Genomic DNA, 72,089 nt, shown 5'->3' with positions numbered 1-72,089 from the left:
CGAAAAATACGATAAATGACATTTTAAGATTGGTTAAAGTCCCAAAGAGGAATAGCTAACACAGAGTGTGGTACAAAGTTTATGGTACATATTGCAGACATCCCACCCTGCCAAAGCTGTGTAAAACATACAGGTTGTTAGTTGAAATCCCCTGATGCTGCAGTGGAGGTGACTACCAGTTATTCCCTTTATTCAAGGTACCTGTAGTGTTATCAGGATATAAAGCACTGAATAATCTCTAGCTTAACAGCAATGGAGTAACTAGTAACCTTTATGAAGATGAGTCATTTACACAACCTTAATCAATACCCTGGACAGCTCAAACTGGTTAAGTTGGTTGACCAGTTTAGCTCTTGAAAAGCATTAGGTACACTGTAAACCCATCATTTGTTGGAACTTAAATACGTTATGTTAGTTTTACATGAAATTTGGTACTTCCAAACCTGATTTATTACTCAATGTATGGTGAACATTATGACCTTGTTCATAAAGTTGCATTAAAAAAATAGACAAACACAGTCTCCTTAAACTTTATACACAAAAAGTATATGTTTCCATGGTTTTATTGAACACAACATGTTGACATTCACAGTGAGGGGGGGAAAGTATGTGAACCTCTAGGCTAATGACTTTTCTAAAAGCTAATTGGAGCTAGGATGTGATGAGATTGGCTGCGTTGGTTACAGCTGCACTGCCTTATAAAAAGACACATCAGTTTTAAGTTTGCTGTTCTTAAGAATCAATGCTTGATGTGAATCATGCCTCGCACAAAAGAGAAAGAGCTCTCAGAAGACCTACATTTAAGAATTGTTGACTACAAAAGTATCTCTAAAAGCCTTGATGTTCCTGTGTCCACAGTAAGACAGATGGTCTACAAATGGAGAAAGTTCAGCACTGTTGCTAATCTCCCTAGATGTGGTCGTCCTGTAAAGATGACTGTAAGAGCACAGCGCAGAATGATCAATGAGGTGAGGAAGAATCCTAGAGTCTCAGCTAAAGACTTCTCTAAAGACAGAAATCTCTGGCACATGCTAACATTTTTATTGACAAATCTTCAATAAGGAAAACATTAAACAAGAATGGAGTTCATGGAAGGACATCAGGGAGGAAGCCACTGCTGTCCAAAAAAACACTGATATTCATTTGAAGTTTGCAAACGAGCACCTGGATGTTCCAGAGCACTACTGGCTAAATATACTGTGGACAAATGAACCCAAAATTGAGTTGTTTGGAAGGAACACACAATGCTATGTGTGGAGAAAAAAGACAAAGCACATCATCATCAAAACCTCATCCCAACTGTGAAACATGGTGGAGGGGCATCATGGTTTGGGGCTGCTTTGCTGCCTCAGGGCCTGGATGGATTTCCCTCATCAACAGAAAAATGAATTCCCAAGTTCACCAAGACATTTTGTAGTAAAACAGAAGACAATCTGTCTGCCAACTGAAGCTCAACAGAGGATGGATGATGCAACAGGACAACGACCCAAAACATAGAAGTAAATCAACAACCGAACGACTTCAACAGAAGAAAATACGCCTTCTGGAGAGTCCTGACCTCCTCAATCCAACATCAAGAGAGCGATTCACACCAGATATCCCAAGAATATTGCTAAACTAAAACAGTTTAGTGAAGAGGAATGATCCAAAATTCCTCCAGAATGTCTGATCAGCAACTACAGGAAACGTTTGGTTGAGGGTTTTGCTGCCAAAAGAGGGTCGACCAGTTATTAAATCCGAAGTTTTACATCAGGGGTGTCCAAACTTTTTTTGTTGGGGGCCAGAAGGAGAAATATATTTGAAGTCACAGGCCACAGACTTTGTTATAAAACAAATAATGAAATATACCACTTTAAATAATACATTTTTCCTGATTATTTCATTTACACACCATTTTACTTGACTAACTATCTTTATCTTTGACAGTGTTGTGTAAACTAAGATTTTTCAAATTGATGTTTAACTTCATGATGTCTCTTAATATTAAACTCCTTAATTACGCCAACTTTTCGACTCTTTGCCCCGTTTTTCTGCGCTAGAAATGCACACTCTCTCCGCTTTTAGACTCTTTCGCCCCGTTTTTCTGCGCTAGAAATGCGCACCCTCTCCAGTTTTAGACTCTTTGCCCTGTTTTTCTGCGCTAGAAATGCGCACTCTCTCCACTTTTAGATTCTTTTACCCCGTTTTTTCTGCGCTAGAAATGCGCACTCTCTCCGCTTTTACACTCTTTGGCCCGCTTCTGACACCTAGCGTTCAAACTTTGAATCTCACATTATAAAAACCTGCTTAACAGTGGGCCAACTTTCATTCTATTTCTAAAATACCTTGCGGGCCGCTCCAAAAAAAAGAAAACCGGAGGGCCGTAGTTTGGACACCCCTGGTTTACATAATTTTCCTGCCCTCACTGTGAATGTTAACATGTTGTGTTCAATAAAACCATACAAACATATAATTTTTTGTGTGGTATTAGTTTAAGCAGACTTTGTTTGTCTATTGTTGTGACATTTAATGACTGAATTAATTTATGCAGAAAACCAAGCAATCCCAAGGGGTTTACATACTTTTTCTTGCAACTGTATCTTATACTAGTCAACCAGCTTTACCAGCTTCACCAGCTGGATGTGGACAGGCTATAATATTTTTTATTTAGGACTGTTAAAACAGTTATTAAATACAGATCTACTGTTGTAGATCTGAAAGACGCAGCAGTCTGTTTGTTTGTGTGTAGCGTCTTGTCTCTTTCTGTCTTTCGCTGAGTGACACTCGGCGAGTCACGCTCTTCTGAGAAGCCAGGTCAAGCATCTTCCTCGCGTCAACACACCGCCGCATGAGTGGCATTTTGAGAGCATCTGCCACAGCCAAGGCCGTGTGTGGGAGAGAGAGAGAGCATGAGACTGAAAGACAGCTGTGTTTACCTGTGTTCCTATCTGGGAGGATACAGCAATGCTTCTGCAGTATGCCCGGCAACACCTGTTGAGAAAGAGAGAAGAATGGATGAGAGACATTGAGGAAGGAAGGGGAAAATGAGGGAGAGAGAGAGAGAGCATGAATGCCCTGGAGATGCACAAGAAGCTTGATTGCAGTCTAAATGACCACTAATTAGAGGGTAAAAAAAATACAGTGGGTGTTTCAGTCTGCTTTAAATTCCTCTTTTACTATTGGCCGCTGTGCCTGATTCCGTGGATGCTTTGCACTGCGTGGGTGAAGCTCTTGATAGCCCTAGTGTCTTTATGTGGATTCCAGCAAGGACTTCAGCCAAAGCAGCCGATTAGATCCCTGACCTGCAGCTGTGCCTTCAGACTGAAGCTCCATGCAGACCAGACTTCCTCGCTAACAGGCTACACATTAGCCCAGAGACCAGGTCATGCTACAACCCTGCTGAAAGGAACAGCAGTGCCAAATCATTCATGCTTTTTAAGACCTTTTTTAGACCGCAATAAATATAATTTAAGACCCAAAAATTTAGTCATAATTTCTTTGATAAAAAAGCTAACTCGCCGCTAACGTTACTATGTTATCTCACTCGCTTCTAATGTAAGCTAGCTCTCTGCTAACCTTAGTTCCCTCCCCGGTAACATAGCTAACTTGCCGCTAACGTTACTATGTTAGCTAGCTTTATGCTAACCTTAGTTCTCACAGGTAATGTAGCTAACTCGCTGCTAACGTTACTATGTTAGCTAGCTCTCTGCTAACCTTAGTTCCCTCCCCGGTAACATAGCTAACTTGCTGCTAACGTTACTATGTTAGCTAGCTTTATGCTTACATTAGTTCTCTCCCCGGTTATGTAGCTAACTCACCGCTTAAGTTACTATGTTAGCTAGCTCTCCGCTAATCTTAGTTCTCTCCCCAGTAATGTAGCTAACTCGCCGCATGTGTTACTATGTTAGCTAGCTCTCGATAATCTTAGTTCTCACTGGTAACGTAGCTAACTCGCTGCTAACATTACTATGTTACCTAGCTCTCTGCTAACCTTAGTTCTCTCCCTGGTAACATAGCTAACTTGCCACTATAGTTACTATGTTAGCTAGCTCTCTGCTAACCTTAGTTCTCTACTCTGTAATGTAGCTAACTCGCCGCTAACGTTACTATGTTAGCTAGCTCTCTGCTAACCTTAGTTCTCTCCCCAGTAATGTAGCTAACTCGCCACTTCCTCGCTAACAGGCTACACATTAGCCCAGAGACCGGGTCATGCTACAACCCTGCTGAAAGGAACAGCAGGGCCAAATCACTCGACCACAAGGTTCTTGCACCATTTTAAAAGTCTAATTTTATGCTTTTTATAGACCACAATAAATATAATTTAAGACCCAAAAATGTAGTCATCATTTCTTTGATAAAAAAAAAAATGTTGTGTTGGAAATCAAAACTTAACGTAGCTAACTCGCTTCTAACATTACTATATTATCTCACTCGCTGCTAATGTAAGCTAGCTTTCTGCTAACCTTAGTTCTCTGCCTGGTAATATAGCTAACTCGCCGCTAACATTACTATGTTAGCTAGCTCCTCGCTAACCTTAGTTCTCTCCCCTGTAACATAGCTAACTCGCTACTAACGATACTATGTTAGCTAGCTCTCTGTTAATCTTAGTTCTCTCCCCGGTAATGTAACTAACTCGCCTCTAACATTACTATGTTAGCTAGCTCTCTGCTAACCTTAGTTCTCTCCCCGGTAATGTAGCTAACTCTCCGCTTACGTTACTATGTTAGCTACCTCTCTGCTAACCTTAATTCTCTCCCCGGTAATGTAGCTAACTCGCTGTTAACATAACTATGTTAGCTAGCTCTCCACTAACCTTAGTTCTCTTCCTGGTAATGTAGTTAACTTACCACTAACATTACTATGTTAGCTAGCACTCTGCTTTTTTGGTTTAGCCAAAAATAGCTTGTTTCTCACTTTTCTAAGTACTCACTAAATACTCAATAAATACAGCTATTATAGACAAACTACACAGTAATGGTGCATTAAGAGTGAAGCAACACACAAATTGTGCACATTATGTTAAAAACAAAGTATGCCAGGAACCAACAGGAAGGATGTAGATCTTGTGTGATGTTCATTTTTAACTCTTTACAAAAGAGAGAAAAGATCAGCTCCCAGAAGAGTGTTGCTGTTATTCTGCTCTAAAGCCTATTGGATGGTCACACACACACACACACACACAGCGGTGGCTCAGTGGGTATTGATGGCTGGGTTGTGGGTTCAATACCTGTGTTCGACAGGCTGCCACTTTTGGGTCCATGATCAAAGCTCCTTACACTCATCGCTGTTGGGTGTGTGTGTGTCTCAGATACACAGGACACAGTGACTGATCATCAGTTTAGTCTGTGCTGATCAAACTCAGCAATAATGGGATCCGTGATGGATTTAGGGGTTGGTGGGTAGGGGTAGAGTTAGGGGGTGGGTGGGTAGGGGTAGAGTTAGGGGGTGGGTGGGTAGGGGTAGAGTTAGGGGGTGGGTGGGTAGGGGTAGAGGTAGGGGTAGGGTTGGGTGGGTAGGGGTAGAGGTAGGGGTAGGGTTGGGTGGGTAGGGGTAGAGGTAGGGGTAGGGTTGGGTGGGTAGGGGTAGAGGTAGGGTTGGGTGGGTAGGGGTAGAGTTAGGGGGTGGGTGGGTAGGGGTTGTCAGGTAGGGGTAGGGGTTGCCAGGTAGGGGTAGAGGTAGGTGTAGAGGTAGGTGTAGAGGTAGGGGTGGGTGGGTAGTTGTAGAGGTAGGGGTAAAATGTATTCAAAATGTGAGGTACACTCATGCTCTGACTAGGATGATAAAAAAGTGTGTGTGTGTGTGTGTGTGTGTGTGTGTGTGTGCGCAAATCCTTCATTCACTCCAGATTTTGTGTGTCTGTCGCAGCCTGAGGGGGGCTGGTATAATTTCCTATAAACACCCCGCAGCGTCGACTCGTTGTTTTTAGCTCATCTGAAGCAGCTTACAGCGAAAAAGCCATTTATAGCTTCCGCTAAACTCAAACTCTCTCATCTCACTAAGCTAGCGCTCATGCTAAATGGGCCACGACTGAAATTAGAGCCACACAAGGTAAAATACAGCAGGTGTTCATCTTTATAGTGACAGTTTGGTGAAAAATCGAATTTACTAATCGTCCACTGTAAAGGCTGGTGTATAAAGACTGAAGCTATGAGGCTATAGCAAACAAGCTATAGTAGAAATCCACAACTGACAGACAACACAACATATCAATTTGTTTTAATCTAGCTTTCTTTGGTTCCTGCTGCAAATGAACGTTCCTGGTAACAGAAACTACCTATGTTGGTGGAGAAGCGGTGAACCGGCTCAAAATTAGGTTCGCAAACCAGAACGGTGTTTTTACAGCATAGACAACATATAGTTTACCTGAGGTTGCCTGGGGGTAATCACACTGATGCTGAATCAGTGATGCTGATGCTGAATGTAAAAACGTTGATGAATATTACAAAATCTACATATTTTCTGTCTTGACTTGAGTTATATGAATTAAATACACATTAACAGCCCACAAATACAACAGCTACAAACTACAAAAGTAGCATGTACATGTACAATAGATCACAAGAATCAATGCTTAATTTTCTTACAAGTACAACCGTTCAACATAGATCACTCATTTGTATGCCGACAGTAAGTACACCAGCGCAGCCAAAACATTAAGTACACACAAAAACTCACCAGTCAGGCGGCCTTTTACTGTATATTATTTTAACATTGAAGGGCAGCCTTTAAAAAGGGTATTTAATATGATGTAACACAATATCTGTCTTATTTGCAGTCGCAATTCCATGATAGTTAACTATTTAACTAATCCAGCATGAGTTGTAGCGCAGAAAAACGGGCCAGAGAGTCTAAAAGCGGAGAGGGTGCGCAGTTTTAGCACAGAAAAACGGGCCAAAGAGTCTAAAAGTGGAGAGAGTGCGCAGTTGTAGCACAGAAAAAACATGCCAAAGAGTCTAAAAGCAGAGAGAGTGCGCAGTTGTAGCACAGAAAAAAACGTGCCAAAGAGTCTAAAAGCGGAGAGAGTGTGCAGTTGTAGAGCAGAAAAAACGGGCCAAATAGTCTAAAAGCGGAGAGGGTGCTCAGTTGTAGCGCAGAAAAACGGGACAAAGAGTCTAAAAGCGGAGAGGGTGCTTAGTTTTAGCGCAGAAAAATGGGCCAAAGAGTCTAAAAGCGGAGAGGGTGCTTAGTTTTAGCACAGAAAAACGGGCCAAAGAGTCTAAAAGCGGAGAGGGTGCTCAGTTTTAGCGCAGAAAAATGGGCCAAAGAGTCTAAAAGCGGAGAGAGTGCGCAGTTGTAGCACAGAAAAAACGGGCCAAAGAGTCTAAAAGCGGAGAGGGTGCTCAGTTGTAGCGCACATAAACGGGCCAAAGAGTCTAAAAGCGGAGAGGGTGCGCATTTCTAGCGCAGAAAAACGGGGCAAAGAGTCTAAAAGTTGCCGTAATTAAGGAGTTTAATATTAAGAGACATCATGAAATTAAACATCAATTTGAAAAATCTTAGTTTACACAACACTGTCAAAGATATATAAAGATAGTAAGTTAAGCAAAATGGTGTGTAAATAAAAGTAATCAGGAAAATTTATTATTTAAAGTGGTATATTTCATTATTTGTTTTATTACAGAGTCTGTGGCCCGTGACTTCAAATATATTTCTCCTTCTGGCCCCCAACAAAAAAAGTTTGGACACCCCTGGGTTACACAGTCATGGCCTCGCCCCTGTGGTGAAAATCATGAATCACTCATTACTACATTAAATATTATTTTAATGATTTACATGTACCTATTGTCACCCCTCTCTGAAGGGTTTTTCGGGCCTTACTGAACAACACTGATGACAACACTGATGACTAAACTCAGTTATTATTGTGTTGTTTTTTTTATCTCTGTTTGAATGTTTGTCACCACAAATGTTCACCTAACTCAAAAGAGTAGAGTAAAAGTGTTATATGAACCTGAGTGGCAGTCTGAGAGAAATGATATTTTCCCATGATCTGGACCTTTTAACTCTCTTATCTAGAGTCTGTAACAGAAGGCACATGCTGGTTCTCTGGGCTGCATTCAGAGCGCCCGCTGTCTCACTCTCCATTGATGTGTCCATTGTGGTGCTGTGACGCACCGAGGGCCGCATCGATCAAAAGCTGCTGGACGGTGTCTGTGACTCCCGGGCCGGTCCGGTCAGCGTTACTGCGAGAGCGATCGCTGATTGTCGGCAGGTTCTGTTCCACACAGATTTATCCCGCTGACATCTTTTGACTCGGCGCAGCGCAGTCAATAGACTTCCTGTTCAGAAGAAGCCGGCCGGCAATGAGCCGAGCTGAAAACCGGCAAGCTGCTTCCAAAAAAGACTCAGTGACCTGAAGAGGAACGGAGATTCGCTTCTTTGTGTAAATTCTTGTGAACAGAGAACTCTGAAAAGCATTCTGAAGAATGAAGCTGTTCACTTTCTTAACAGAGTATTTTATCCACAAGAGTCTTCAGCAGAACTCTGCTCTGCTCTTAATCTCGTATTAAACATTTTTAAAGAACAATGCCAGAATTGTGTCTATTTTGTTGTTTTACCTACAATGGTTGGCAAAATATTCATACTCCTCAAACCTAAATGTATTTTATTGAGATTTTATGAATAATATTTTTATTTTAAGAATAGTGCAGAACAATACAAACGCAAAACAACAACATCCCTAACAGTATGCACAGGCATGTGCAAACATAAAAATAGCATAAAACAGTTACCCCTGATTCCTCTCTCACTTCCAACACCCCCCAAAATCTCCCCCCCACCCCAATTCCCCCATTCCACTCAACCTTTCCTAACTGTCATCATAGGGAGAACGAAATTAATAATAATAGTATGACTGGTCTGACTATGGACAATTGTATTTCTATTCCACAAACCTTCTTCTGCATTGGACCATATGTTCTAAAAATCACTGAATATACAAATATAAGCCTATATCTAACCATCATTATCCATATTCTTCTTTTACAGTATTTTATTGAGATTTTAATTGATAGACCAACACAAAGTAGCACATAATTGTGACGTGGAGCAAAAATGATACATGGTTTCAATCAATCGTGGTTTGATTAAATAAAAATCTAAAAACAAATGTGTCAAAGTACACTTAGTAGAGCCACCTTTGACTGCCATTACAGCTGCAAGTTTTTGTGGTATATCTTTACCAGCTTTGCACATCAATAGACTGGGCCATTCTAACACCTGAATATTCTTTAATCTAAATCATTACACAAATTACATTGGCTGCGTCTCTGTCCAGTGATCTCATTGCTCAAGCTGCCTCTTTGGGTGGACGGCCATGTCTTGGTAGGTTTGCAGCTGTAAATGTTCAAAAGCAAATCAAAATGCAATCCTGTTCAAAATGCACAGGATTGCATTTTGTCTAGGAGCAGCGCTGTATTCGTGCAAAAATGAAATATAATCACCATCCAAACAGAGAACCCACTATTGAACTTTCCTTCAGTATTTTTAAAGGTGTTTTTCCACTATAATTCACTTACAGGTTCACAATAGGTGTCACTGAGTTGTTGTCATGCTGCACATGAAGCTGCTCCTCAACCTCTATTGTCTAGAGTAGCTAGTAAAAGAAAATACCAAGTCTATGTCAACCCATGAATTAGTATTCATAGCCTCGCCCACTTTGGCTTGAGACCGCCCACAGGCAGAGCTGAAGCAAGGCAGCGGCACGTCTCATCAGATAGGAGCTAATAGCGCTAGGAACAGCATGGCAGTTCGTTCCTGTGTTATTTGTGTGTTATAAATAATTCAGTAATTCAGTACTATGAAACAAATGGTTAGAATTTGTCTATGGAAATCACCAGTGATGTACAACTGAGATAGGTTTGTATTTTTAGATCAGTTCTGTTTACACTAGTTAAAAATAAAAATCCACCCCAGGGTTTTTTCCCCAACTGCCTGGGCATCTCTGTTACGGCCCAGACAACAAAAAAACCCTGGGGTGGATTTTTACTTTCTGGACCTGAACTACCCACCTCTGTGTGTAAGTAACTAAAGGTTTACATAGGATCTCCGATGGATTTTGCGTTTAACAGAAACTCTAAGACTAGGTCTGTGGTTGAAGGGGCATTACACATGTTATAAAATAACATATGACATTGCAAAGACTGTTATTAGTGTATGAATGTCTTTATTTTAAAACGTTTGTCCATCTTGCTGCCTCACATATGTATGAATATTTACGGGCATGAGCCGAAATCCTATCGTTACTCCCTGCCCACTCCTTAACCGGACTAAAGCAGCGGTATACTGGATCACTGGAGTTGTGAAGCACTTTGTTTCATAAAAAACAGCTCACATGGCATTCATTCATACAAGTGACCACAACTAGACATTTTAAAATTGGTGAAAAAACGATGGAATAAGACCTTTAAGGAAAAAAATATCTTCTCTCTCATATAGGCTCTTTATGCCTGTGTTTACTGGCCTTGTGCTTGATCAGTGGTAATGCTCCGAGGCCCGTGTTCGTGTGGAAGCACTACTGAGTGGCTGGTGGATTTGCCTTGACCCGGAGATACAGGGTTTGTGTTGGAAAAGCTTTTTTCTGCTGCTGTGGGATAGTGTTAGTGTTCTGCCTTGGTCTGCTGAGTACAGGTGGAGTTTGGGACTGCTCTTTTTACTACTACGCTACTCTTTCTCTCTTTCTCCCTCTCTCTCTGTACATCAGCAGTGTGGCCTTGCGCATGCAGAAGCGGATTAGCATTCTGAGAACGTTCTGAAGTTTTAGGGAATGTTCTACAGCATGGCTCTGGTCCAGACTTTCGTGTATTTTTTTAATGAGGTTGAATTCAGGAGGGCAGCGCAGAAATCAATACTGAGAGCATTTCATTCATTTACCTCCACTTTGTGTCAACTGCATTTCAGAATGAAGCAGCAGAGCTCGGCTGTGCGGCGGATTTAACCATGTTAAAGTTTACCGTTATGTTAAATCAGCAGCAGCAGCTGATTGACGTTTCAGAAGCACCATATTCATAAACATATTATAAAATATATCGAGAAATTTGAACAAACAAAAAAATATATATTCATTTGACAGAGATTCCCTGTCCTGAAAACAGAGCCACTATTAGAACCCCCCTTCATTGTTGCTTCACACAATAGTCACTTTATTAAAAACACCACCAATACATTGTGCTACCACTCACTGCACTGGCCACTTTATTAGAAACACCTACTGTAGCTTCAGCTTCAACTCACTGGTCACTTTTTCAGAAACACCTAGAGTATCTTGTGATTACAAGCACTGGCCAATTTATTAGAAACACTTACAGTACCCTGTGCCTCCACTCACTGTCCACTTTATTAGAAACACCTACTGTATCTTGTGCCTCCACTTACTGGCCACTTTATTAGAAACACGCACAATATATTGTGCATACACTCACTGGCCACTTTATTATAAACACCCACAATATATTGTGCATACACTCACTGGCCACTTTATAAGAAACACCCACAATATATTGTGCATACACTCACTGGCCACTTTATTAGAAACACCTACACTACCTTGTGCATTCACTTTCTGGCCACTTTATTAGAAACATCGGTACCACTTTAAAATAAGACTACCTTTATAAAGGGTTTATAAATGGTTTACGATTAGTTTATTAATGGTTTCTAATTATGTTGTAAATGCCTTAAAATCATTAATAATCAGTTATAACTCATACGTAGAAAGGGCAACAATATAAATGGCTGTGGGTTCACTATTTGGCAAACAACAGATCATTGCTGCCCTTTCTGCGTATGTGTTATAACTGCTTATTAATGATTTTTAAGGCATTTACAACCTAATTAGTAACCATTAATAAACTAATTGTAAACTATTTAGAAACCCTTTATAAAGGTAGTCTTATTTTAAAGTGGTACCGAAACATCTACAGTATCTTGTGCTTCCATTTACTGGCCATTTTATAAGAAACACCTACACTATCTTGTAATTACACTCACTGGCCAATTTTTTTAGAAACACATACAGTACCTTGTGCTTCAATTTAATGGCCACTTTATTAGAAACACTTACAGTACCCTGTGCAATCACCTTGTGCTTACACTCACTGGCCACTTTATTAGAAACAAAATTATATTGTGCTTACACTCACCTGGCCACTTTATTAGATACACCTGTAAAGTTAAAGTTGAACTTTTTATCCAATCAGAAAAGTGGCATCTAATGACAAATTACAACACTGCTATCTAGTGGGTGGGCTTTAAACACAACAAAAATGTGTCTTAACATGTTTAAATGCATAATCAGAACCTACCAGCTGTTCATTACACTGTTTTTTTTTTATATTTTGGACCAATAGAAATAGTTACTGGGAATAGAAAGCTCAATGACTTCCACTGAAAGCTATTACAATTTTGATTTTTTTTTTTATATATATTACACATTATGCTGATATATTCTATGAGATCCCTAAATCAGTTTAAAGTCCACCTGCTTTCTCAGCACACCTTGACAACTTTGTGTAAGGCAAAATTTTACGTCCAAACCTTCACTAAGGCCTGTAGCGTGGACCCTGAGGTTGCCACGCTGTCAGGAACACTTTCACTAAAGAGATGAAAAGTATAAATGGCAGGCGCATAATTTGATCTGATCCTGGGGTCTTGGGTGGTTTACGCTCTTTCATCATTCTGAACAGCTTCCTGGAGCTTCTGTACGTTCACATCCACCAGACAGAAAGACCTGAGGAGTTGCAGGTAGATCACATGATGTAGAACAAAATCTAGTGGAGTTTAATGTTATATACAGTATCTCTCAAAAGTTAGTACATCCCTCACATTTTGTAAATATTTTTTTATACCTTTTAATGGGACAACACTGTAGATATGACACTTTGACACAATGTAAAGTAGTCAGTGTACAGATGGTTTAACAGTGTACATTTTCTTTTCCTTTAAAATTACTCAACACACAGCTATTAATGTCTAAACCGCTGACATCCTTTTACACCTTTTTCAGGTGTAAATGGGAAGCAGGCTTGTTAAATGCCTCCCCACCTTGGCTTGCAAACTCCCACAGGCAGAGCCGAAGGCATTCAGCCAGGCACGTCTAGTCAGATAGGAGCTAACAGCAATAGGAACAGTGTGGCAGTTCATTACTGTATTATTTGTGCAAATAACACATCAGTGTTTACATGCTTTGTCCAGTAATTCAGAGCTAAGAAAAAACTGGTTAGAATGTGTCTATGGAACACCACCAGTGAAGTACAATTGATATAGGTAGGTGTATGTTTAAAACAGTCCTGTTTACACTAGTTTAAAATAAAAGTCCACCCGGGGTACTTCCTGGACCTGGACTACCCACCTCTGTGTGTAACTATAGTTTGAATAGGATCTCCAGTGAATTTTGCATTTTACAGAGACTCTAAGACTAGGTCAGTGGCTGAACTGCACTTAGCAGGGCATTACACATGTTGTAAAGTAATATATGACATTGCAGAGACTGTTATTAGTGTGAAAATATCTTAATTTTAAAACGCTTCTAACTGTTGTCCGTTTCGCTGCCTTGCAGTGCTGTTAACCAATCAGAGGCATTATGTTTGCATGTATGAATATTCATGAGCAAAAGCCAAAATCCTATTGTTTCTCCCTGCACACTGCTCCACTGGACTAAAGCAGCGTTATACCGGATCACTAGAGCCCTTTTTTTCCCCAGAAAAAAACAGCTTAGATGGCATTCATTCATACTAGAGACCACAACTAGACATTTTAAAATAAATGAAAAAAAAAATTATGGAATGAATTTTTTAATAAAAATTAATGACATCACCTGTATCATCACTTCAGTATTCATCAGTATCTTATCTTTTGAAAGTACTGCAACAGTTTTAACATTAACAGCTCGTGTCCTATTATATTTATGTTATATATTTTATTATTCTGGCCATCACTAGCGAACGCTGCTCACATTGCGTTCAGTGTGTAAACAGTAGCATAGAGCATTAGCAGGGACAGTGTTAATTATTAGCTTTAGATAGATAGATAGATAGATAGATAGATAGATAGATAGATAGATAGATAGATAGATAGATAGATAGATAGATAGATAGATAGATACTTTAGTGATAAATTCTTTAATAATTATCTGGGTAATATATCAGGCTATTGCTGCAACTGAACAGCAACATTAATCTACACCGATTTCTCTCCTGGAAACTGCTTATTTGGGTGAGAAAATCACTTTAATTTATTTACAGTAGAGGTGTGCCAAAAAATCGATTCACATAAGAATCTTGATTCTCATTTACTACGATTCAGAATCGATTTAAAATGTCCCAAAATCGATTCTGAGGGGCGGGTTTTAGACTGATTTTGGGCTGGGTATTTTTGTTGGACCTGGCAACCCTGGGGATAGCGCTTGTCCTTTCAAACGGAGATCTTCCAGACACACACAGAGCGTAGGTGTTTGAGAATCACCGGTAAGATGGCAGAACAAGCACTATATTACATTAGATTAACGTGTAGTTTCAATGTTTTATGGCAGAATGCTTCATAACAAGCATAAAAAAGATCGCTAGTAGTTAGTTTCAGTAACTGTTAGCTAGCTAACTAGCTAACTTTCCAGTTCCACCTTAAATAACGCTACAGGTGGCAGCGGGCTGCAGCATTTAAGGCGGAACGGAAAAATACAATAAGCTAATCAGAGCTAATTTCAGCTCCTCATCACAGAGGAATTAAGGAATGGACCATATGAATTAATTTCTCCACCTCCTGCCCCCTTTCTGAAGAAATACAACGACCTTAAATTAACTAGTTAATCAGCAGCTGCTCCTGAACTTTAGCGCTCCACTGCTATCATCACATCAGCCCAGCAGCGTCACCTACACACCACCGCTAGTAGCCTGGTAATAAAGCAGTGTTATTTATTATTTATTTATTGTTCATTAACGTCATTGTGATATCCCAGTGATTCCTCTGTCACTGAGGACCCACATTCCTGCACATTTTATTGTTTTTGTAACACATTACCTGCTCCAGGACCAGTGTATATTATGGAGGGTTTTTTTTCAATAAGATTCATAAGCCAGAAGCAGAAATTTTTATAATTCAAATCGTTTTGAATCAAAAATCGATTTTGAATCGAATCGTGGCCCCCAAAATCGGAATCGAATCGAATCGTGAGATAGTAAACGATTCCCACCCCTAATTTACAGTAACCTTAGATTTGGGTGAGTTTTTAGTGAAGTTAGCATTAGCATTAGCTGCTAACCGCAGCACTAGCGAGACGTAAATCCCACCCAATAGAGCTAGACTGAGGAACCCTGAGAGTTCCGATAAGCCAGAGTGCTATCAGCTAGCTGTTTGTCCAACGTAGCTTGTTTTAACATGGCAAAAATGCACACTACAGTCCAATATACTCACCTCTGAATGGCGAAAGAGCTAGCACTGCGGTTAGCGGCTAATGCTAATGCTGCTGCCCCCAGCCTTAGTGCTGGAGAAACTTCCCTGAAAACTCACCCTTATAATGCTGTACTTCATTCAGCGGAGTGGGTTTACTGCTCCTTACAACCAGTCTGGTAAAATTTACACATAAGGCACACCAGATTGTAAGGTGCACTGACGATATTTGGAAAAATTTGAGGATTTTAAGTGCGCTTATAGTCTGAAAAATATGATAAATCACAACCAGCAAGCATCTTCAAGTTACATGAAATAAACTTATGACTGGTGCTATATTTATATATGCTACATACATATGCCTTATGAATGAGATTAATGCATTCATGAGATAAACATCTCATACAGCCTTATGAACAAGTTCTGCCATCGAACAAATAAGTTCCTATGTTCACATAAGTGTTCCCAGAGAAATGAATGTGAGTGCACTGGAATAAACCCTGGCAGTCTGTAACAGCGCTCTGCGCAAAATGAACCTGACATGTTTTCGTTCCACCTAACTATCCACCACTCCCCGAACCCTCAAAGGAGATGGATCTGGCACAGAGGAGCTGGCAACCACACCTATTTTCATTTTCTGTGTTTTTTTTTTACTCCTCCAGAGTAAACCATGCTGTCACATTTGGGGTTCTACTTGGTTGCCTGTTATCTGCAGTGCTGTGCTGCAGTCTTAGGCCAGCCAAGAAAAGCTGTGCATAAATACAGGGGTGGAAATTTTACCTGTAAAGCACTATAAAATGTTATGGTAACTACAGTTCAAAACATAAGCTGCATTCCTTTCTACGGGGCCCATAAGTAGTGCCCTATTATACTAATCAGTTTGAATCCTTTATTGGGAATGCCCCGCAATACTGATACTCTGCCAAGGGGACCCATGGTTTAAAAAGCTCCTTCTTGCAGTAAATAATAATGTTCCTCTAGATCAGAGGTCACGAATAGGTGGACCGATAAACTACTGAGGAGGATTTAATTCTGACCGTGTTCATTTAAAGCGGCCAAACGTCTTTTGTCTTTATGATTTACGTGCTTTACAGCGCAGTAAACTCATAGACCAATCATGTGTGCTTTAAAATCACCAAACGCTCTTCTCTGGAGAATAAAGTGAGAAAAGCTAATACAGATGGTGCACATCAGAAAAAGAAAATAAAATACTACCTTTATAAAACGTACTAACAGTAATGTAAACAAGCGGTGTTACTTAGAGGAATTAAAGAGAAACAACCGAAACAAGAGTGCAAAATATTCCACTTTATTCCACCTGATCAGAACTCATCAGCAAGAAAAAAAACTCCCTCGCTCGCAGGCGCGCTCTCCCCACTCCCAAAACAACCCTACCTCAAAACTACGGCAACCCCCAGAGGACAAAAAGCATTGGCAACTTTCCCCATCAGATTTACCCACAACATAATAAAATCTGATACAGTATAGCAAATAATACAAAACTGCTGTTTTTAAACAAAGCTGATATTTTGGCCAAGTTCAGCAAACATTTCTCCATATATTGTATGATTTATCATTCATGTAATTGTCATGACAGGTAGGCGCAAATCTAATATAAATAAAATGAAATAGAATAAATAAAGCATTTTGAAACAAAGTTAACATAGCCTGTAGCCTGCTGCTAACCCCGACTAGCACTGCTGGAGCAGCATTAACATTACTGTTCAGACGTGAGCAGTATCTTACAGCACTTCATGCTTCCCTCTGCTGACCGCTTTTTTGAAAATGCGGTTTTCATTTTTCAGCAGGACTTGGCACACATCCCACTCTGCCAAAAGTACCAATTGGTCTTGTTTAATATTCTAAATTTCTGAGACACTGATTTTTGGGTTTTCATTGGCTATAAGCCATAATCGTCAACAGTAAAAGAAATAAACATTTTAAATAGATCATTCTGTGTGTAATACATCTATATAATATGAGTTTCACATTTTGAACTGAATTACTGACATAAAAAGTAACTTTTCAATCATATTCTCATTTTTTGAGATGCACGTTTACCCCAACTGTAACAATAAACGACATCAGAAAAACAGAAAGATCTGTCCTTAAGTCTGGTGGTTCTGGCTCTGATGCTCCTGTATCTCTTTCTGGATGGCAGGGGTTAGAATTGTCTTTTGTCATTGTCTTTACTAAACCCTTGAAGAACTGTACTGTTGAATAAACTCACAGAACATTCTTCTGAACACTTGGGACAGGAAGTCATTAAGGCCACGACAAAGGCTTCTAAATAAAAGCTCTTATGGTGGTCTCAGGCTGCTGAACAGACTGAGTGAGACGAGACAAAGCGAGCAGAAGCTGTCGAACCGTCATGCAGAGTGAATACAGAGCCACTCTGGTTACAATAGCAGGCTATTAAACCACCGCGAGTCATTCCACTTCATAATACCTTGTCCACCGTCCGCGCTCTCTTTGTCCTGCGGTAATTACTGTGGCTGAGTTGCCATTTCGCTCATTTACAAATTCATTTCACCTTGCCGAATGGTGCGGCTGCCCTTTTGGGAGAAAGTTGGAGCAGCGCTACTCTTCAGCTCACGATGAAGATGTTGATGACTGGTGTGAGAGAAACTAAAAACTTAACCTTTTAAACTGCAGGTTTTAGTTTACTATTGCTCTATACGTCTGAGTCCAGACGGCACACCATTTCCAGTTACAGAAAACCACAATAAAGTGTTTACACAAAAACAATTAAAATAAACATAAATCAGAGATTACATTTAAGGGTAGCCAGCTGCATGTTGCCATCACAGAATTCTTGACCAAAGTTTTCAAGTTTTTTTACTTAAAGCAGCACTAGGTAGGATTTCCTTGATTTTTGATCTTTTTAAAGAAGTAAAATTACAGCTTGAAACTCACTGCAGGGCTGCATTGAGGTGTAATAGCAGGAATAGCGGTGCTCTCGTGTCTGTGCTGGAGCTCCTCTGAGCTCAAACCAGACTCTGTAAGTTTTCCGAGGCAGCCGCGACCAACGCTCGCGAGAACTGCGACCTGCTTTCCGACCTTTAGTTCTAACGGTTCTACAAGGACTACTGGTTCATTCTTTACAAACTAACATACAGACACTCTGGCAGAAGCTGGAAAGAGACCGAATATGTCTGTGAAAGCCAGAAAACGAGAAACAGAAACTAATCCGCATGAAACATTTATTACACTCTGCAACTGAAGGGGGAGCCCACGAGCACAAAATCTCAATCCTACCTAGTGGAGCTTTAATCATAATCCCCCCTCCACCAAACTTTACACTTGGTACAATGCAGTACGACAAGTACCGCTCTCCTGGCAACCCAGACTCATCAATCAGATTGCCAGAGAGAGAATTTTTATTTGTCATTTCAGAGAACTTGACTTCACTGCTGTAGAGTACAGTGGTGGCTTGCTTTACACCACTGTATCTGAAGTTTGCATTATGCTTGATGATATTAGGCATGGAAGCAGCTGTTCGGTCACGGAAACCCATTACATAAAGCTAATCTGAAGGCCACATGAAGTATGGAGGTCTCCAATGATTCACTCTACAGAAAGTCCACTTTGAGTCACTGTTGTTTCCACTGTGTTATAATAGCACTTACAGTTGGCTATGGAATATTTAGTAGTAAGAAAATTTCACGACGGGACTTGCCGCACAGGTGGCACAGGTATACTGTAAAATTACATTACCACACCTCCCCATATAAAACTAATCCTGTCTAATCAGAAATACAGAGTGTTTATTACATAAACAATCAACACATCCGCACCACCCAACATTATGGATTATGTTTCATGAGGATTAACTATAAACTATGCAGCTGCAAGGCACTACAGTAAGTGAGTGTGAGTGTTTGTAAGTGTGTGTGTGTATGTGAGAGAGAGAGAGATTGTGTGTGTGAAAGGGAACTAATGCAATGCCAGTTACATTTAAGATTCAAGCAGACTACAGCGCCTTTTCAGAACTGAGAGAGAGAGCGAGCCAGAGACATGCAGAAACAACTGCTGCAAACAGGACAGCACCTGAGCAGCATGCAGAGCACCACTGCCTCCCTGCACTGCCTACAGCGCTCTCTCCCTCTCCCCTTAAAGTGATAGTCCAGAACACAAATCTCATTTACACAATTTCACCCTTTCTCCAACTTTAATCAATCACACTCAACATCTTAGCTGTGTGAGGTTTATTCTAATGGATTTTCTGCTGGAACTACAAAGTTGCCACCTGGATTTAACTAAGCAAATGATTTGGGGTTGATGCTGCAGTTGGTCAGGTGTAGGTTCAGCAACACTATGTGCTGAAAGAATCAGAGGTCAGCTGACTACCTTAATATACTGAATCTTTTACAGGATCCACGCATTGACATTGTAATATACAGGGGTTGGACAATGAAACTAAAACTGAAACACCTGTCAATTAAGTGTGGGAGGTTTCATGGCTAAATTGGAGCAGCCTGGTGGTCAATCTTCATTAATTGCACATTATTGCACCAGTAAGAGCAGAGTGTGAAGGTTCAATTAGCAGGGTAAGAGCACAGTTTTGCTCAAAATATTGCAATGCACACAACATTATGGGTGACATACCAGAGTTCAAAAGAGGACAAATTGTTGGTGCACGTCTTGCTGGCGAAACTGTGACCAAGACAGCAAGACTTTCTGATGTATCAAGAGTGACAGTATCCAGGGTAATGTCAGCATACCACCAAGAAGAACCAACCACATCCAACAGGATTAACTGTGGACTCTGTAAGAGGAAGCTGTCTGAAAGGGATGTTCAGGTGCTAACCTGGATTGTATACAAAAAACATAAAACCACGGCTGATCAAATCACAGCAGAATTCAATGTGCACCTCAAGTCTCCTGTTTCCACCAGAACTGCCGGTACGGACAATACATTATTGTGGCCTAAAACCAGGTGTTTCAGTTTCAGTGTCCAACAATTTTCATTCAATAGAATATCATGTGGAGCGACCATCAAGACACAACTACTTTGGGACTTTTATGTTGAAACCAATTTAAAGACAGAAAGTTGCATCATTTACCAGTTTGCTATGGACTCATGGAAAAAGCAAGCATGTTTGTAACTCGGCCTCAAATTTGATAAAGAAATAACCTTTTTAACAGCTGGTATGACGTTTTTTTTTTTTAAGTAAATCCTACTCCACATTTTTTCCGTGTATAAGAACAAGCATCATTTTCTGAGCTGCTAACTTCATCCCATTAAGAGTCTATTGTATTGAGTCTATGTATTGAGTGAAAACAACTTAATGTGATCACAGCAATAAACTTAAACAAGTACTTTAAAAGATAAGTTTTAGGTACACCACATTTTGAGTGTCAAGTACTTGTGGTTTGTCTGTTGAGCCTAAAGATGAACGTTTGTTCAATTCCATACAGTATTATAAATTACAAAAAAAAAATAGTTTTGAAAACTTCATTCATTTGAAGCAACGAATTACCTCAAATTATTTGAGTAGATTTAACTTATTGGGGTTTACAGTGTAGGCCATCAACTTAGTGTAACATAACTCCGAGCTTCAACATCCAAGGTAAATGCAACACAGAGTTAGCTACAGTCTCTCGGCTCCAGACTAAGGGCACAGTTCACTTGGACTTGACAGTATTCGTGCCCGAGCATGGAACAAGAGTGAATAAGAAGACGTGCTCCCGAGAGAGGGTGCAGACCCTCCTGGCGGGGGTCTTTAATTCGGCACAACACTGGCAAGCCCACTAAGCAGTGAGTAATGATGTAAGCGTGCTCGGGCACGGATTGTTTAAACGCAGTGTGCAGAGTGCAGGCCAGCGGGGGAGTGAGGAGGGGGCCGAACCATGCCTAGTGTGAGTACACCCTAAACTAAAGAAGCAAACCTCAGACACCACAGATCAACCACATGATCTTTTTTCAAACCTTCCTTTAGCAACACAGTCGCCCCAGTGATCACAGCTTCCTCCACAAACACACTCCACGACCCCCGCCACCGTCCACCTCCAATTACTTACTGAAGGGAAAGTAATTGTTAGGAGGCTGCAATTTCACAGCAGCCTTTAATTAGACTGTGTTTATTCATTCTGCGTGAATTCAGGCTGGACCTGCCAAAATAACACCTACAAGAGGTTAAAGAAATAAACAAAAGTGTCGGATTCTCTCAGGAGCTGCATTTCCAGCAGTCCAGTAATGAGCGGGAGGATAGGGATACGTGCGCGTGGACGGGACAATGGAAGGGACATTTTAATTGTAACACATATTTGAATTTATCATATTAGCTGCAGATACTGGGATGTATGTCAATTGGAAAAATTAGAGATGCACGATATTGGAAAAACTCTAATTGCTATACTTTTTCTTATTCCACAATATATATTGTTATATTATTGCAAGCTAAAAGAAGAAACTATGAACAAAAAGAACAAAACATACAAAATAGAAACAAACCAAGTCAACTTGCATCAAGAACTGACGTGAAAAGACCAGACAACATACATTTTCTCAGACGTCCTCTAAGAAAATTACAGGCTGAATTCGCTACAGTTTTTTCGCTGAACTGCAAAGAAAACTAATGTTAGCGAAGAGCTAGCTAACATTAGTTGCAAGTTACCTAACATTACTGTGGAGAGAACTAAGGTTAGCTGTGAGCTATCTAACGTTACCAGAGAGAGAACTAATGTTAGCGGAGAGCTAGCTTACATTAGTTGCAAGTTACCTAACATTACTGTGGAGAGAACTAAGGTTAGCTGTGAGCTAGCTAACGTTACTGGAGAGAGAACGAATGTTAGCCGAGAGCTAGCTTACACTAGCTGCAAGTTACCTAACATTACTGTGGAGAGAACTAAATTTAGCAGAGAGCTAGCTAACGTTACCAGAGAGAGAGAGAACTAATGTTAGCCGAGAGCTAGCTAACATTACTGGAGAGAGAACGAATGTTAGCCGAGAGCTAGCTTACATTAGTTGCAAGTTACCTAACATTACCGTGAAGAGAACTAAGGTAAGCAGAGAGCTAGCTAACGTTACCAGAGAGAGAGAGAACTAATGTTAGCCGAGAGCTAGCTAACATTACTGGAGCGAGAACGAATGTTAGCCGAGAGCTAGCTTACATTAGTTGCAAGTTACCTAACATTACCGTGAAGAGAACTAAGGTAAGCAGAGAGCTAGCTAACGTTACAAGAGAGAACTAATGTTAGCTGAGAGCTAGCTAACTTTACCAGAGAGAGAACTAATGTTAGCTGAGAGCTAGCTAACGTTACTAGAGAGAATACTAATGTTAGCTGAGAGCTAGCTAACGTTACCAGAGAGAATACTAATGTTGACTGAGAGCTAGCTTATATTAGCTGCAAGTTACCTAACATTACTGTGGAGAGAACTAAGGTTAGCAGAGAGCTAGCTAACGTTACCAGAGAGAGAACTAATGTTAGCCTAATGTTAGCTGAGAGCTAGCTTATATTAGCTGTAAGTTCCCTGAGAGAACTAAGGTTTGTGGTGAGCTAGATAATGTTACCGGTGAGAGAACTAACGTTAGCGGCAAGCTAGCTAAAATTAATGGGGAAAGAACTAAGGTTACTAAAAAATTATGACTACATTTTTGTCTCTAAACTTATATTTATTAAGGTCTTAGAAAGCATTAAATTTGACTTTTAAAATGGTTGAAAAGCTTGACCAGACCTAACAAGGCAGGTTTTGAAAGCACCATTATACTTTTTTATTAATGCAGTGTAGAAATAAGTAACAAAATGAATAAAAAACTATTAAAAAACGTTTTGGTGTTCAGTATTTAGACCTTAATTTTTCCATATAAGTCACAGGCCAACATCAGAAGCTGAGAAGTTATATAGAAGCTTCCATTGCTCACAGCACGCACACAACTTGGCTAGCTGCTGAGTTCCACACACACTCTACCATCCATTCATTCCATGCAACTCTGCTTGGCTCCAGTTAGTCACTTCCCAGCAGTCATATTAACAAACACACACACTCACACACACACTCCATTCATTCATCCATTCGGTGCAGCCCCGCTTGGCTCGGCCGCTCTGCTCACTGTGGGCACTTTCACACGCCTGCATTATAAATGAGAAGGACTCTTCACATCCACTTCTATCTCTCTCACACACTCACACACACACACACACACACACACACACACACACACACACACACACACACACACACACACACACAAAACACTCACACACATGCACACACGCCCCTTCAGCATGGCACAGATGCTGCCTGAATGTCCCAGCTGCAGAGGACATCCCTGCATCGCTGTCAGCCCCTCTCAACTGACTGTGCCAGCCAGGTCCTTTCATCTGTTTCACATATGCATGCACACACACACACACACACACACATACACACGGTTACTACTTATTTACCCATACAAGCATACATTAAAATCCTTGAAATCCTAAAAGCTGAATCGAATCCCGGTTATGCAGCTTGCCATCAGCTGCCGGTGCCCTGAGAAAGCACAATTGACATTGCTCTCTCTCGGTGGGTAAATGACGCTCTTTTTACTTATCTCTTCTTTCACTCCTAAGGTGATGTTAAACAGCTCAAGGCATCTGTGAGCTGATGTATCGGAACTGAGTCGTTGCGCTTTACTCCGAGCACGCTGTGATGCTACTCGGAAATGCTACATCAGCAGCAGTTCAAAAAGAGGCAGTAGCTGACTTCAACACCAACTCCAACACCAGGAGGGTAAAGACTAGCACATGTATCAGAGGAGGCATGTGCTAGTCTTTACCCTCCTGGTGTTGGGGCATCACCAGTGATGGGGGATATACAGCTGAGTAGCAGCTGGATAGGTGGGACAAGCACAATTGGCCTAGCTAAATTTGGAGATAATGGAAAAAAAATCCATAGAAATCCTAACCTAAGACAAATACATTTCCTGAGGTAAACCCAATTATGCTATTCCAGGTGGTTACTTGAGTGTTGTTATCTGGTTGCTATTGGCTACCAGGTGGTTCCTAGGGTGTTCCTAGTTAATTGCAACAGGGCCATAGTGGGCCCATTTTTTTTTTTTTAGTCCAGGAGAGCCCAACCCAAACCTGGCCCACTTTTTCCGTGAAGGAGGAATTTGAAAAAATGAGCAGCCAGCTCATACAATGACTTTTTATTGAATATAAGTTCAGGTATATGTTAATAAGTTAACAGATACATGTTTTGCTTAAACATGTGTAATTCAAATTCAAATCAGATAAAGATTTAAAAGGTAAAAAATGTGATAAGTATTAAACTGTATTTTTACCTTTGTATAGGAGCAATACAATGAAATTAAAATTGCATTTTTCTTTCCAACAGAGAGGCGCTGTTTTGTTATGTTTACACAAAACTCTTAAGTAGCTTAACTACACACTTATTTACGAGGCTACCTATAGCATCTAAAGCAGGGGTGTCCAAACTTTTTTTGTTGGGGGCCAGAAGGAGAAATATATTTGAAGTCATGGGCCACACTCTGTAATAACACAAATAATGAAATATACCATTTTAAATAATACATTTACCTGATTATTTCATTTACACACCATTTCACTTGACTAACTATCTTTATCTTTGACAGTGTTGTGCAAACTAAGATTTTTCAAATTGATGTTTAATTTCATGATGTCTCTTAATATAAAACTCCTTAATTACGGCAACTTTTAGACTCTTTGCCCCGTTTTTCTGCGCTAGAAATGCGCACTCTCTTCGCTTTTAGACTCTTTGCTCTGTTTTTCTGCGCTAGAAATGCGCACCCTCTCCGCTTTGAGACTCTTTGCCCTGTTTTTCTGCGCTAGAAATGCGCACTCTCTCCGCTTTTAGACTCTTTGCTCTGTTTTTCTGCGCTAGAAATGCGCACCCTCTCCGCTTTTAGACTCTTTTGCCCAGTTTTTCTGCGCTAGAAATGAGCACTCTCTATGCTTTTAGACTCTTTGCCCTGTTTTTCTGTGCTAGAAATGCGCACCCTCTCCGCTTTTAGACTCTTTGGCCTGATTTTCTGCGCTAGAAATGCGCACTCTCTCTGCTTTTAGATTCTTTGCCCTGTTTTTCTGCGCTAGAAATGCGCACCCTCTCCGCTTTTAGACTCTTTGGCCCGATTTTCTGCGCTAGAAATGTGCACCCTCTCTGCTTTTAGACTCTTTGCCCTGTTTTTCTGCGCTAGAAATGCGCACCCTCTCCGCTTTTAGACTCTTTGGCCCGTTTTTCTGCGCTAGAAATGCGCACTCTCTCTGCTTTTAGACTCTTTGGCCTGTTTCTGACTCCTAGCGTTCAATCTCACATTATAAAAACCTGCTTAACAGCGGGCCAACTGTCTATTTCTAAAATACCTCACGGGCCGCTCCAAAAAAGGAAATGGGCCGCAAATGGCCGCGGGCCGTAGTTTGGACACCCCTGATCTAAAGCCTCCTAAGCAGTTTACATGTTTCTGCAACTTTTAAAATTATCGACATGTTTTCCTTTCACTGAATCCGACTGAATCACTTTCTGTTCTACTAAACTCTTCAACTTAACTTTCACATTCAAAGTAACATTCAAATTTCAGTTTTCTTAGGTTCTAGTTCAGTTTCTGAGGTGGATATGTAAATGGTCCGGGGATAAATAGGCAAGTAGACAATGATTTATGACCTACTAATCCACATTTGGAACATATTCGCATCTCAATTCAGGTCCACCCAATACAATAAGTGAGTAAACTTGAGTTGCATGTTGAAAAAGATTAGGAACCCTGGCCTTAAAAGAACACTGCATAGCCTAAATGACTGTTTTAGCTCTGTCTGCATGATGACACACATGCCCAGCATGAAAAGTTGACTGCTGAGTACATTTTCATGCCTGCTCTTGATACGAGCTAAAAATAGCATACACTTTCTCACTGTATAATTCAGAAGCTTGGCACACATAATGCGTGTTAAAAACACGCTAAGCTAAGGCCATGCGGCTAAAAATGAGCTATTCCAAGATCCATTCTTTTTTGGAAATGTCCTCCACATTAATCCCCTGATCTAAACCTGATGATCTGAGGTGGTGATTTAAGGTGATTTGGGATGAGCTGGAGCTTCACAGCATGAAGGAAAAGCAGCAACTATTGTTCAGCACCTCCAGGAACTCCTTCTTTCAAGATGCTGAGAAAACTATTTCAGGTGACTCTCCCTCATGAAGACACTGAGATTAAAATACAAAATGTGTGCAGATCTGTCCTCAAAGATAAATGTGATACTAAAGTGATCTAAAGTATAAAACTGGTTTGTTTTACACTTAATTTTTACAGAATGATTCTGCATGTGTTCCTGTATAACTTTAATATAGTCTTCAATATTAAATTTGCAATGTAAAAAAATAATAAAAATTATATAGAATGAGAACAGCGCATTAAAGTCACGCTAAGCTAAGGCCATGTGGCTAAATATTCCAGAGTTATTATAAAAGTACAAGACTTCTCCAGTCCGTCTTGGAAATGATACACCACAAGACGTACGCAAGCACTTCCCACCTTACAAGCTGTCTATTGATTTCCACTTTGCGCCTGATTGCAATCTGGCAGCCTCTCGGTCAGCCTTAACCAACGACCTTCGTGCTAAGGGAGGTCAGCAGTGTGCCAGCAGCAATACACAAACAGCAACCGGGGCTGAGGTTCTCGAAGTTTGCACTGACATAGGTGTAATATAATATAAGTGTGCAACTAAAAATAAAAGTCTTGAGGGGAGAGTGATGATTTAGGCATGCTAGTAATGCTAACAGGAGGGCTACAATCTTTTTAGCTAAATTAGCATCACTTGTTAGCTGTAGTGCAAAACTAAACAAGCAAACCTCAAACGCAAACTGATTAGTTGTGTATTTTTTGCACTATAAGGCGCACTGTATTATAAGGTGCACCATCAATGAACGTTATTTGGTTAATCTGGTCTATTTTTATACATAAGGTGCACCAGATTATAAAGCGCATTAAGTGACACTACTTAAGGGATAGCGGTGTCGACATGTTTTCCTTCTAATTCAGCAGGTCTCTCTGCTGGGTGATGGTAGTGCAGCTGGTAACTAAGTTAAGTAAAGCTAAGCTAGGTAAACAAAACTGTAATTCTTAAAAAAACATTTTCTTTTAAAGTCAAATGAGTACTGGATGTTAATTTACACAGATTTTTCTTCTGAAAACTGTTTATTTGGGTGAGTAAAGCGCTTTTGTTTATTTACAGTAAGCTTAGATTTCCAGATTTCCACTAAAGCCAGGTGCAGCAGAATGAGCATTAGTGGCTAACCACTAGTGCTAGCCTCAGTTAGGGCTAGTAAATACCACCTGACAATGCTACACTGAGGACTCCCGAGTGTTCTGGCAAACCAGGGCGATATTAGCTAGTGGTTTGTCTCACATAGCTTGTTTTAACACGGTAAATGCGCAGGTGTGGTGTTGCTAGGTAGTCTTTATTGTGTTGTTAGATGGTTGCTATATTAAGCCAGGTGTGCGTTAAGGTGTTGCTAGTTCATCACTATGGTGTTGCTAGATGATTTCTATTGTGATGCTATGTGGTTGCTATAGTAGGCCAGCTGTTAAATGTCTCATTCCATCGTTTTTCATTGATTTAAAAATGTCTAGTTGTGGTCTCTAGAATGAATGAATGCCATGTGAGCTGGTGATCCCCTTAAACGCTGATATAGTCCGGTGGAAGAGTGGACATATAGATACGATAGGATTTCGTCTCTTGCTCTTGCAAACAAAGACATTTTTACACTAATAACAGTCTTTGCAATGTCATATGTTACTTTACAACATGTGTAATGCCCTGCTAAATGCAGACCAGCCACTGACCTAGTCTTAGAGTCTCTGTAAAACGCAAAATCCACCGGAGATCCTATGTAAATCTAGTTACTTACACACAGAGGCGGGTAGTCAAGGTCCAGTAAAGTTAGTCAAGTCAAGTTAGTCAAGTAAAAATCCACACAGGAACGAACTGCCATGCTGTTCCTATCGCTGTTTGATCGTATCTGATGATATGGCATTGTTGCCTGGCTTCAGCTCTGCCTGTGAGCGAGGCCATGAATAATAATTCACAGGTTGACGTAGAGACAGAGCTTTTCCTGATCGACTCATTTTCATGTGCAGCATCATATACAACTCAGAGACACCTGTAATATGTATAGTGGATTTTTGAGATCACCTGTGTAGTAGATTCATTCATTGGAAGAGGTGTCCACACACTTTTGGCCTCATAGATCATCAGATGCCCTCTCCAGCTCATTTTAACATCTAATAATCTCAGAATCATCGCTGCACGCTGACCACAGTCAGGCTGAGCACTGAGTCTTCCTGATCCAGCCCGACCCCAGCATGCTCTGAAAGCTTCGGTCAGCAGTCGTCCTGCGCTGAGTGTGTTTCCTGCGGCTCTGTAAATGGGGTGGGGGGTGGTGGTTGGTTGTGTTGGAGGGGGGTGGCGCTCATTCTTTCTTCCCGCTGTTCTCGACTGCTGTATGCCACATCTTCACTGCATTATGTAATCTGTTTAGCACCGTTTTAGAGAGCAGTTTGGGAAAGTGAGGATGCTCAGTCTCTTTCTATTCCTCTCTCACTCAGTCTCTCGTGTTATCTTTCACATTCACACATAATTTTCCATTTCCTTTCACTCACTCAGTTTGTCCGTTTCTTTCTCTCTGCCACTTCTTCAGAAAAAAATCTGCTTACACTTCTCTTCACTTGTCCCTATCACTCTCTCTTGATATACACGGGTTGGACGATGAAACTGAAACACCTGGTTTTAGACCACAATAATTTATTGTTCTGACGGAGAGTTCTGGTGGAAACAGGAGAGTTGAGGTGCACATTGAATTCTGCCGCGATTTAAGCATCCGTGGTTTTATGTTGTTTTGGATACAATCCGGGTTAGCACCCGAACATCCCTTTCAGACAGCTTCCTCTTACAGTGTCCACAGTTAATCCTGTTGGATGTGGTTGGTCCTTCTTGGTGGTATGCTGGCATTACCCTGGATACTGTGGCTCTTGATACATCACAAAGACTTGCTGTCTTGGTCACAGATTAGTGTTCCACACTAATTATTGGAACACAAAATTTGTTTGGTAAGCTCATTGACCCTTGACCTACATACACAGGTAAATTCAATTATCTTCTCTGAAGAGTGGCAACATGGGAGCCTCAATACACAACTCTCAAATCTCTATCTCAGAGGTTTCAGCTGTCAGTTCTCATTGTGAGGAACATAGTGAGGAAATTAAAGAGCGCAGACACAGTTCTAGGTAAGACCTGAAGTGGCAGAACAAGAAAAATCTCAGATAAGCAGAGGAGAATGATGGTGAGAACAGTCATAGTCAACAGAGCCACAGATTAGCTCCAAAGGCCTACATCATCATCTTGCTGCAGATGGAGTCACTGTGCATCGTTGAACTATTCAGCGCACTTTACACAAGGAGAGTCTATTTGGGAGAGTAATTAATGCAGAAGAAGCCTTTTCTGAGCACACGCCATAAACAGAGTCTCTTGAGGTATGCTAAAGCTGAAGCACATTTGCACAAGCCAGCTTCATTTTGGCATAAGGTGCTGTGTGTGGGCTGATGAAATAAAAATTTAGTTATTTGGAGGGCGGTTATTTATGCATGGAGGAAAAATAACACAGCATTCCAAGACAAAAACTTACTGCTCCCAACAGTAAAATCTGGTGGTGGTTCATTATGCTGTGGGGCTGTGTGATCAGTGCAGGTACTGGGAATCTTGATAAAGTTGATGGTCACATGGATAACAGTCAATATCAGCAGATTCTTGAGAACAATGCTCGAGCCAAACTATTAGCTGGGGTCATGTGTATGTTGTCTGTGCATTACTCTGTTCTTCAGTTACCAGGCTACAGTGCCGATCGCTGCTTTTTTTTAGATTGTCTAATTCTGTGCATTCTGTGTTTATATATCTGAATTCCGCATTTTATCATCAATTCCTTCAATTTCTCCACATCACAGAAATCATTGGGCCCTACCTTAGTAATAGTATGGACTAATCTGATCTTTTATGTCATACGTTACACAGATGTGTAGTTTGTGTGGCAATGTGAATAACAAAAACACAACAGATGTATATTTTCCAATAATATTAGAAAACTTACGTCCCAGCCGCTCAGTGTATCTAATGAAATAGTCGAACTCTTAGCCACAGCACACAACTGTAACTTCATAGGAAAATAAAAACCCTAAAATGTATTTGTATTTGTATTTGTACAAATACATTTTACAGAGCGGCTCGAGGGAATTCTGAGTGATAAAGGATGAAACTGAAACTTCACATGAAGCGATGCTGTTTTGTGAATGCACATCACCTACACAGCGCGGACTGTTCAGAAGAATATCAGATATGAGTTGCATTAAAAAAACAGTGTGAACTAGGAGTGAAACGATTCCTTAAGTATTCAAGTACCTTAATTACACAAAATACTTACTTACTTATAATTAAACTTATATATAGCACCTTTCTGCCGCTCAAGAACACTTACACTACATTCCACGGACACTGATGAGAAGCGGCAGCCAATTGTGCACACGATACTCTCAACTGGAAAAGACCATCCACCTGGAGGACTACATCGGCCAATCCATGGGTAAATGTGCTGCAGGATGTCATACAGAATCTACATGCCTCCATTACCAACAGTATCTCATCTTGTATTCTGACCAAAGGTGCTCCAATACAGTACAGACTAGAGTTTCTTTCAACTGTAGCTACAGTTAAATTAACTAATTATAATATAATTTTGCTCACACATTTCAAAAACATTCACACATTCTATACATTCCAATAACTCCCTCTTGGTGTGTTATTATTTTTGTTTTGTGTCATTACTTAGTATGGCTACAAATTTGACAATATTTGATCATATAGCAAAATAATGAAATAGCATCTTAAAACAATGACTTAATATCACAAAAAAGGGAAAAGCTTAGTATCTCAAAATAATGAGATAGCATCCCAAAACAATGACTTAGTATCTCAAAATAAGTGCGTGTGCTGGGTGGGTGGGATCCTTCCTGATGCAGGAAAAGGGCCACCTGCATCAGGAAGGATCCCACCCACCCAGCACACGCACTTTTTGTCCCACTCCCCTCAGGCCGGAGGCTGCGGAGCATTAAGTGCAAAACAACAAGACTCAGAAACAGCTTCATTCCAGAAGCTGTAAGACTCTTAAACTCCACTTAACAACACACTGCACTGACACCAAGGACAAATACTGTTTACTGTTTACCAACATGGTCACTTTACTTGCACTGAAACACTTTATCTCCACTGCTCTAATTCACATTATCATGCTGCTATAGCACACTTGCACTCTGGACTTCATGTTGCTGAACCTTCTACTCTCTATTTATTTTTTTATTCTTGGGATATTTATCTATCTATTTTGTATATTCTATTTCTTTTATTGTATTCTTTTTTATCTATATATCTATTAATAACAGCTCTTTGGGTGTAAAACTGGATCGTGAGATCACAATTTCGTTCCACCTCATGTACCACATGTGATGCGAATGACAATAAATCTCCTTGAATCCTTGAATCCTTGAATAATGAGTTAGCATCTCAAAAAATGAGACAGTCTTGCAAACAAATGAGATAGCATCCCAAAATAATGACTTAGTATCTCAAAAAGGGGAAAGCATCTCAAAATAATGAGATAGCATCTCAAAACAATTACTTAGTATTTCAAAATAATGACATAGTATCTCAAAATAGTGAGATATCATTTTAAAAAAATGAGATAGCATCTCAAAATAATGAGATAGCATCTCAAAATAATGACTTAGTATCTCATAATAGGGACATTATATCCTAAAATAATGACTTTGTATCTAAAATAATGACTTAGTGTCTAAAATAATGACACTATGTGTCTTAACATAACAACTTGTTTAAAAAAAAATAAAACAAAACAATAGTGAAACAATAATGAAAGATAGAACCTCAAAATTATTGGATTAAACAATGACTTATCTCAAAATAATGACTTAGTTAAATAGATTAGATGTTAGATATTTACTAATGACTTATTATCTAACATAATGAGATACGATCTCAAAATAATGAGATGGCTTCTCAAACAATGACTTAGTATCTCAAGATGATGAGAGAACAATCTATCTATTTACTGTTTTTTTTCTAGGTGGCGGAAATAGGCTTCCATGCACAGACAAATTGCAATAGAGCAGTGCAATACACCCCAAAACACACCCCACACCTAAAAGTTCATTAAAACTTTTTTTGGACACTCCTCCCCTGCTGATCCTCCTCCTACTTATTGCTAAAGCTCTGTTCCAGTCTGAAGCTTCTCTTTCTCTCCATCCAATTATAGATCTAACAGCACAGCTGGATGAGCTACCATGACAAGATAAAGCCAACAACACGTTAGAAAGTGCAGGAGGAGTTAACTCAGCAGCATGCAGCCCACAGTGAGGGAGAGAGAACCCCAGCATTATCAGCATCAGCACCAGCAGGAGTGTGAGGATGGAGAGGTTTCGTTGCTCAGCACGCGCAACCCCTCTCTCCTCCACTTTTCTGCACATGCTTAAATAAAGCCCCACCAACCTTCTTCAGTGCTGACATGATAGGTCATTCCTGTCCTCAGAGCTCCTCTTTTACATGTTTGAAGACGCCCGGGAAGTTTTCAGTGTGTGTTTGTGTGTGTGTGAGTGAGTGTGTATGTGAGGGAGTGCGTGCGTGCACGCGCGCGCCTCGCCGTCCTGATGCTCAGCCACTGGTAGTTAGCTCTCTCTCACTTACACTCGCCGCTGTCCAGCGCCTGAGCTGTGTGCGCATGCGCGGTTCGAAGCGGTGAGGCAGTTAGCGACCGGCAGCCTCCGCCATGTTGGTGAGGTCAAGCTCAGCGTTGTGCAGCTTTATAGTGTTGCTTTAGCTTTTAGCGCTTAAACTGTGCGTGTTTTCCTAAATATGCGTTATATTTGTATAGAGTTTGAGAGGAATGTGGCGTTTTAGTTGTCGTTAAAAGCTGTTTTGCGCCTCGTTGTGGCTGTTAGCTTGCCTAGCTTGGTGGCTAGCATTCTCATATGTCTGAGTTGCTTGTTAGTTAGCTTTCTAGCTTAGCCAGCTAGCTAACGTCTTAGTTCACGAATAGTTACCTAAAATTCTTTGTTTTTCTGAGGGAACATGTTTGGAATTGGGTGAATTTAGGACAAGGAGAAGAGTGGAGTGAACCTGGCTAACAGTTATGGCGTTTAGAAAAGAAGGTAAGGTCCTTATAACTCTCTACTAGCTCTAGCTTAGCTAACTAGCTAGATAACTTGCTGTATAGTATATGATAATGTAGCTAGCTAACCAAACTTAGCTTAGTTAGTCCTAGTTAGCTAATATGCAGTATCTAAATGTGCCTTATCTAACTTACTTACGCTACGAGATATATTATAGACAAATATTTATAGGCACCCCTTATAATAAATGCCTTCAGCTGCTTTAAGGTGTACCCATACAATAAAAGTGTAACGTTATGCACATACATAGCTTCTTAGTTAGACTGTCCCTGTTGCTGGAGCAGGAGTACTGTCAATACATTAGGACTATCTGGAGCAGATGAACATAGAAATATGCCCCTGATCATTTTCATGATTTTTCTTTATTAATTAAATCATTGATTATACAGATCAGCAATTTCAGTTAAACATATCCTATAGGAGATAAACACAGTGACATTTAAGAAGTGAAATTTTAAAAAAGTTTATAGGATATACAAAAAGTGTCCACAATTTTTTTTATATAAAATTAGGCAGGTGCATACATTTGGGCACCCCAACAGAAAAATGCTATCAATATTTAGTAGATCCTACTTTGGCAAAAATAACAACCTCTAAATGCTTCATATAGCTTCCAATGAGAGTCTGGTTTCTGGTTGAAGGTATTTTGGACCTTTCTTCCTTACAAAACGTCTTCAGTTCAGTCAGTTTTGATGGTTTCTGATCATGAGTCACCACAGATTTTCAATAATATTCAGGTCTCAGGACTGAGATAATCATTCCAAAACATAGTACTTGTTCCTTTGCATGAATGCCTTAATAGATTTTGAGTAGTGTTTGAGGTTTAGAGTGTTGTTTTTGCTTAGAGTGTTTCCTTTTTTAAATAATCTTAGTCGTGGCCTTTTCTTAGATGTCTAATAAACAGTTTGAGTTGTTTTGCACATTCAGCTTCTCTTCTCTTTCAGTTTTTCAAGCCAAAGTCCTTCAGAGACTCTATCCTGCTCCCGCCCCAAAGGCAGAAGTGCAGGACTCCCCGGGTGACAATCTAGATTCTGCTTCTAGAACAGCTAAACTGAAGCAGAATAAAACTGCTGGTAAGAGTACACAACAAATAACTTTTTACCTAATCTTTTTTGTTGTTTGTTTTCATTTAGTAATTAATAAATTAGTAAATTAATATTTATTTTTTAAAACTGCAAAATTGTACTTTTTTTTTTTTTTTTAAAAAGGAATATTCCGCTAAGGGGACAAAATGTTTTGATAAATGGTTCAGAGTACTGGTGCGACCATTCACAAACCTAAGATCATAATGATAATAGGACAGTAGAACCACGATAAAAATAATGATACTTGTACTTTTGTATTTTTACTTAAATAGAGGTCAAAAGGATTTTTATCTTCAGCGTCTCTAACTCACATAAGTGATTTTGTGCTTCACCCACCACTGACTAGTAACAAAAACAGCAAAATCAAAACAAAATTCTTAATAAAATAAAAATACACATACAAATGAATCTAGCTGCTGGGTTTTAGTTAACTTTAGGGCATCGTATGACTTCAAAAAGGGGGCATGTGGTGCAGCAATAAATTATTATTGTCCAACCCTAACCCTGCATTCACACTAAAAAAGCGACAAAACAACATGTGACCATTCATTTCCAATGGTATGGCGCAGCTTGTCGCAACGACATGTGAAAAACAGGAAGCAACAAAGCTGCAGAGCAACAAGTGCCACTGAGTTGAAATTTTCTCGACTTTATGCAAATTAGTTATGACGAGGTGGAGCAGCATTCCACCCTGATTGGCTTCTAGCATTTATTTGGACCTATCACATACAAGGCGGTCTGAGGTCCTCGAGCTTCTACTTTCTAAACTTTTGGTTCCTTTCACATTTTGTTCCTACCATCGTAGAGAAAAAATGGACTGCGGGAACGGCTGCGTTTCCAGCGCAGGAAATCACAGAAACTGCTAAGAGTCTAGCAAGCTTGGTAGTGATAGCTGCAGAATAAAGTGGACAAGCGATTCCTCATATTTCTATCCTATTTTTCCTCTTAAATGTATATTTTTCAAGCGGGAATAAAAATGATTAGATGGTGAATGTTATATTTTTTTAGGGCCCTTGAAGCAATGAAATGTTTTGTGCCTTTTTTCTTGTCAGAAGCTGGACCATGATAGATGCAGGCATTTAACTTTGAGAAGCCCACAAGCGTCCTTTGTGATGGGGAACTGAACTTAACTACTGCGATTTTTTTTATTTTTTAGTTTTTTATTAGCATTTTTTGTGCTTGTTATGAAGAAAATGTCCATAAAACATTGATACTACACATACATAATATAGTGGTTATCCTAAATTAAAAAAAAATATATGTGGGTTTCTTTGGTTGCTTGTGCCGCCATCTTCACTGCAATTTGTCATAGCCTTTGTTTGAAGTGTGCATTTGAGAAATATTTGAGAAATACACCCCTAACAAGCCTTAAAAAAAACATAGGTGTGAACACAAAAAAAAGAGGGGTAGGGCCAAGGGGTGAAAAGGGATTGGGTCTTAGAGGTCTGGCAGAAGAAGTATAGTAATAAACTAATTTCTAAGATAATAAAAATAAAACACAGCTTGTCTGGTTTATGCAGCACTGCTACTGGACTGTTAAACAATAAGAGTGCTATAAGACTTTAAACTTAGGGTAGTGTAAGTGTAACTTCATCATCTTCATCATCATCATCTGTCTTCTTCTCAGGTAGTGTTGGAGCAAGTAGTTTACCAGCCAAGAAGATATACACTGTCCTCCCGCCTCCTGAAGACTATAGGCCTTCCAGCAGGGATAAGGAGCTGAAGACCGTCAGCAGTTCAGATAGGACGGCCGGTAAGAGGCTTCTAATCTGGCATTTACAGGCCGCGAGATGAGAGAGAGGAAAGCCCATACAGCATCTAATTTATTGCCCCGTCCTAAAGCCACTACCAATCCAGCTGGGATCAGGGCCACCGCTCTGAAACTCTCCATCGCTCTCCTGCTTCATTCTCTCTCTCTCTCATTCCCCCTAGTCCTCCTGAGTACCGTAGCAGAGAAGCCATCTCCCAGATTGTGTCCTTAAGTGCCAAAGCGTTTATGGAATAGAGGCGTATATGAGGGCATGGGAGCAGCAGCTGCTGCAGAACACACTTAGACAGTCTATTATAAGAGCACTGTTGACTTATGATCTGCTGGAGTCTATCCAATTATCACTATTCATATCAGAGATGGAGCTGCAGAGGGGTCATACTTAATAAGTGTTTGAGTTATGTTTTGCAGTAGGAAGAAGTGTAAGAAAATATTTATTTTTGAACAGTTTTTTTTTATTATTAGTTTACATGTAGAGATTGGTGTCAGACTTGTTCGTTTAGTGCTGTGTTTAAATCCCGCCCACTCTATACTGTGGTACTCTATTGTTGAATAAAAATACATTTTTTCTTTTACTTAGATTTTATGAATATGATAAATATGTTCTTTTCTTTTCTAAAATTTAATATATATATTTTATTAGATTTTTTTATCTGATCACGAGCCCCAAATTGCTTCCTGTCCCACTTTTTTGGAATGTGTTGCAGGCCTGAAATGTAGGAATGGATGTGTATATGGAGCTTAAGATCTGACTTAAGTATTTGAATCTGCATTTTGTATATTTCAATTCAATTTACTTGACTCTCAATTAACTTGAAAAAAAATTGAAATTGAATGTAAAAAAAAAAAATTTGAAAAAAAAAATGAATTTTTACAATGGTTTCTTATGTTATGAGCTTGTTAGGTGGTGAAATGTGCTGTTGAAAAACATACACTTCAAAACAATGTAACATTTTAATTTAAGAAAATTACATCGAATTTTAGATGCATACATTAAAGCAGTGTTTTTCAACCACTGTGCCGCGGCACACCAGTGTGCCGTGAGATATTGTAAGGTGTGCCGTGGAAAATTATCTAATTTCCTTAATTGGTGATTACTTGCCACATTGTCAAGTGACAGTGTTTTAAAAGTAATGCATTTTCTTCCGTGTCAGTAGGGGCAGCAGATAGCTAATTGCCTTAATACTCTAAGACAGGAGATGTGACGCAGCTGTAGTGATGAACAAGACAGGTGGACAGTGATGGAGAAGTTTTTGAAAAGGAATAATCCAAGCTCTGAACAGGGCCCGGGACAAAACCCAGACCCAGGTGAAGGCTCTAGTACGGGTGGAAGTCAAAAGAAGGCAAAGACAGTGAACTCGAGGCAGTACAGCGAAAGCTATCTTTCATTTGGATTTACTTTCACCGGGGATGCGGCGACACCAACTCCATTGTGCTTGGTGTGTGGCGAAAAGCTAGCTAACAGTGCCATGGTCCCAAGTAAGCTTAAACGCCATCTCCAAACGAAACATCCGACGCTTCAAAACAAGCAGACGGACTATTTTGTTCGCCTGCTTGAAAACACGGAGAAGCAGGCAACTTTTATGAGAAAAACCACAAAGGTGAGTGAGCGAGCCCTCAAAGCTAGCTACCACGTTGCTGAAATTGTTGCTAAATCAAAAAAGGCACACTCTGTGGCAGAGGCATTAATACTACCTGCCTGCAAAGCCATTGTTAAAGAGATGCTCGGCTCTGATGCGGTAAAAGAAATAGCGAAAGTCCCTCTCTCGGATAACACAATTGCCAGAAGAATTGATGACATGTCTGCAGACATCGAAAAAGCTGTTTTGGAAAAGATACGCATCGGTGGGAAATTTGCTTTGCAACTTGATGAGTCCACAGATATTAGTGGACATGCTCAACTCCTGGCCAATGTGCGTTTTGTAGATGGAGATGCCATTAGAGAAAACTTTCTATTTTGCAAGACACTGCCACAAAAAACTACAGGAGAGAAAATTTTTCGGGTCGCATCGGAATATCTTGACCAAGGAGGACTTAAATGGGAAAACTGCACAAGCGTTTGCACTGATGGTGCAGCAGCGATGGTCGGGCGCACGAAAGGCTTCGTTAGCAGGGTAAAGGAAAAAAAACCCAGATGTTGTTGTTACACACTGTTTTTTGCACCGGGAGGCTCTCGTTTCCAAGACTTTACCAGCAGACCTAGTTACTGTGTTGGATGGTAAACTTTGTAAAGACACGGCCTGTGAAAAATCGCATATTTGCATCATTGTGTGAGGAAATGGGAGCGGATCATACAACCTTATTGCTCCATACAGAGGTCCAGTGGTTGTCACGTGGCAAGGTGCTGACTCGTGTGTATGAGCTGCGGGAGGAACTTAAAGTGTTTCTAACAAACGAGAGGACTGACTATGCAAAGCTGCTTGCAAGTGATGAGTGGTTGGCGAAGCTGGCATACCTGGCAGATATATTTTGTCATTTGAATGATCTGAACACACGTATGCAAGGCCGAAACGAAAACCTGCTTACAAGCACAGATAAAATAAATGGATTCCGTTCGAAGGTAAAGCTCTGGCAACAGCATGTGGAACGTGCCAACCTTGACATGTTCCCACTCACCAAGACATGGCAAGATGTCAACACTGCTGCTCTATGTAATATCATAGGTGAACATTTGAAAATTCTTGAGGAGAAGCTTTCATTTTATTTTTCTTCAATCTTCACAGAATCGCTTGACTGGGTCAGGGACCCATATAGCTCAGCATCAGTTGTTGAGAAGGACTTGACTTTACAGGAGCAAGAGGAACTAACTGAACTGAGACAAGATCGTGGTTTAAAGCTAAGCTTTGCTGACCTACCTTTGGACAGTTTTTGGCTGACTGCTGCAAATGATTTTCCCATTCTGTCAAACAGAGCTATTTCAACATTACTCCCATTTTCCACAACATATCTCTGTGAGCTAAGCTTTTCAACCCTGACTGCTATAAAAACTAAAAACAGAGAGAGACTGAGAGCTGTTGATGAAGAGCTTCGTGTGTGTCTGTCTTCAATTCCTCCCAGGATATCAGCATTGTGTTCATCTAAACAGGCCCAGGTTTCCCACTGAGTGAGTATATATGAATTAAGTGACCGTATTGTCCTAATTAGGCTAAAAAGTGTCATTTTATAACATTGTTGGTTGGTGGTGTGCCGTTGGATTTTTGCAATGTAAAAAATGTGCCGTGGCTCAAAAAAGGTTGAAAAACACTGCATTAAAGTATATCTACTGAATATTTCACCTTTAGTCTAAATAGTTTTAGTCTTTCATAGTTTTAAATCAAATCGATTTTAATTTATGGACCTGATTTCCTTTTTATATTTTGAAATGTATTTTTCTGCAGCAAATTTCACCATCGCACAAGTTCAAAAAGCAAAAGGTTTCATTCATACATTCAGGAATTGCAGTGTAACATTTTCATTTTGTTCAAAAGTCAGGAAAATCTATTCAAACTATAGAAAGTTCAGGTTCAAATTCTTGTCAGTGTTTATATTAATAAATAATACATCAAATATTTTGGGATATTCCGGTCAACATAGAAATAGTTGCCATTAAAAAAAAATCATATTGTGTGGAAGTATTATTCAGTAATTATTGTAAGTAGCGTAGTAAAAACAGTGTAGTTTATGTAGTTAGTTATAAGTGAGAAAATGAAATGTGGGTGTGTGTAAAGGGGAAAAGTGATTGACTGAGATGAGTGCTGTAATGTAATATTATGGTTTGTGTGGCTTTTTGCTGAGGCAAATGCACAAATATTCTTGTTCAGCGGAGCAGGTGATTAGGCTGCACTGCTGTAAACAAACACTCGCAATTAGTGTCTCGAGCTCAGAGCGATCCAGACAATCAGTCTCGTTCATTAATGCACTGGTGTCATCCTCAGACTGCTTCTGTCTTTCATTTTCAGAATTAGAATCTGAAAACAGCTTTAGCCTAAGTTTGCCTTACCTGTAAATATCCTCAGCGTTACGTCAACTTAATGTACTGCAGGGGAAGGTCTAAATGAAACAGTCATGAATTTTACATTTCTCAGCTCCATCTGAGCAGTGGCAGTGGGTGGTTACAATGCACAAAGGATCACATGACTCAGTAGTGACTGGGAAGTGCACAGTCAGTGCATTAAACATGCTGTTTCCCTTATAGGCAAGATCTAAATTTAACAGAGCGGATATTCTTTCCTTTCATTTTTCATTCTTCATCATTTTCCTGAAAGCCTCTTTCGCTCTCATGCTTTATTTATTGCTTTCGCCTTATTACCGCTGTCGTACTGCTTAGCGCTTTAGTAAGTATGCTGAAACACGGGTCCTTCCTTTGTTCTGATTAGGTCTTTGCTTCCCTGCAGCTAACATTTCAGTGCGCAGTGCTTTCAATAGGCTACTTTATTTAAACAAGCTGGCACCGGGTTGACATCATATTTGGCCTGAATTCATAAAAAAAGATATAGCTGCCAAAAATGTTTTTTCTGGAACAACTGTTGGTGCCATAAAGAACCTTTCAGTTCTTGAACCTTTGTGCAGAAAAACATCATTTTGCTTTAAAAAGATCACACAGATGTGTGATCGTTATAGTAGGTTCATATTCCAAGCCCATACAGCATCTAATTTATTGCCCCGTCCTAAAGCCACTACCAATCCAGCTGGGATCAGGGCCACCGCTCTGAAACTCTCCATCGCTCTCCTGCTTCATTCTCTCTCTCTCTCATTCCCCCTAGTCCTCCTGAGTACCGTAGCAGAGAAGCCATCTCCCAGATTGTGTCCTTAAGTGCCAAAGCGTTTATGGAATAGAGGCGTATATGAGGGCATGGGAGCAGCAGCTGCTGCAGAACACACTTAGACAGTCTATTATAAGAGCACTGTTGACTTATGATCTGCTGGAGTCTATCCAATTATCACTATTCATATCAGAGATGGAGCTGCAGAGGGGTCATACTTAATAAGTGTTTGAGTTATGTTTTGCAGTAGGAAGAAGTGTAAGAAAATATTTATTTTTGAACAGTTTTTTTTTATTATTAGTTTACATGTAGAGATTGGTGTCAGACTTGTTCGTTTAGTGCTGTGTTTAAATCCCGCCCACTCTATACTGTGGTACTCTATTGTTGAATAAAAATACATTTTTTCTTTTACTTAGATTTTATGAATATGATAAATATGTTCTTTTCTTTTCTAAAATTTAATATATATATTTTATTAGATTTTTTTATCTGATCACGAGCCCCAAATTGCTTCCTGTCCCACTTTTTTGGAATGTGTTGCAGGCCTGAAATGTAGGAATGGATGTGTATATGGAGCTTAAGATCTGACTTAAGTATTTGAATCTGCATTTTGTATATTTCAATTCAATTTACTTGACTCTCAATTAACTTGAAAAAAAATTGAAATTGAATGTAAAAAAAAAAAATTTGAAAAAAAAAATGAATTTTTACAATGGTTTCTTATGTTATGAGCTTGTTAGGTGGTGAAATGTGCTGTTGAAAAACATACACTTCAAAACAATGTAACATTTTAATTTAAGAAAATTACATCGAATTTTAGATGCATACATTAAAGCAGTGTTTTTCAACCACTGTGCCGCGGCACACCAGTGTGCCGTGAGATATTGTAAGGTGTGCCGTGGAAAATTATCTAATTTCCTTAATTGGTGATTACTTGCCACATTGTCAAGTGACAGTGTTTTAAAAGTAATGCATTTTCTTCCGTGTCAGTAGGGGCAGCAGATAGCTAATTGCCTTAATACTCTAAGACAGGAGATGTGACGCAGCTGTAGTGATGAACAAGACAGGTGGACAGTGATGGAGAAGTTTTTGAAAAGGAATAATCCAAGCTCTGAACAGGGCCCGGGACAAAACCCAGACCCAGGTGAAGGCTCTAGTACGGGTGGAAGTCAAAAGAAGGCAAAGACAGTGAACTCGAGGCAGTACAGCGAAAGCTATCTTTCATTTGGATTTACTTTCACCGGGGATGCGGCGACACCAACTCCATTGTGCTTGGTGTGTGGCGAAAAGCTAGCTAACAGTGCCATGGTCCCAAGTAAGCTTAAACGCCATCTCCAAACGAAACATCCGACGCTTCAAAACAAGCAGACGGACTATTTTGTTCGCCTGCTTGAAAACACGGAGAAGCAGGCAACTTTTATGAGAAAAACCACAAAGGTGAGTGAGCGAGCCCTCAAAGCTAGCTACCACGTTGCTGAAATTGTTGCTAAATCAAAAAAGGCACACTCTGTGGCAGAGGCATTAATACTACCTGCCTGCAAAGCCATTGTTAAAGAGATGCTCGGCTCTGATGCGGTAAAAGAAATAGCGAAAGTCCCTCTCTCGGATAACACAATTGCCAGAAGAATTGATGACATGTCTGCAGACATCGAAAAAGCTGTTTTGGAAAAGATACGCATCGGTGGGAAATTTGCTTTGCAACTTGATGAGTCCACAGATATTAGTGGACATGCTCAACTCCTGGCCAATGTGCGTTTTGTAGATGGAGATGCCATTAGAGAAAACTTTCTATTTTGCAAGACACTGCCACAAAAAACTACAGGAGAGAAAATTTTTCGGGTCGCATCGGAATATCTTGACCAAGGAGGACTTAAATGGGAAAACTGCACAAGCGTTTGCACTGATGGTGCAGCAGCGATGGTCGGGCGCACGAAAGGCTTCGTTAGCAGGGTAAAGGAAAAAAAACCCAGATGTTGTTGTTACACACTGTTTTTTGCACCGGGAGGCTCTCGTTTCCAAGACTTTACCAGCAGACCTAGTTACTGTGTTGGATGGTAAACTTTGTAAAGACACGGCCTGTGAAAAATCGCATATTTGCATCATTGTGTGAGGAAATGGGAGCGGATCATACAACCTTATTGCTCCATACAGAGGTCCAGTGGTTGTCACGTGGCAAGGTGCTGACTCGTGTGTATGAGCTGCGGGAGGAACTTAAAGTGTTTCTAACAAACGAGAGGACTGACTATGCAAAGCTGCTTGCAAGTGATGAGTGGTTGGCGAAGCTGGCATACCTGGCAGATATATTTTGTCATTTGAATGATCTGAACACACGTATGCAAGGCCGAAACGAAAACCTGCTTACAAGCACAGATAAAATAAATGGATTCCGTTCGAAGGTAAAGCTCTGGCAACAGCATGTGGAACGTGCCAACCTTGACATGTTCCCACTCACCAAGACATGGCAAGATGTCAACACTGCTGCTCTATGTAATATCATAGGTGAACATTTGAAAATTCTTGAGGAGAAGCTTTCATTTTATTTTTCTTCAATCTTCACAGAATCGCTTGACTGGGTCAGGGACCCATATAGCTCAGCATCAGTTGTTGAGAAGGACTTGACTTTACAGGAGCAAGAGGAACTAACTGAACTGAGACAAGATCGTGGTTTAAAGCTAAGCTTTGCTGACCTACCTTTGGACAGTTTTTGGCTGACTGCTGCAAATGATTTTCCCATTCTGTCAAACAGAGCTATTTCAACATTACTCCCATTTTCCACAACATATCTCTGTGAGCTAAGCTTTTCAACCCTGACTGCTATAAAAACTAAAAACAGAGAGAGACTGAGAGCTGTTGATGAAGAGCTTCGTGTGTGTCTGTCTTCAATTCCTCCCAGGATATCAGCATTGTGTTCATCTAAACAGGCCCAGGTTTCCCACTGAGTGAGTATATATGAATTAAGTGACCGTATTGTCCTAATTAGGCTAAAAAGTGTCATTTTATAACATTGTTGGTTGGTGGTGTGCCGTTGGATTTTTGCAATGTAAAAAATGTGCCGTGGCTCAAAAAAGGTTGAAAAACACTGCATTAAAGTATATCTACTGAATATTTCACCTTTAGTCTAAATAGTTTTAGTCTTTCATAGTTTTAAATCAAATCGATTTTAATTTATGGACCTGATTTCCTTTTTATATTTTGAAATGTATTTTTCTGCAGCAAATTTCACCATCGCACAAGTTCAAAAAGCAAAAGGTTTCATTCATACATTCAGGAATTGCAGTGTAACATTTTCATTTTGTTCAAAAGTCAGGAAAATCTATTCAAACTATAGAAAGTTCAGGTTCAAATTCTTGTCAGTGTTTATATTAATAAATAATACATCAAATATTTTGGGATATTCCGGTCAACATAGAAATAGTTGCCATTAAAAAAAAATCATATTGTGTGGAAGTATTATTCAGTAATTATTGTAAGTAGCGTAGTAAAAACAGTGTAGTTTATGTAGTTAGTTATAAGTGAGAAAATGAAATGTGGGTGTGTGTAAAGGGGAAAAGTGATTGACTGAGATGAGTGCTGTAATGTAATATTATGGTTTGTGTGGCTTTTTGCTGAGGCAAATGCACAAATATTCTTGTTCAGCGGAGCAGGTGATTAGGCTGCACTGCTGTAAACAAACACTCGCAATTAGTGTCTCGAGCTCAGAGCGATCCAGACAATCAGTCTCGTTCATTAATGCACTGGTGTCATCCTCAGACTGCTTCTGTCTTTCATTTTCAGAATTAGAATCTGAAAACAGCTTTAGCCTAAGTTTGCCTTACCTGTAAATATCCTCAGCGTTACGTCAACTTAATGTACTGCAGGGGAAGGTCTAAATGAAACAGTCATGAATTTTACATTTCTCAGCTCCATCTGAGCAGTGGCAGTGGGTGGTTACAATGCACAAAGGATCACATGACTCAGTAGTGACTGGGAAGTGCACAGTCAGTGCATTAAACATGCTGTTTCCCTTATAGGCAAGATCTAAATTTAACAGAGCGGATATTCTTTCCTTTCATTTTTCATTCTTCATCATTTTCCTGAAAGCCTCTTTCGCTCTCATGCTTTATTTATTGCTTTCGCCTTATTACCGCTGTCGTACTGCTTAGCGCTTTAGTAAGTATGCTGAAACACGGGTCCTTCCTTTGTTCTGATTAGGTCTTTGCTTCCCTGCAGCTAACATTTCAGTGCGCAGTGCTTTCAATAGGCTACTTTATTTAAACAAGCTGGCACCGGGTTGACATCATATTTGGCCTGAATTCATAAAAAAAGATATAGCTGCCAAAAATGTTTTTTCTGGAACAACTGTTGGTGCCATAAAGAACCTTTCAGTTCTTGAACCTTTGTGCAGAAAAACATCATTTTGCTTTAAAAAGATCACACAGATGTGTGATCGTTATAGTAGGTTCATATTCTATTGGTAGTAGTTCTCTACAGGATGGAATCTATGTATATGTGTGTTTAACATCTGTGTCACATACATTATTGGCCTGCAGCTTGCTGCTAACCCTTGCTAGCACTGCAGGGGCAGCATTAGCATTAGCCGTATTTACGCTAGGTCTTAGCGTACTGCATTTACCATCATAAAACAAGCTACGTTGGACGAACCACTGGCTAATATTGCCCTTGCTTACCAGAATACTCAGAGTTCCTCAGTGTAGCGCTGTCAGCAGCATTAGCCACTAACCACTAGCAGTTAGCCGCTAATGCTATTGCTCCAGCCTTAGTGCTTTATTTTCTCCATTAAAACCTTCATTTAAAATCAGTCACTAGGAACAGTACAATATTCTAGTTTAGCTTCCAAAGCTCAGTTTATTTTCATTGCTACTTACCTGCTGTAAGCTGTTAACCAAAAAAATCAGTTATTGTGCATATACAGAGATGTACATTTTCCTGTCGTTTTTTTTTTTCCTGTGGTTTCCTTAAAAGCCCTTTTGTACTTCTGTACCATTTAAGTTCGGTGGATTTTGTACCTTTTCAGGATATTCACCCTGCGGTGTTCTAAAACCTTTCACCAGTATAAGTATTACAGTCCTAAGGGCCCAGTGTCAGAGCTATGTCACCTTTGATTAGCTCTCAGCAGGTTCACCAGACACCACTTCTCATGAAAGTTCCCATGAAATCAGAAAAACTCAGAAAGAGACACACTCTAGCAAAGAGCCAGTTATCATTTTTTCCTCAATGATTTGTCTCTTTCACCATTCTTTGCATTTTTTGAACAGGAGATTAATAACTTCATGTTATATCACTGTAAGTGGCCTCAGCTGCTCGATCCTGCCGCTTTGCGCTTTATAACATCAGAAAAATTTGACCGTTTCGAACGCAACAGGCCACCCAATTCCTGGTACAAACAGTCGTCATCTCACGCCTCGACTACTGCAATGCCCTACTAACTGACCTCCCGGCCTGTGTTGTAAAACCACTCCAAATGATCCAGAATGCAGCAGCACGTCTGGTCTTCAACCAGCCAAAACGGGCTCATGTCACCCCACTGCTCATTGAGCTCCATTGGCTACCAGTGGCTACACGTATCAAATTCAAAGCTCTTACAATTGCCTAAAAGGTGATGACAGAACAGCTCCTTCCTACCTGCATTCACTCCTGAAAGCTTACGCTACCTCCCGGCCACTGTTCTCCTCCAATGAACGTCACCTCGCTTTACCAAACAAACATTCACACAAAGCAATCCAGACTGTTCTCATACAGAGTTCCCCAATGGTGAAACAAACTTCCTTCCACTACCAGATCAGGAGAATCTCTCGCTGCTCTTCAAAGAGCTCTTACTCTCCTAACACCTCTCCTTCAATCATCTATCCCATTATTTCCCTTTGACCTCCTTTAGGCCCTATCTAAAGATGTTTTACCTTTAACTTCTATTGCTTTTGTACTTCACTATTGTATTGTTCACTATTATCCACAAATGTTCAAAACATGGAACAGTGATGAACTTTCCCAGGAGTGGCTGGCTGACAAAAATGACCCCAAGAGCACAGTGATGACTCATCTAAGAGGTCACAAAAGACCCCACAACAACATCCAAAGAACTGCAGGCCTCACTTGCCTCAGTTACGGTCAGTGTTCATGCCTCCACCATCAGAAAAGACTGGGCAAAATAGATCAAAACCACAGCTGAGCAAAAAGAACATTATGGCTCATGTTTATTTTGCCAGAAACAACTTGACGAACTTCAAGAAAAAAACCTCTGACTAACTGACAAGACAAAAGTTTTACTTTTTGGAAAGGGCGTGTCTCATTACAGCTGCTATAAAAGTAAACACCATGTCGGTAATGCTGCATCAGCAGCAGTTCAAAAAGAGGCGGTGGCTGACTTTATATGTGTCGGAGGAAGCATGTGTTAGTCTTAACCCTCCTTCTGTTGTGGCATCACTAGTGATAGGGGGAGTCCTAATAATGGCTTGGGTAAATGGCTGTGTAAATTGGGGAGAAAATGGAAGAATAAATTGGAAATAAAAATAAAGAAATAATAAACAAAAAATACTTATGTCCATGTGCTTTAACCTAAACAGAACACTTCGTATTTACTTGGAAATTGGAAACCGGCACTTTACATCTGGATACCACCCAACCACCACAGGGCACCTCCAAACACAATAGAAGCAGAAAGGGGAGTGTCCCCACAGAACAGAGACACCTCTCCCAAAGTTCAGAGACATTACATTTAGATTATCTTTAGCATTTCTTTAGTTAGACCATTAAACCGTTCATTCACATTTCATATGAACAAGATACATTCAAGATCCAGCATTTAAAATGCATCTAGAGGCCCTTTCACTTTACAAAAATGTATGTATGACACAGGTCCATAAGGTGAGCCAAAGCTGGCAAAGTAATGATGCTCACAAAAGGAAATAAACTAGTTTCAGTCAAAAGCCTCCTACTGATTCAGTATCACAGTAAAGACAGCTGCAGCAATTTTGTTGGCTCAAAAGCTTTAGCTTTTCCCTTTTAAATCTCTCTCTTTTCCTCCCTCTCTCTCTCTCTCTGGAACGGGGAAAGGGCTGTTGAGGACGTCTCATTCATTTGTCCAGGAGAGCCACACTGTTCTCTGCCGGATGGCCCAGTTTCCCCACAAATTAATCCCCTAATTAATGTTCTTCATTCCATTTACATCTTTCAGCAGATGATGAAATCGCTAAAATGCTGCTGGGATGCTGGGATGGGATGCAGAATATGCAGATGCAGAATATTCCCATCATCCATTTCAGAAGTGCTTTGTTATGTTCCCATTGTCTAGCACGGCTGTGGGAAGCACTGTGGCTCTAGTGGTGTTTTATCCCACCACTAGAGGGCACACTGTGGCTTTGCCTCAATGGCAGGAATGCAGTTCTACACTATGGGCCAGTTTCTTGTGGACAGGGATTGTGGAAAATGCCAATTGCATTTTGGCATTAAGGAAAATCTGTGGTTCTTTGCATCGTTTAAGGTCTCTGTCACTTTTAGGCAAATAAGCTGCTGTTGGCCATGCCATGTTTATACTGAGCTGTTTTAAATGATTCAATAGATGTTTTTGTCAGTGTTTACTGGGACAGTCAAGAAGACCCATGTGGAAATACAAAAACATGCAAAAGTGTCCCCTTTTAAGTCTTAAGAAGAAAAAAAAAAAGTCTGAATGTTGTTTTGATTATTCTGGTAATTTTTTTTAATCATTTGACACCACTGCAATAAATACAAATTACCACCCTGTTACATTATAAGAGAATGAATGCCAGTCTCTCTGCTCCAGCACCGTGCATAGCTATGAGGTTCGTCCTATTGATCGGAGAAGTAGACTTTGGCCAATTTGCATAACTGCAATAACATCACACACTTCCATTAGCTGTATTATTAAGCGTCCGCCCCCCCCTTTCCCGTTCTCATCGGCTGCACAGCACCAGCGGACCCCTTCCTCTCACTGTAATGAGGTCTGTGTTAAAAGGCTGAGTGATCAGTAGCTCATGGCTGGGAGGGATTAATGAATATTGAAGCGTGTTGGAGGACACTTCAGTCACGCTCCACTACGGCTACTGTTCTATCAGCCCATATGGCACCCCAACTCCCTGCAGAACAGGGCAGCGGGGGGTAGACAGGGCCAAGGATTCTGTAAACTGCAGTTGTTGAAAGGGCACCTGAGGTGAATTTGTTTGATATTATATATTCAGGCTTATGTAATGGTTCACCCCAGTATAGAGCTTTACTCAGCTATTTTTGGCGCACTGAATCTCATGAATGGAGGTATTTGTGAAACAAAGGCTACACCTGTCTAGTTCCTGCTGTGCTGAAAGCAACCTCTGCGTCACACCTACAGCATGTCAGCACGTCAATTTCTGAGATTTTCCTGCTTTGAAGGCCACCTGGGGCACAGTCAGGGAGGGTTTAAAAAGTTCCGGGCCACAATAAGGGGGTAAGTGGGTTTGTAAAGTTTCAGGCCACAGTAAGTAGGGGGTTGTAAAGTTTTAGGCCAGGATTATTAGAGCTATTATGTTTTAGGCCACAGTAAGTAGGTTTTTGTAAAGTTTAAGGCCACAGTATGTAGGGTTGTAAAGTTTTATGCCACAGTAAGAGGGTGTTGTAAAGATTTAGGCCAGAGTAAGCAGGTGTTTGTAAAGTTTTAGGCCAGAGAAGAATGGATTTGTAAATGTTTTGGGGGGTTGTAAAGTTTTAGGACGCAGTAAGCAGGGGTTTGTTAGGTTTTAGACCACAGTACGTAGGGTTTGTAAAGTTTTAGGGCAAAATAAGTAGGGTTGTAAAATTTTAGGCCACAGTAAGTAGGTTTTTGTAAAGTTTAAGGCCACAGTATGTAGGGTTGTAAAGTTTTAGGCCAGAGAAGAATGTATTTGTAAATGTTTTGGGGGGTTGTAAAGTTTTAGGCCGCAGTAAGCAGGGGTTTGTTAGGTTTTAGACCACAGTACGTAGGGTTTGTAAAGTTTTAGGGCAGAGTAAGAGGGTTTTTAAAGTTTTGGGCCACAGTAAGTAGAGGTTTGTAAAGTATAAGACCATAGTAAGTAGGGGGTTGTAAAGTTTTAGACCACAGTAAGTAGGGTTTGTAAAGTTTTAAGCTTAGGCCACAATAAGTAGGGATTTGTAAAGTTTTAGGCCACAGTAAGTAGCGTTTGTAAAGTTTTAGGCCACAGTAAGTAGGGGTTTGTAAAGTTTTAGGCCACAGTAAGTAGGGTTTGTAAAGTTTTAGGCCACAGTAAGTAGGGGTTTATAAAGTTTTAGGCCACAGTAAGTAGGGTTTGTAAAGTTTTAGGCCACAGTAAGTAGGGGTTTGTAAAGTTTTAGGCCACAGTAAGTAGGGATTTGAAAAGTTTTAGGCCAGAGCAAGAGGGATTTGTAAATATTTAGGCCACAGGAAGCAGGGGTTAGCAAAGTTTTAGACCACAGTAATTATGGGGTTGTAAAGTTTTAGGCAACAGTAAGAGGGATTTGTAATTTTTTTAGGCCACAGTAAGCAGGGGTTTGCAAATTTTAGGCCACAGTAAGTATGGTTGTAAAATTTCAGGCCACAGTAAGTACAGGTTTGTAAAGTTTCGAAGCAGTGTTTGCCGGTTAGCTTCGCTGATAAATGGTTTCCTTAAAGCTACACAGCTGTTAAGTTCCAATTCCTTGAGTTCTCTTCGCATTGTGTGGAAATGCTCTTACTTTCACTATTAAACATATTTCCTCAGCTTGATGCATGTAAATCGAGATGGTGAGCATTTTTGTCCATGCAATGTATGACCCTGTAATATTTATTAATATTAGTTTACACTAGTTTACACTGAGAGTGAGAACTACCAGAAACTTCATCAGCAATGTTAGAATGACATTCACTACGATTTCAACTAAAGTCTTCTTCTTGTTTCCAGTTGATCTTTCAGATTCAGGGAATAGTGATTCTGCTGAAGGCCAAGACCATGTGCAGAGGAGAAGAAAGCGAAGGAGAAAGAGAAAGGCAGACAGTGCTGGAGCTGGGGGAACAGGCAGCACACCACTGGGAAACCCAACTCAGGAACAAGCAGAAAAGGCTGAGGGAAGAAACGGACAGACTTTGGAGGTCCCTGAGGGCCAGGAGATACTCAGCAAAAGTAGAAAGAGGAAGCTGAAGAAGAAACGGCAGAAAGAGAAACTCCGTTCAATCGGTGTGGTGACAAAGTCCAGACCTCTGGAGTTTACCTATAGAAGGGATGGGGGAAATGACGAAGAAGTGGAGGAGGAGAATGTGGAAGAAAACAACAAAAAGGTAGAAGAGGTTGTGCATTTCCTGAGAACCATGTGGGACATCTACCTTTCAGATCGTAAGTTTGAACCCTTAGTCATTTATAACATTACATTATAGGTTAGAGTGCAGTTTTCACGTTGTGCCATCCAACTCCAGGTAAAAGTCCAGCCACCACCAATAAACTTACAGAATAAGACGTGACATTAACATCATGTACAACCCTAACTCTTTTTTTATATGTTGTGGCCATACATAAGGTTTCTACGCCTTCTAATTATTAGTATAATTTTTAATTTCTAATTTTTATCAAATTTTCTCCCCAATTCACAAAGCCAGTTACCCAACCCACTCATTAGGACTCCTACATCACTAGTGAGGCCCCAACACCAGGAGTACTAGCACATGCCTTCTCTGACACATGTGAAGTCATCCACCGCCTCTTTTCGACATGCCGAGTAGCATCACAGCATGCTCGGAGGAAAACGCAGGGACTCGGTTCCTATACATCAGCTCACAGATGCTTTATACTGATCGACAGCACCCTAAGAGTGATGTGGGGAGAACGTGCCATCTACCCACCCAGAGAGAGTAAAGCCAATTGTGCTCTCTCAGGGCTCCAGCAGCTGATGGCAAGCTACAAGTAAGATGTTTCTCTTTCTCTCCCATCACTCAGAATCCAACCACAACAGAATGAACAGTTAGTGTCCTCCTGCAAGCGTGTTAAACATCAGTGACATTGCACTGGCAGCAGTGTTGCTATGTGTTAATGCATGCCTCACTGCGTGTTTTCTCACATGCTGTTCTCACCTCCTTCCTTCTCCTCTTCCTTCTGTCCTTTACTGTTTCCCGCACAGTCTCTGAGCTTCCTCCACCGGATCATAAACAGTGGCGTAATCCTCCCGGAACAGCCTCAGGTCATGAACAGTGGAGAACTATTGGTTTCGGAGCTTAGGGTTAGGCCTTTGAAGAGTGCAGCAAGTCAGGCTGTCACTACCAAAGTCTAAGCCAGATGTTTGTGTGTCTTCTTGCCTGAATAAATCAGTGGTGGGACAAAAAAGCCTGAGAATTGTGCCAGGTTTTACTGTATATGAAGGAATAGACTAATAAACACTGGTGTTTTTTGAGGTGATGGTTGCTCAATAGAAACAGTTCTAGTTCTGACATTAAATATATCTGATGTTCATATTTGTATGTTTCTGGATGCCATGATTAGCTGGTTTACAAAAATGTTTTTACTTTTTCTCATGCACTACATGCTTCTCTCTCGTATCCACACATATTTCGGTGCAGCTGTGCAGCTATAGCTGCAAAAACAGCAAAAGCAAACCACCTGAACTTTTTTCACCTCCTCGACCTGAGCATGAACTTCAGACCAGCTGTTTACTCTCCACTCCAGCAAAATATGCTCCACATATGAGCTGATAACAAATGCATACCTTTCCCTTTATAAAGCTGCGAGTCATCTCTCAAATATGACCTTTTTTGTGTAATCAACCTTTATTTTCACTCTGTAAATACTAGGGTGTCACGATTTCGATAAAATATCAAAACCAATCAAGACTAAGTCTTATTTTTCATGTTTAACTGTTATAGTAGGATAGAGTTCAGTTTGTTAAAGCTCTAATTGTTCCATTATTTTGTAAATGACTGTTCCTGTATTTGTTTATTATTTATTTTGTTATGTTGCACATTGCTGTTTTAATAGTGCACACTGCTGCTACCAAAAAGAGCCACTAGATGGCATTACATATATATCTTAATTAAATTATTTAAATTTGACCATTAGTGCCTAATGTGGTGTATTATCACTTTGCATCCCTTATATCAAGCCCACCTTTTGAAATAAGATATTGTAAATTTGATGAATCAGACCAATGACTGACCATAGACTAATCTAAAACTGGCATAGGCCTCTCTGCTGTTAAAAAAAAAAAGAAAATCGAGAATCGAATCGAATCGTGACCCTAAAATCGAAAATAAAATCGAATCGAGGATTTAGAGAATCGTGACACCCCTAGTAAATACATTGACGGTAACCCTCATTTGCAATATAGCTGAGCTTATATAAAATTAAAGAGACTGAAAATTAAGTTTAAGTTATAAAAACAAGCAAACAATGTAAGATTTAATTAAGAAAAAATAATACTAAAACTAAAATAAATAATGATTATAATAATAATAATAAGTAAAAAAAATATACAAAAAATAAAAGAAAGGAAAATAAATGAAAATAAAAACGCAAAAGGCCAAAAGTAAAGGCAGTAACAAAACAAAAATGTGACATATTTGTTCACAGTACAGACAAATAAAGGTCACTTACATTTGTGAATGTAAAGCATCCAATCTGAGCTAAAAAAAACGGGTTTGAGCAATGTGGCTTTTTTTTACTTCTTCTTCATATTCACTCTTCAAAAAAGCAGCTCTTTATTCATTCACTCACTCTCCCCTATGTAGAGTACATTGTAGGTTGTGCAGTTATAGCCAAACAGTATGCTGACTGATCTTTAACCTCTCCATACCATAACTGGCAACATTCATGTTTATGGAGAAGGAAGGAAGTATGAACAGCATGTGAGAAAACATGCGGTGAGGCATCAACACATAGCAACACTGCTGCTAATGCATTGTCAATGATGTTCAACACGCTTGGAGGAGGACACTAACTGTCCATTCTGTTGGGCAACTATGTTGGCTAGGGGTTGATGGGTGAAAAGGAGGATCATCTTACTCAACTGGAGACAGCATAGTCAGTTATGCTCACTGTGGCATCATCTGTAGTTACAATTAGATTACTGAGGTTATCTAAACAATTATGACCAAACCCTCTAAATTTTAACCTTTCTATCCCATGTCTGGCACAATTAATGTTTCTCTGCTCCGGAGAGTTGTTTTCTATTAGCAGTACTTCTCTACATGGACTAGACAAGCTGTGCTTGTGCATTAGCACATCTTTGACAGCAGTGGATACAACTTAATGAAGCTTAAAGTAGCTGAATTGATTAGAAGGAGTGTCCACAATCATTTGGATATATGGGATTAAGCCAAGTCATTCAAATGTTGTGATGTTTAGCCCAAGACTAGCTTTATACCCTGTCTGAGAAACATTGTGCCCCATAGTGTATAAACAGTAGCAGAATCCTAAAGCCTAAATTTTACACTGTATATGGCAGAAGTAGATGTTCGAGAGGTTAAACCTCTGATCTAACAGTTTTCTCTCCTCCTCTTTAGGCTCCAGTACTGCAGACAGAACCTGTCTTTCTCTAAGCACAGCTGAGTCTCTGTTCACTTGTCTCTCAGAAGGTACGGCGCCCCCTGCCGCTATGTCCGGTCTGTGCAGGCTAAGGACTCTGCTGGGCCAGAGGGATGTGGAGCAGTTAAACACAGCGCTACAGGAGTTCAGCCATACCTCCACACTGAGCACAGGTGAGTTTCAGTTATGATTGTATGAGATGCTTCAGTGTTGACTATTTCAAAACATTTCAGAGTATTTTTGCAATCGGGATATTTTTGGTAATATGAAAAAAACTAGGGCTGTCAACGTTAAACCGTTAACGCATAGGATTAATTTGAAATTAGTATTTTATATAAGCAAAGCAAAACAGTTCTGATACATCAGCTCACAGATGCCTTGTGCTGATTGACATCACTCTAGGAGTGATAAGGGGCAAGAGCGCCATCTGCCTACCTAGAAAGAGCAAGGCCAATTGTGCTCTCTCAGGGCTCCGCCAGCCGATGGCAAGCTACGTGAACAGGATTCGAACCAGCGATTTCCTGATCATAGTGGCAGCGCATAGCCCGCTGGACAACTCAAAGCCCATTATGCCATCAAATTTGAACCCCAATTTCGCCATAAACTTTGGTTTTATCTCCTCTCAAACAAACAATTATATACTAGTATTTCATTTGACACCACTAATACAAATATAATTGCATTTTACATTTCTTACATTCATTCTTAAATTTACATTTAAATATCCACAAAACTTGCATCGAAGAACAAGTGTGATACTGCAGATTATCACAGAATATTTTTTTGATTAATTGTATTACATTTTTTAATTGATTGACACCACTAGAAAAAAAAATAAAGGATATACCTCAAAATAAACAGAATAAATGTTACATTATTTTTTTTCATGTTTATATATAACAGTTTCAAACATTCAGCAAAAAAAAAACAAATCTGTAAACTTTGTAAACAACAGACTTTGATCTTGTATAAACTAATAATAATGTAACTAAATAAAAAAGCAAAAAATCTATCAGTGCAGAATATTTAGTGTATGCATATAAAACTGAACATATACACAATTATTTAAAAATACCCTTAAAGCTTCACAGTAAATAATAGAACTCTTTCATAACAAAATACTGCTAACTGCATTATAGCAAGGTACAGAGAGGTAGAGTGAAATTAAGTGAAGCAGTAAAGTGAGGTACAGTGAAGCAGTGTGAGGTAGAGTGTGGCAGGGTAAGGTAGAGCGAGGTGAAGTGAGGAAGACCAGTGTGGAGAGAGGTAGAGTTAAACAAAGTGAAGTAGTGTGTGGTAAAGCGAGGTTGAGTAAGCTACAGTGAAACAAGGTAAGGTAGAGCGAGGTGAAGTGAGGTAGAGCAAGGTGGAGAGAGAGGTGAAACAGAGTAAAACAATGTGTGGTAAAGCAAGTTTGAGTGAGCAAGAGTGAGGTAGAGGTCAGCAGTAAACACACACACACAAAAAACTAATTCTTATCCTGTTGAAAAATGAGTGCAGCCAAACCAAGGGCTTAAATTCATGTTCTACTTCATTTCCACAATGTTAATAATGTTCCTTTATATTATTTATGCATGACAATTAATGAGTGATTTCTATTTTATTTTGGCTGATCATTAATTTGCAGGATTTTTGTACGCATTTCTATACCCGCCCACACTGAGCTGGTAAACTGCCCGCTCCTGCACACAGCGATAAATGTTTTAATTGCTGTGCTGAAAGATATTGTGGTGAGATTTTAGAATTAGCCCTGCAAAACCCTTTTTGACAGCAGCGACTGGCTGGAATTGTTCGGGTGAACAGACAAGAGACTCAGCTCAGTGCAGTGCTCTTTAGCTTCCATTGTGTCTAGCAAGTGCCTGGAGATCAATTTCTACATAATACTAGCTCCTATACCATGACTTTTGGCATGTCAGTACCCCAGTGCTTCAACAGCTAAGCCCCACCACTGCCTTCTAGGCCTGTAAAATAAATTGCATTTTTATTGATATTGCAATATGATGGTAAGAATATTGTATATAATAGAGCTGCAGTAATGTAGTGCAGCAACAGAGGAGCTGTTCACACTAGATACGAGGTAGGGTAAGGTAGGAGTGTACAGTGAATGCATGCACCAAACTACTTCTTATACTAGGGAAAAATTAGCGCAACCAAACAACGTTTAAGTGGTTAAATTAATTTCCATATTTTTTGCACTATAAGGTGCACCATATTATAAGGCACACTTTCAAAGAACGTCTATTTTCTGGTTTATTTTCATACATAAAGCTAGTAAATGCCGCCCGATAGCGCTACACTGAGGAACCCTGAGTGTATCGGTAAGCCAGGGCACTATTAGCTAGTGGTTCTTCCCACGTAGCTTGTTTTAACATGATAAATGTGCAGGCTGCAGTCCGATATACTCACCTCTGAACGGCGAAAGAGTTAGTGATTAGCGCAGTTAACAGCTAATGCTAATACTGCTCCAGCCTTGGTGCTGGAGAACTAAAATTAAGTTCCTTTAGAGGGCTCTCACAAATCAGTCTAAAATTAGTGGATATATATGGAGCATTTAAGCAAAATCATAGTTTTATAATATTTTTTTAAACATATTTTTTAAAGAAAAATACATTACTTTCTAAAAATTAAGGGAATATTCTGGGCAAGTAGAGTTTTTAGCTATTTAGCATCATTTACCTCCATTTATTGAGGACTCACTTGCAGGCTCATTGTGCATCCCTCCTACTTTAAGACCCCTTTCATAGTTTAGAGGCCTGCACACTTTTCCTTTCCTTAAAGCAGGTATTTGCAGAAAGCCAGAATCTTTAGCAGGTAAAGGTAAAATAACTTGGAGATAAAGGTATGGAGGTATTGTACTCTTCCTTTTTTGTTTTCTTTAGAGTTTGTACTGCTGCATTTTCTACGGATCATGAAGGAAGAACTGTTTCCTTCGGAAGCTTGGTTTAAAGAGGAGTACAATAAATCAATTCGTATGGAAGCCGTACAAATGCTTTTCCAAATGTTTCTCTGCATCACTGTGGCTTTTCTGATCTTTAGATGTGGAAAAAGAATCAGGAACGGAACTCCTGTCCCAACAACAGCCATGAACGCACAATGTAGGCCGTCTATAGAAACAGATCCGCTTAATGGCTCGCTTGTTTTTGTCTCATGCAGCACCTCCAGAGCTCAGAGCCAATTAAAACCAGCACACTAAACAGGATTGACCCTTCACATCCTGACATGTGGTGGGTCAGGGTGACCCAACAGCAGCGGTGCACTGATACCAGCCAAACAGGGTACTTTTAATAAAAATAATTAAATAGTAGATGAGTAGATTAGGGAGTTTTTATGTCAGAGAATGTCAGGTCGGTCTGCCCTGAGTTTGAAAAACAACCATCTGCTGGCTGGTCCAAATCCCAGAGTATGCTGCTTGCCATCAGTAGCAGCATTTTCTCAACATAGAACTACATAATCATTTTTGGTAAACTGTATTTTTAGCACTATAAAGCGCACCGGATTATAAGGCGCACTATTGATAAACATATTTTTTTTTGTCTATTTTCATACATAAAGTGCACCAGATTATAAGGCACATTATGTGAAATTAGTAAGGAACAAAGGTGTCGCCATGTTTCCCTTATAATTCAGTAGGTCTTTCCGCTTAGTGGCGAGACCTGTAAATATAAGCTAAGTTAAGTATAGAAAACTGTAATTCTTAAAAAACAAATTATAATAATTATTTGAAGTCAAATGAACCTGTATGTTATTCCACACAGATTTCTCTTCTAAAACCTGTCAATTTGGGTGAGTTAAAGCACATAGTGAGTTACAGTAAGCTTAGATTTCCAGATTTCCAGCTGTGGTTAGCGGCTAATTTTGCCAACAGCGCTACACTGAGGAACCCTGTGTGGAAGCCAGGGTGATATTAGCTTGCAGTGCATCCCACATAGCTTGTTTTAACATGGTGAACACGCAGAACACAGTTCTGATACAGTCTGATACTGAATTATGAAAGAGCTAGCGCTTAGCTCCAGCAGTGCTAGCTGGGGTTAACAGCAGGCTACAGGCCGATACTTTTGAACGGCAAAAGAGCTAGCGCTAAGCGTGGTTAGCAGCTAATGCTTATACTGCTGGAAAACTAAACTGAAACTCCTGTATAACGCTGCACTTCAGCAGAGTGGCTTTACTGCTTCTTACAACCTGACAGGACGCACAAGATTTTTGGGAAAATGAAAGGATTTTAAGTGTAAAGGAACCCAAATTAGAGATTTGTGAAGCTCTTATTTTTAAATATAACACGCATACCAGGAACAAATCATAGAAGGAATTAAAATTAAGGAGACCCAACATTCCTATCCCACAGGTCACTACAGTGTTCTTGACCTTCAATGGGACATGGCAAAAGTCTTGGGTCATAATACTAGTTCCTGTCCCATGACATTTGGCATGTCAGTGTGTATGCAGCAACATGCTAAACATCTTCACACCTTTATTTCACCTTTAACCAGCTGCTAAGTCATTATTCTCAGAATCACAAACGCGAGCAAAAGGCCTAAGTCTATCATCTCACTCTGCGTTTCTGAAAAGTGTAAACTTTAATAGAGTTTTAATTGCGTTTCTCGTCATCTCGCTGCAAACTCCAGGCACATTAACTAAATCACGGTTATGAGAATCGCTGGATGTTCCGCGCAATTGAACGCGTCATTTGCCATATTATCCCATACATTACCGTGTCATTACTGTCAGATAGCGCTCACTGAACGATTCACAAGTAGGTCACCCGTCATTAAAGTGGACCGTTTGCGAGGATGGCCTGCGTTCTTCTCCCCCTTCTCTCCGAGCGTGACAGATGGCTGTTCCCAGCGGGACGTCGGTGTGGAGATGGAGTCGGAGGTGCGCTCAGCCGAAGAGAAAAAAAACAATGTCATTTCAACAGGTTTATATTGGGACATTTTTGTCAATCTCCATTTGTTTCACACCAAAGCTGGTGCTATCATGTGTGCTGCTCATATTGGGTAATCCTAGTAACATATAATTAGAACAAGGGAAGCATAGACATTTTTTTTTTCAACTGAGTACGAGTATGTGTATTTTTGTACTTGCTGATAACGATACCAACGTAGAAAAAAGCAATCAGGAGCATTATATTTAAGTGTAGTTGTTAAGGCCAATTTATACTTCTGTTTCAAACCTACGCCATAGCCTAGATTGACACGCACCTCCCTGAAAAAGTAACTATTTGATGTCTAACGTTGAAAGTCGCAGCTGTGATTGGTCCACTGGGCCTTGCATTCCTACCCCCACACATTCCCAGCTTTGTGGTTTAAACTGCAGAGCGACACAGAGCCGCTGATACGTGTACACGGAAGTATAAACGGCCGCCACTGCGTAGCGCTATTGTCGCTGGAAACGCATAAGTTACCGTGTAGGTTTGACTCAGAAGTATAAATTGGGCGTTAGTGTAAAGTAGTGCAATGCAACAGTTTATTTGTAAATTTTTAGCTTTGTTGTAACAGTCACACTAAATGTTTTTTTTTTCTTTTTTTTCAAATGAGCATATTTTTTGGGGGTGGGGGCTGAGAGCAGCGAGCAGCGTTTTCAAGCAAGGTCCACTTTTTACTTATTTAGCAGCTTTTTTCTTACTATGGATACTTGGTGTTGGCTGTATGAACACTTGGATGTCGAGGAGGATGAACAGTGGTGCACAGAGTGCTTTGTAAGTTTTATCGCATTAAGGACAGTTTGCTGAGACAGCTGTCGCCTAACCTGCCGTTTTGCATGCTCTGCCTCTCTCTCTCTCTCTCTCTCTCTCGCTCTCTCTCTCTTTTTCATCGCCATGCTGTGGATATTGGACTGAATATATATAATTTGGACTTGAAAGTGGAAGTACAATGTACTGTAGGTGTTTCTAGTAAAGTGGCCAGTGAGTAGAAGTGCAGCATAGTTGTTTTCTTGTAAATCATATTAGAAACAGTTCTGCATGGAGAATTTTAATGTGTTTTGGGGGGGTTTAATTAAGAAGCAGGAAGGGATTTGTGAAGCCGTTTTGTTTACATGCCATTTATGTGGTTAATTTGTGTTGACTCTGGAAGATCAGTCTTTTGAAGACCTCGTTCTGTAAATTGAATCTTCTCTCCCAGTGTGAGCACAAATCTTTCAGACTTTAATTCCACTGTTTGACTATTTAGAGATTTAACTGTTGCTTTATATAACAGCTCTAATCAGTTTAGTTTTTCAGGGATGGCTTCCCTTCAATATTTAATCAATATGATTAATGAATTTACATACTTTTTAGTAAAATCTGTCGCACTAGAGTTAATATTACAGTTAATATTAAGTCTGCACCAAGGTTAATGTCTGTTATATAGTATTGTGTACCTTTGGTTCGTTTAGTTTTGGTTTCACACTGCAGTTTGATTTAGAGCGGACTGAAGAATTTTACTACTTCCTGTCGTCATCAGCTTTGTGGGCGGAGTCTTTCTATACTTCATATTAATTGATTTGTAGATAATTAGTTATGAGCTCGGCTTTGAGTTGATTTGCTCCAGGTGTTGTGACAAATACTAGCTCTGTGTCAGAATCCGACTTCGCGTACACGCTTTTGACCCCCAGCAAAATGAGTATAAAAGATTATCCACAGATTCATTTTATTTCTGTTTAGAAATAAGAGTTTATCTACTGTTCCAGTTAATAAATGAGTTCCCAGTTTAATTGTTCATAATTACATTGCTGGGTGACGTGCCTGCACGCTAAGAGTAGTCGGATTTCAGCACAACTCAATTTCTTATTTCCTCTGGTTTGTTTAAAGACTGACTCAGCTTCCTGTAATTGGTCTGAAAGCCTGAAACATCTAGAAAAGACATACTGGACCATGGTTCAGTACAGACCAAGAACACCTCATTTGGTTGGACCAAACTCTGGTCCTTTAGTCAAGACTACAGTTCATGACCCCTTTCACACCTGCTACTTTAGTTTGGACCCAAACTAGATAGATGTGAAAGCACCCTAAGTTACTATCTTAAGACCTTTGGCAATTTAGTGTATTGTTTCGATCTGCTATGAATAGTTGAGGGATGGACTCCACAGATGCCACAATCTTGCACCAGGACATTGGCAGCAGACTCTTGACAACTGCGTTGTGTGTTCTGTGACGTATTCCTGTTACATGAATGACACTGTGGATCAAGGAAAGTTAAAGGTCTTCACAACCTTGAAAATTAAATTTCACCTTTTTCTACTTCTACTTCTTCATAGCCTGTGTCAACTTCTGGTAATTGGGCCAAAAGTCTGAATAATAATTTTTGATCAGACCGAACCAAAATTTGGTCCTATGGTCTGCTACTTTTTTTCAGACCAAACAAGACACTGTAGGTGTGAAAAGGCACCCTTATGCCTCTTCCACACGAATACGGATATTTTTAAAACTGAAGTCTACACGAAAACAGCGTTTTCGGTTACTGAAAATAGAGCTTTTTCGAAAACGCCTACCAAGGTGGAGATCTTTGAAAACTCCACTGTGTGGACGGGAAAAAGAAAGTTTCTGAAATTGCTAACGTCACAGAGCAAGTCTGTCATGTCTACATTTTGTTTACATTAGCTTAGCCTGTTCAAAATAAGCCTGAAACATAGACAATGTCTGGATTGGTTCTGTTCTTTCTGCGATTTGCGGATAAATAACATGTTTACATCTTAATTTAATGTAAATCTCACATTAACAAACACAGCAAAGGCACCAAAATACGCTGCGTGCAGTTTTTTTCTCAATATTCCTGTCTGGAGGTACAAACCTTATCGTGAACTGTGGTTCTGAACCAGATCTGGACGAACAAGCACCTAGTGGCGCTCGGAGGAAAACGAAGCGACTTGGTTCTGATACATCAGCTCACAGACGCCTTGTGCTGACTGACATCACCCTTTGAAGTGATGAGGAGAAAGAACGCCATCTTAGTGTCCTTAGTGTCTTTTACCTATACATTTGTCAGAATAAGGAAGTAAACCTGACTGTAGATCAGCTTTACGATAATAAATACGATTAATATGGGCTGTGCTAGTGCCGTGTGTGGTTCAGGACCTTCAGTCGTTCTTCACAGCTTGCTGATGCTTCTCCGCACAGCAGGAATCAATGGACTACATTCTCTGCTCCCCAAACTGATTCAGAGCTTCATTTCAGCCCTCAGAGGGAACACCACTCAAGGGTGACGGAGCCGCTAAGCCACTCACTCTATCACACACCCACAGAGTGCAGGATTTTAGACACACACATATCCACACACACTATCTGAGACTTGTTTTTAAGAATTATATCATAAACATTTCTATATTTTAAGTTGTGACCATCAGCCATAACATTATCATGGGACAGAAACTAGTCTTTTTGTGCCCCATGAAAGGTAAAGAACGCTGCACTGATTTCCCAGTTTGATTCAATATCGATTCACAAGGTCCCGATTCGATTCAAAATAGATTTATTTAGGAAAATTTCAGTTACAGTAAAAACTGTAGTTTAAATATGAAATGTTGTAATTATACAAGAAACACTCAAACTTCCATTATTAAAATAATTTAATGTAGCTTAGTTAATTGAGAAACCGTGCTTCTCATCTCTGTACAGGGTTGGAATGACCACTTTATTCAAATGTTTACGTGTGAGTTAAACATAACGTGGTTCCAGAACATTAATAAGGCTTCGGAAGCCATCGTTTTCAACAACGCTGTATAGATGTATATACTGACATTTTAGCTGCATTAAAAAAACATAACATGCTTCTTGAATTTCTTATTTATCTGCAAATAAAAGTGTGAAGTTTTTCCATACTCACTAGTTCAGATCTGATAGAGAAGAAAACTTCATTAAATTCAAAGGAAAAAGCAGCCAGTCTGAGCAGAGCTCTTCTTCTCCGTTTTAAGAGCCTCTTCCCCGGCCTGGTAATCGTGTTCATCCCTGGGGACAAAATAACCTGAATTAGTAAAAGCACTTTATGGAGGACACAATCATACTTCCACTATTTTAACATTAAATCACTCAGATACGGGTTAATCTACAGTAGGGGTGTGCCATATCGTATCGTACATGATAATATTGCCAAAAAATTTGAATATCGTGAACGATATCATACCCTGAAATATCGTGCCATATCACCCACCCCTAATTATCATATCAGGGTTCTACTCTTTTGCCGTTTTTTAGCAAAAGAAAAATTCACACTGTTCTAATTTCCTATTTAAATATCTACTAGAGACAGATTATATCTGTCCAGTACCATTTATTTTACTTTAATCCTGGATATATGGAGATATTTGTAGTGCATTATTATAGGTAAGTATCATGACATTCTGAATCCATGACTTATGTTACAAATCTGATAAAATAAATTTTTTAATATCTCAGTTAGCCATATCATATTGCAGGCAATAATAATAATAATAAAATTCTAAAAAATGTTTCTAATTCAGTGTTTTGTCGTATCGCCAAAAGTATCGTTATCGTGAAAATACCGTGAAATATCGTGATATTATTTTTGAGCCATATCGTCCACCCCTAATCTACAGTTATTCTGTCTAACAGTTAAACCTGCTATAGCGCACCGGCGGGGGTTAGGTTAGCGCTCCAGCCGCGTTTGTTACTTGGAAATCCGACTAAAGGGAGATAAGCTTCCCTGGTGAAAAGGCTAACTCGCTAAGCTAACAGTAGCTTTACCCAGTCAGGTCTTACTTTAAATAAAGTACAGGCGAGAACAACACTTAAAAACAATTTAAAACAGTTTTAAATGTACTGGTTTGATAAACACAGGCAGCAGTGAGTGGAAATACAGTCCTGATACATGCATGACACTATGGATCAAGGAAAGTTCACAACCTTGCCTAAATTTTGATGTCTTGCCATAAGCACACTTTCCTCACATAATAACAGTTTATTGTTAATTGTTTCATTTTGCGTGTTTTTTTTTACGTTTGCATTAAAATATGACCACCTTCATGTTCTCCAGAGATTTTGTAGCTCTGCTAACCTTTAGTTTTATGGTGATGAGGTAAAATACACAGATTTTGCCCTTTTCTTGAAATATGATTTCTCTTTCTCTCTCTCTCTCTCTCTCTCTCTCTTTTTCTCTTCTTCAGATGAAACTGTGCTGGTCCACACTCTCTTTAACTACTGGATGACAGAAGTTCTTCCCATGCAGTCTCAAACAGCAACGTGACAGTGGAACACAACTTGTGTAACCTCCAGCAGTTGGATTATATATTTTTTCTATTTTTATGGACTGTTTGCATACTGCATGCTTCTGTATTCTGTGAAGACATGCTAAACATATGTATAAATGTTTGTAGCAGTTTATGTTCTGTTGACACAATCCGAAGACCAGCCTGATCAGCCAGATCAAGGTTTCCCTAACTTTTAACAGAATATCCAGTAAAAGTGCATTTTTTTTGACATGGACAAGACCTTATTTGTAGGACTGGCCTTAACAGCGTTTTCAGTCTGTGTACATATATATATTTTTTTTTTTTCAAAAAAGCCTTTAAATGTAAAATTTAAATGTTTGCAGTAGAAGGCAACAGTGATAATGTAAATGAAATATAAATCAGCCAACAACATATTACATTTTTTTATCTAAATATCTTTGCTGATTTAATGTATTGCATATGCAGCTCTGGGAAAAAAATAAGAGACCACTTAAAATGATTAGTTTCTGTGATTTTACTAAATTGAAAACCTCTGGAATATAATCAAGAGGAAGATAGATGATCACAAGCCATCAAACCAAACTGAACTGCTTGAATTTTTGCACCAGGAGTAAAGCAGCATAAAGTTATTCAAAAGCAGTGTGTAAGACTGGTGGAGGAGAACATGATGCCAAGATGCATAAAAACTGTGATTAAAAACCAGGGTTATTCCACCAAATATTGATTTCTGAACTCTTAAAACTTTATGAATATAAACTTGTTTTCTTTGCATTATTTGAGGTCTGAACGCTGTGACCATATGCACAAAACTAACATTAAGAGTGAAAATATTAAAACAATTTTAAATAAATAAATAAAAAGATATTGATATGAAAAGAGCTTTTGTATCAGAATGTACATTGATATTAGCAGTTGTCTATCATAAATTAATTAGCCAATTATTATTATTATATATCTATATTATATCTATTTTATCTTCCTTGTTGAGGTTCTGATGTTATCTTTCACCACTGACCATTGGCAGAGTCAATAATAAGGTCCCAATATGAACACAACAACAACAAAAAATTAGTGACAGAATCCCTACAACAGTGGTTCTTAAACTGTGGTGCATGGGTGGTAGGGTGGTACACCAGGTGACCTGAATTTTAACCTCTAATTTTCATAATATTAGGTTTGTTGTGTTTAGTGTTTAAACTGGTAGACCCTGTATGTAACACTTCAGTTCTTTTCAGTCTTTACATGCCCTACAATTGAACCCTGTGGAACTTCACTATTCACAATAGTTCCTGTATTAGTAATAATAGCAATTTAATTAGCCTAGGGTTCAAGAGGTTTCCATGTAGACTCTATTCACTACATTCTCAGTACAGACTATCAGATGTATCAAATTTTTCCAACATGTCTTAGTAGGCATTCTGCATTTACTAGAAACAATAATCAATAATTTGCAGATTTTAAAATTGTTAAGGCCAGTGCAATAGACCCAGTAGGTTGCACTTAAATGTTTGATTTAAAAGTTTGAGAAACACTGATTTCTTTATTTTCCTGAAGACCTTCAGTGCACTTCTGAAGAATGAACGTGAACGAATACACAATAGAGAGTGGAGAGAGTGGCTCCGCTAACTAAACTAAAGCCTCTACTGCCTGCTCTCCACTCAAGGGCTAGTCTTAACCTGTAATCAAAGACCCGATTCAGTTCTTTTGAACTCCCAGAGACTTGTTTTCTTCAAAGATCTGTGTGATATCAGTGCATTTTGTGCTCAGCTGCACTATGCTGATGAATCCTGGAACATTAAAATTGCCATATTTTTCTCTATAACTGTAATCCGGCTCCTATCAAGACCTTCAAATCTGAGCAACCTGTCAATTCAGCCTTCACTCGCGAGCCCTCCAGGCTGATGTTTACCACTGCGAGACAAAGCCCGTAACATCGTTATCGATCGATTGTGCCGAGCCAGTCTTTTCCAAAGCTGCCGTCAACTGCTCATAATGAGTAGCCTCTGGCTTAGCCTCTTAGCGGCTAATTATCTTAGCAGCAAATGTCAACAGCCCTGCGCTAATCCCTGTCCTCATTGTTTAGATGGTGACATTTAGGCTTCGGCGCAGGCCCGAACGCTCATTATCTCCATTCTCCTCACACGAGGCTGCCCCTACCGCACTCAAATGAAGGTCATGGCCCCGGCCGGCAGATCAGTTAGAGACAGGCGGTTTGTGTACTTCTGAAAAGTTTGGTGAAGGTATTTTAGTACTGAGTAGCTAGTCAGTGAATGTTTGTTTGACCTCTACTGGAAACTTGAACTTAGAGAAGTAATCCTCTTGTTGAGGTTAATCTGACCAAGTATCAATAGGATGCAAAGTCATATTATTTTAAAGGGCTTTAAGGCCTGCATTACAAATTGGATAAAACCAGTGCTGGGCAGTATAAAGGTTCATCCGTTATACTGGAGGGGAAATTAAAACTGGTTTGCATTTTTCACGTACCGCCATACCTCTAGAGGCGCTGTGGAGCACTGCGTGGATAGCACCACCAAAGAAGCAGATACAGTAGCTAACTAACACTAGCCAGTTAGCATAATAAGCTAACATACTGGAGTAATGTGGAGCCAAATGCTCCATCCTGCCTGGAGAGAAATGAGAAAAACACTTTATCTGAAGAGCTCCTGCTGCTGTTTCTTACTGTATGAGTGTTTTTATCTGAGTAAAATAGAAAAATGAATGGAATTACGCAATCTATCCACAGCTCAGAGAAAAGTTCCTCAGATGAGCCCAGAATCAGTCCTGAGTACAGAATTACGACTTTTACGACTTTACAATGTGCAAAAAAGCTTAAAAAGCAGTAACTACAGCGCTTTTAAATATATTAATAATGTAGCTTGAAGGATAAAGCCATTAAAATACTGTAATTTAACAGATTGTAACTTGATATTAAACTGTGCAGCAGAACATTTGAGAAATATCTATTTGATACTGAAGGATTGAAGGATACATATAACCCTGCCTTTAGAATTGGGGTAAGATAAGGATGCTGCCCATTAAGGATCATAAGCTGCCTACCAAATGGGACAGTCGTTTTCTCGGGAGCCGCGTATGCTGCCTGAAAAAATGCTGCACAGTTGGGCAGCTGCCTTCAGAATTTTCATGAAAGATTACCTGAATTAAACAGCTGAAACACTAAATAAAATAAGATAAAATATACCTAACATTTCTTAGTACATTACACAAAATAAATAATTTTCCCATTGGCCTCTGGCATCATTTATTTGCATCATGGGCATTTTCCCCCCAATCCTCACTCACCAACAGTGTGCAGTCTTGCCCACCAGGGGTAGCTCCCCTTTGGTATTTGATTGTATTTAAAGAATGGCTGTTTGCTTGGCAACAGTGTTTCAGGCTATAAGAACAAGTTTCCATATTCATAGCTGTAGAGTGTGGCAAAGTGCTGGATTAAATTTCCTGATTTAATGTTTTAATGTGAAAACAGCTGGGCAGAGGAAAAGCAAGGATGTTTTATCCAGTATTAAGAACCAAAAACAAGCTAAGCATCTCTGAATAAGCAATTATTAGTCATATTAAATTCAAAACTTTATTGGAATATCTTGGACTAAAAACCAGAGGTGGAAAGTAATGAATTACATTTACTCAAGTTACTGTAATTAAGTAGATTTTATGAGTAATTTGTCATTTTTAAAGTAGCTTTTAAAACAGGTAATTTTACTTTTACTCAAGTACATTTTGACACAAGTAATTTACTTCGCTACATTGGAAAACTCCCCGTTACTGAGTAAAAAATAAAATGCTGGGGAAAACAAATTGTCTGAATTAAACAAAAAAATTGGCGGGGATGCACCGGCACACGGCTGCTCACGCCTGGAATAACGAGGCAATAACTTCCTCATGCAATACAAAATGTGCCCCGCCCTGCCGGACAGAGCTGTCAGCTTTCAAAACTTCCACATCAAACCTGAGAAAGCATGTGGTGGTAAGTATTTTTATCATGAAACAATCTGCTAAAAAAAACTGTTAAAAAAACATGTAAATAGCAGTTAAAGCATAGCAATGGCAAGTTAAAAAAATAGTAATGAACTGTAAAACTATAAAAATATGGTTTATTTTCGCCTATATGACCATAATTTTTAATAGTTAAAAAAAATGGATCATTGAAACCTATTCCACTTGTTCTTGAAAATGGTTTATGTGGTGGTCTGAACAAATACTGCCTGAAAAGGTCCAAATTATTATGTGAAATAATAGTTCATTAAAACTATTTAGTTTATGATTTGTTGTACTTTTTTACATCAAATAATTAAAATTAACTATGTAACGTTTACTCAAAGTACATGTTAAATTGAGTACTTTTTTACTTTTAGTTAGTAGATTTTTAGATGGGTACTTTTACTTTTACTTGAGTAGAATTTTAGCAAAGTAAAGGTACTCTTACTTAATTACAATTTTCAGTACTTTTTCCACCTCTGCTAAAAACTAAAACCAAGAAAAGATTTGTGTAATTTAAGGATTAGATTGTAATAATTTTATGATTGTCTTCTGCCATGTACAGCCTCCTAAACACACTTAGCTGTGAATGCTGTAACGCAGTTCTGTCTGAAAGACACTATTTCTGGGAAACATGGTGCAGAGAAAAGGAACGAGTCTCTTTACTGCCAGTAAGGGGGTGTTTAAGCAAGAAGTGACAAGTGCTCAAGAGTGGCCCTGGCTACGTGTCTGGATCATGTTGCTTCATTAAAACCATCTCAGTCCATCTGTTTGTTTGCGAGTGAAATGGAGGAAGCACAGGTGCACAGACTCTGTGTGATGATTATGGATCTATTACATGTTCTACTATCAATTCCTGTAGGTGCCAGAGACAGATGGAGGAACCCTGTAAGACGGGTTGGTCGTGTAGCTGTTTTCAGCTATTGTGGACAATGATCCAAAAGCAGGACAATGATCCAAAGCACACAAACAAGTCCACCTCTGAATGTCTTAAAAAAACTAAATTAAGGTTTTGGAGTGACCTAGTCAAAGTCTGATTGAGATGCTGTGGCATGATCTTATAAGGAGACATATTATACTTTTTTTTTACACAAGTTAAAATAGGTCTATCCAGATGTGATATATAAAAACATGTTCATTAAGATCTTTGCATCTTTGCAAAATCACTCTCACATTTTAGAATGAGCTGTTTAGGGCTGTTTTGCATCTCTTTGGTGCAAACAAGCTATGTTTACCATTTTAAGCATTTCCCACACATTAGTGTAATCTTGTGCTAAATGGCAAAAACACAAACAAGCTAGTTCATGCTTCACTGCAACAGAAGCATAAAACTCTTTATTTGAAAGTACTCCCTTACCTGCTGACTTGCCACAGACAGTAGGTACAGATCCCTCCTTCAAACGAAGTCTGCTGGCTAATCCTGGTGTATACTGTTTGAGTTTTCTTTTTTACAAAATGAGCGAAATAGCATTTGTTTCACTGATCTAGTGAGTGGGACTCTGGTGGGGGTTGATGGGTGAGGGTTGGTCCCATGATGGTTCTATGCAGGTTTTCTTATTCTGATGTCACAATAAGGGAGCATCCCCCCCTCGAGCGTAAGTGTCCCTTCACTGCAGAAGTGAATTGGTGAAAAGCACTTAGCGGAGCTGGAGATGCAGAGGGCAGTATGTGCTGCCTTCATCTGGAGAGAGGAATGCAGGCTGCTGGACGTGAGGAGAATGCTCTGTGCTCCTGAAATCAGTAGCAGTACTGCCTCAGTGTTCAGCTCTCTGAATTCCAGTATTCCTGATGGTTGGAAAATGCAAGAGATGTTAACAATCCCTTAAAATAAGCTTGTTGCGCAAAAAATGCCTTAAGGCCATTTTCACACCTGTTTCCAACTGTTTTCACAAGTCTTTTGGTTGGACCAATCTCTGATTCTTTGTTCTGGACTGTGGTTCACGCCCCCTTTCACACCTGAAACTTTGTTTCGGCCCCAAACTCCGAAAAGCCCGAAATCCCAGACCAAACAAGGCATCCAAACTCAATCTAGGCATCGAGCCATCTAGTTAAGTGTAAGGGTAAAATATACTTATATACAGTTGCCACTATGATTGGGAGATTGCTGGTTTGAATCCTAGTCATGTAGCTCGCCATCAGCTGCCAGAGCCCTAAGAGAGCACAATTGGCCTAGCTCTCTCTAGGTGGATAGGTGGCGCTCTTTCTCCTCATCTCTCCAAAGGGTGATGTTGATCAGCACAAGCGTCTGTGAGCTGATGTATCGGAACCACATCGCCGCGCTTTCCTTTTTTTTTCCAGTTGGAAAAAAGGTGGTGGCTGACTTCACATGTATCGAAGGAAGCATGTGTTAGTCTTCACTCTCCTGGTGTGTTGGGGCATCACTAGTGATAGGGGGAGTCCTAATGAATGGTTTGGGTAATTGGCAATGTAAATTGTGCAGAAAATGGAATAAAAATTACATCACTGCCAAACCGATCATGCTGGAGAATGTTGCAAGCAGCAGAACGTTTTCCGCGACATTTTCAAACTCTGTCACATCTGTCCCATGTGCCACTTCTGTGGGTTGTGGAAACTGCCTCATGCTACCTCTATGGTAACAGAACTGACAAAAAAAGCAAAAGTGACCAAAACATCAGCCAGAAAGTATGAGAACAGAGAAAAGCTCTGTGGTCTCCACCTGCAGAATCACTTCTTCATAGGGGTTGTCTTGCTAATTGCCTCTCATTTCTACCTGTTGTCTGTTCTATTTGTACTACAGCAGGTGAAATTGATTCACAATCAATGTTGCTTCCTAACTGGAAAAATTGATTACACAGAAATGTGGTTGACTTGGAGTTACATTGTGTTGTTTAAGTGTTCCCTTAATTTTTTTTTGAGCAGTGTATATACACTAAAACATAATGCAGTCACTATACAGTATGTAGCAATGTAGTTTTATGCTTTATGCTTAGTTGCAATACTTCTAATCAGTCAGCCTTCTGTACGGTCGCACGCTAGAATTCAGTACTCAGCGTTTTTTCGGCTAAGAGCATTCTAAACATTCTCCTCACTTCTGGCCCTTATCGCCAAAGTCCCCAGAGCAGGACCCAGACGAGAGCATATTAAGGCCCAGTGGCAGAACCCCCTAAGCTCGGACGTATTAATATCCAGAGGTCCGGCCTCAGAGCCAAGTCGATTAGCATGCAGAAGCTAACTCTGAGAAACAGGCGTTATTAAAGCCGGAGCGGGGATCCTGGTCCTTGGGA

General features: G+C 39.8%; 1 protein-coding gene across 3 annotated transcripts; it reads left to right on the top strand.

Moving 5' to 3' along the window:
* The first annotated feature begins 33,133 nt into the window (after positions 1-33,133).
* On the top strand, positions 33,134-65,170 carry LOC103022717 (glutamate-rich protein 1). 3 transcript variants are annotated; one of them, XM_022672664.2, is made up of 7 exons: positions 33,134-33,214; positions 33,506-33,590; positions 34,556-34,684; positions 36,324-36,449; positions 51,088-51,516; positions 54,669-54,863; positions 64,786-65,170. In XM_022672664.2, the coding sequence occupies exons 2-7, from the start codon at positions 33,572-33,574 to the stop codon at positions 64,863-64,865; spliced, it is 978 nt and encodes a 325-aa protein (XP_022528385.2). In that variant the 5' UTR covers positions 33,134-33,214; positions 33,506-33,571; the 3' UTR covers positions 64,866-65,170. The 3 variants fall into 3 exon arrangements, with proteins under 3 accessions (XP_022528385.2, XP_007257633.3, XP_007257632.3); XM_007257571.3 differs by having other exon boundaries at positions 33,157-33,590; positions 54,738-54,863; XM_007257570.3 differs by having other exon boundaries at positions 33,158-33,590.
* Positions 65,171-72,089: the final 6,919 nt, after the last annotated feature.

Source organism: Astyanax mexicanus, chromosome 14, assembly GCF_023375975.1.
Source record: "Astyanax mexicanus isolate ESR-SI-001 chromosome 14, AstMex3_surface, whole genome shotgun sequence".
Lineage (NCBI taxonomy): Eukaryota > Metazoa > Chordata > Actinopteri > Characiformes > Acestrorhamphidae > Astyanax > Astyanax mexicanus.
This window is presented reverse-complemented; position numbering and strand designations above follow the sequence as displayed.

Bases quoted from the DNA above. Each gene is read 5' to 3' on its own strand.
- LOC103022717 (XM_022672664.2), top strand. The intron at 34,685-36,323 runs GTAAGAGTACAC...TCTTCTTCTCAG, and splicing joins GAAGCAGAATAAAACTGCTG to GTAGTGTTGGAGCAAGTAGT. The intron at 36,450-51,087 runs GTAAGAGGCTTC...TCTTGTTTCCAG, and splicing joins CAGTTCAGATAGGACGGCCG to TTGATCTTTCAGATTCAGGG.